Genomic DNA, 72,089 nt, shown 5'->3' with positions numbered 1-72,089 from the left:
ACCAAGCCTACATTAATTGGATCCGAAGTACAGCAAAAGTGTAAAATGTTGAAATATTTTTACTACTTAAAGTAACCTTTCTATTTGAATATATTTTAAAATGTAATGTATTGTGATTTTTAACACATACATTTAAACACAATCTGACCACTGACAGCAACTTTCAGACACCATCTATATTTTTTGGCTTAACTATCCAGAATGTAACGCACAGGATTGTGGGATATCAAAGGCAGCAAAGGAAACTGACCAGATGAAGGCATCTCAGGAGACAGGACATTGATTTCGGACGTGCTTTGATGCCTCACGACCTTGGAATGTGTCCTTAGAAGGCAGCTTTTCGGATGCAGCCCATGTTGATATTCTGATTTGCTGCTCAAAAAAATAAAATAAAATGAAAACTTTTATGACGTTTTTGAAAACATCTTGAGTATATATTTTTTTTCAGGTTTCTTTGATGAATAGAAAGTTCAGAAGAACAGCATTTATTTGAAATAGAAACATTATATATGTCCTTATCATCAGTGATAAAAGTATTAATTTATATTCAGAAAAATGAAAATTTTCCTGACTCTAAGCTTTTGAACTGTATAGTGTATAATTCTACAAAAGCTTTTTATTTAACTTAAATGATGATCTATGTATCCTTCTACTCGTCAGATAATTTTTTGAGCAGGAAATCATCATATTATCATGATTTCTGAAGATCATGTGACTCTGAAGAATGGAGGAATGATGTTGAAAATACAGCGGAGCATCACAGAAATAAATTACACTTTAAAATATATTCAAATACAAAGCAGTTATTTTAAATAGTAAAAATATTTCACAACATTGCTACCTTTGCTGTACTTTGGATCAATCAAATTTAGGCTCGGTTAGCAGAAGATACTTATTTATTAAAAATTAAATAAAAAAAAGCATAAAAAATACTGTTCAAAAACTGTTGACTGATATATGAAAATGACATGAAATTAGCATTATATCCAGAATATGGCAGCAGAGGATCACTCATTAGCCCAGTAGCCATTTAAACTCCCTAGTTTTCTTATTTTATTTTATTTATTTTTTCATGTCTTGCTTTTGGATTTATTATAAAGTGACTATTGTAATGCATTTTACAAATTTTACTGTACTGAAGTATAAAGTGCAGGAAGTCACAAAGTCTTGTGTCGCTTAAAAATAAACAATTAAGCCCAGACACCAACAGCCTAGATGAGTTAATTATTTAAATACTTAACTTGATAACTACAAATTAAACAATTACATTTATTAATGGCATAACAATTAAATAATAATGCATTATATATTTTTTAAGTTTTATGTTTAACTGCAGAAACTGCTAAATACATTCAGCCAACAGACTTGCTGCTGTAGTTTTGTTCCTCTGAATTTAGTCTGAATCATTTAATGCACAGGTTTATTTTTTGACATTGTTTTGTTCGTTCCATATATTGCTTCAGTTAACACTGTCAATTCATGAAACAATTTAGCGCATTCACTTGCATACTTTTTACACTCGCTTTTCTTTTCTTTTTTCTTTATATAGCACACTTAAACACAACTTAAAGTTGACCCAAAGTGCTTTACATAGCAGAGTAAGCAACAAGACAGCAAAGCTAAGTTATAAACTAACAATTAAAAAAAAAACTGATCCCAGTAGATAAATAAAAAAACACTTCATTGACTTGCTGCAAATCGATCAAGGAGATGAGATTTAAGCATAACTTGAAAAATAGATTGTTTGGATGGCAACTGGAAGATTGTTCCAGAGTGTAGGACGAACAATTGCAAAGGCTCGATCACCACTGTGATTTTATCTGGACCTAGCAATTGATAAAGTTCCTAAAAATCTGGATTTGAGTGCCCTCACATATTTGTGAATTTGCATACCTCAGTGAGGTAGGTTGGTGTGAGATTATGAAGTGCTTTAAAAACCAATGTTAACATTTTGAATTCCACTGTAAGTTTGACTGGTAGCCATTGTAATGTGGTCAGAATGGGAGTAGAAAAACCAAAACCAAAGAGTGTAGACCAAACCAGGGTTTGACCGTGAGTATGTGCTTTTGTCAGTCCTGAAACAGTATACATTAGTATATAGTTTAGAGTTTGGGCCTCTTAGATAAACAAAACTTTTCTTCAAATTATGGATGGACTATGTAGAGAAAGGACGCTCCCCTTATAGCACAGGTTTTTTGTTTTTATTTATTTTTTCTCGCAGATGACTGGAAATGTCTGAATTGGCTTATCTAAAACCAGGAAGTAACTGTGCATTTAGACTCACAAGAAGTCATTCAAACATGTTTTTTATGTTTCATGTGTTGGCTGTTTGCTGCTCACGTCACACTTTCAGGTGCATTCCCCTCATGAAATCTGGATCAGAGTTTGTGAACTTGAGTTGACAAAGAATGTTTATACTGAGCGTTGTGCAACATCTGATCCTGATCTAAACTGGGTTGGGTGTGTCTGGGTTTGGCAACTCTAAACCTACTTTGTTCTACATCATAATCTCTTTCAGATTTTATTTCATTATGCTTTCACTCAAAGTCTGGGATAACAGTTTGCAGGAGTGGAATTCAATTTATGTGATAAAGTGTACACAATATTATATGAATAAATAAACGAAGACATAGTATGTATGTGAGTTAACAACAAAAGAGTTTTAGCTCACAAAAGCATTTGTATGGACTGTATCAGATTGTACTTTTCATGCTGGAATGAGAAGGTTTAGTTCCTCTAATACCTCTGAAGATCATATAGCGCCCTCTTCTGTACAGAGACAGATCACACACACACACACACACGCACACACACACTCACACGCACGCACACACACACACACACACACACTCACACACACACACACACACACTCACACACACAAGGAGATAACCGTCTTTATATCAAAACAGTATTAAATACATAATTTCTGAGATTAAGTCATTTTTGACTCTGTTTAACACAAATTAATTATATTAACTAAAACTATAAGTCTGAGTGATTTATTTTTCCTATACTTTGACATTATTTTATGTTACTGTTGTTTTATGTTACTGCTGTTAGCTTTTATGTTCATTACTGAGATGCACTTTAGGACTTGATTCATCAGTGTATTATAAACACAACACAACACCAGAGGCATGATATATTCTGAGACGGATGCAGCAGGTTTAGGGTTCATCTGATCTCTGGATATTTATCATGAATATCTACTGAACCAGCATTATAGTGGATTTTGTGCTGGATTCATCTGCTGATTCTCCTAAATACAGGAAAGTGCCTGATCTCTAAACAACTGTAAAGTTAAACTGGGTAAATAATGAAGTTCATCAAACCTTCAGTCAATTTGCTGCTTTTACATATTCAGGATTCTTGTGGTTAATCAGTGCTTCCAGAAAAATTATTATATATTTTTCATTTGCATCAAAATGTTAAAGCTGCTGTCTGTTTGTTTACGTCCTGTTCCTTTTCTTGTCTTTAATTAAATGTAGCACCTTATATGCTGTTTTGAACATTAAAAAGTAATAAATACAAAAGCCTTCTAAACTAACTCATTGTATATTGTCTGAGATGATTGTCTGTTTGTCAGATTGATATGTGTAGAAGACTCCAGCAGTTTTCATCTCGAACATACAGGAAAATCCTAGAAATGATTAGCATGCAGCTCTCTTAATGCTTCAGATGTCAGAGATGCTTTAAAGTAATCCCAAGATGGCAATAAAACCATGCCATAAGAAGCATGATTTGTGGACTGTAGCGTCACTGAGATCCTCCTTTTCTCAGAACTGAGCTTGTGAGACAAAAGTGAATGAACCTGTTCTTACAGATGTTGGCTGCTGTTTTTGATTTGATGTTGACTGCTGAGTTTTTTGATTATCCTATGTGTACACAATACTACATGAATGAATGAAGACAATATGAATGTCAGTGTTAGACCATTACAAGTTTTAGCAAACAAAAGCATTTGTATGAACTGTATCAGATTGTACTTTTCATGCTGGAATGTAATAAGAAAAATATCTAGTTCCTCTTCGATCACTGAAGATCATATAGCGCCTTCTTCTGGACAAAGATCTATCAGAAAAATATATATGGTCTATTTCTGAAAAAAAAAATAAAATAAAATAAAATTATTGGTGTTGCATGAGACACGAAATGATTCTGAGACAGAGTTGAACCACAGACCATAAAGACAAGAATGGAAACTTGATCACAACATATGATGTTCAGCACGTCGACACATGATTTTATTGTTACCTGCTCACAGAAACTGGTTTGGCAACCTTCACAAAGCTGAAACAAATATTAACCGTCCGTCCCTTATTTTGTTATCTTATATTAAATATTATATTTCGACTGCAATAAGTTATGTGTGTTCAGTAAACAAATCTAGACTTATGAAGAAGAATGACACAAGGTTTTAAATTTTTTTGTCTGTGAAAAAATTCATCCGAGTAGCTGTAAGGTTGACTTGTGTGAGCGTTCTAGCAACACAACAGCCAATCAGAATCCGACAATCAGCAGCTAAAAAACCTAACAAAGGACTCTGGAAGGGAATCTAGACATGTGGGATAATAATAATAATAATAATAATAATAATAATAATAATAATAATAATAATAATACATTTTATTTATATTGCGCTTTTCTTATACCCAAAGCGCTACAAGTACAGTGCAAAAATAAATACATTAAAAATACATTAAAAAAGAAAAAGAAAACAAAAAGAAGTATAATAGAATATACATTGAGTGTCACCAATTAGGACACAGACATCTTAAAAAGATGGGTTTTTAACTGTTTCTTGAATCTTGTTAGTGTTGTTTCCTAACAGTTGAAGGAAGTGCATTCCACAACCTGGGGGCGGACACAGAGAAGGCTCTTTCACCCATTGTTTTCAGTCTACAAGAAGGCTGTTTAAGTAGAAGAGAGTTGGCAGAACGGAGAGATCGAGAGGGCATATATAATGTAATTAAATCACATATATATGATGGTGCAATTCCATGTACAGCTTTTTACGTTAAGATAAGAGTTTTAAAATCAATACGGTCATGGACCGGGAGCCAGTGCAGGTTCCTAAGCACCCCAGAGATGATGTTTGACAACAAAACCATTATTTAAGCTGTCAAACTTCTGTAACAAGAATGTATATTTCATAAAAGATTCTGATTTCCTGTTAAACTGAGTCTTCTCTTTCAGTGCGTGTTCAGTTCCTTCAGGTTTCACTGAATGTGTGAAATATGTTCATGTACAGTAGAATCAGCAGACAGTCACTCACCTGAGAATTTGATGAGGACATGCGCCACTAGAGGAAGATGTTCTCTCTCATTCTCACTTCAAACAAACACATTAGAGCTGTGCAATACACGCTTTATATTACATTTTATATGTTGACTTCTCTCGTTCTAACGAATCACAGATTCAATTTGAAATATAGCTATATTTGTTTTTTTTACCGTATTCAGGACAGTTTTCAAAGAGTAAAACACATTAACCCTTCATCTGGTCGTTTGAAAATGTAATTATTTTTATACTATAATTTTTTTTTTTTTTTTTTTTTTTTTTTTAACAGCTTATTATGTGTTGTTGATGATATTAAGGAGTCCTTCCTACAGGACTCTGTGTGTATGTGTGACTGATCCCTTCTCGAAAATTTAAGTGGAGCAGGAAGAACAAGTGGTTCGATAAGGAAGTTTCAGTAACAGCGGCCCACATAGCAAACGGACTTGTGAAATATGTTCATGTACAGTAGAAACACCTGAGAATGTGATGAGGACATGCGCCATTAGAGGGAGATGTTCAATCTAAACATGACATAATGAACAGTCATCCTTTCTCATGTCAAACAAACACATAAGAGCTGAGCGAGAAAAGCTGTTCATTCATTCTTACATTTGATTTATCTAATTGAAATGAATCACAGCTTAACTAACAGCTATCGAAAATACAACTAGGATATTATGGGGCAGGACTGCCTGGTACTGTTTTTATCATAAAATTATGTAAAATAAATGTTTCAGTGGTGCAAAACTACTGACGTTTCACCATAACAAGAATAGCAATGCACAGCAAAAGAACAGAAAGATTTACAAGTCATTAGTTTTACAAATATCGTCATTAAAAAAAAAATATGTAAAAAATGTACTTACTACAAGTAGAATGTCTAAAGTGGACTATTGAAATAAAGTGTTAACATAATTCTTTGTTTGAATGTATATTAACTGTAAAAGTGTTGCTGGTTTACTCATTTATGAATATGACCTTGAGGTGTATGTGTACAGTAAATAAATGTTTTTTTTTTTTTTCTATGAAACGTAGTGTGACTTCTTTTTTTTCTCCAAAGTGCTTAATGAAATCCCTCCTCAAATGTTTTAATCGACAAAGGAGACTGAAAACGCAAGAGGGTTTTCATGTAAGTACATTTATAAAGCTATACCATAAAAAAACAAAAGCGGAAAAGCCATTGCTTAGATTTATTTTATTTTCATAATTGCATTAAATGAGTTTTTCAAGTCATTTGTTTAGTCTATGCAGAATTCATGACTAAAATTAAAACAATTTGATAAGTACTTTCTTTTCTACCATCATTTCTTTTAAAATTGATCATTGTTTAATTTTTTTAAAGATTATTTATTTGAAATATTTGTCAATGATGAGCAGGAATAAAGTTTTGAAAATTTTAAAATTCAAGGTAACTTGATGCATTCAGATTTTTAAGTTCTCTCATCTGTTTTATAACTTCTAATAACACTTTATTTTATTTTGCCATTTTGAATTTATTTTTATTTTGAATGTAAAATACTTCATTCAACTATAGTTCTTAATGTTCTGGAAATACAATGCTTTGATAATGGAGCTGGACAATTTTTGATGTAGGAAATATCACTCAGTAAACCTGTTTTTCTGGTCATTCTATAAGAAAGCCTACACCATGGTCTGCAGTGATAGACAGTCATAATAAAAGTGATAGACGGTTTAAGAGGAGAACAATGTTGCTTGAAACTAAGTAGTTGTATTTAGTGCTGAATGTAAATGTGAATTTATCACACTTACAAGAAAAGAGCATGTGAATTTATCATTCATAATGTTTAACTGTTTGCAGGAGTAACACTTCTAGCCTGGTGAACTGGGATTAATATTAGCCTCTTCAATGGAGGGAAAGAAGAGCAACACTAAATCCAAAGTGGATATATATAAAGATCAAGGGGAGGAGAGAACTGAAAGAGCCAAATCTCCAGAACCCAGCTGTGTGTCTATGAATAGTGAACAATCCATGGATTATCCTCCTGGTGTCAGTGATGGAACAGTGACCTCTGAACCCAGGTAAAGCAAAACACTAATCCCGAATATCCATGTATAATATAATAGCGATTTGATGAATCATTTGATTAATGTTTTATTTGATATCATAACCTGATGTTGATAATATATTTAGCAAAATGCTGTTGCACTGTATGGATTTCTAACATGTAACTATATGAATATAAACATAAAATTTTATTAATTTGGAAAACCATCTCATGTGTGTAAACCCAATTGGTCGAAAATAAAATTTGCTGTCAATTATTTTCATTAGACTTTTCAATTGATTTAAGTTGGCAACAACTCATTAAACATTTCCACTCCCTCTGAATTTTATCTATAATTGTCTGCAAGAATCATGCCATCACTTTGTTTGTACCAAGTGTTTATTTAACATTTATAATAATTTATAATCAAATAAATAAATGGATTAAAGCAATTAAATTATACTGATTCTATCTTATTTGTCATTATTTGGTGGAGAGGTCACAGTGTCTCTCTCACTTCACTAATAGGACAGCTGGAAAGGAAATGGGATGAATTTAAAAGTTTAAAATAGTAAAGTAACAATAGTATTACTATGCCAATATTTATTTTGTATTATTCTTAAAAGTAATGGTTAAGACAGAAGTTTGTTAGTGCTTCCAAAATTTGTTGAGGTAATGTATTAATTTAACAGCAGATTTAGTAAATGTAAAATTAAGTGCATTTAAAATTTTAGAGAAATGTTAAAACATGAATGCATAAAATTACTATATCAATTCAGTAATAAAATCACAAATGTGAATTAATGATCAAACATATCATCTATACTGAGTAAGCAGACCTGTACTTTTCATTAACATGAAAGTATGAGACATGCAGTTTGTTTCCTTTTACGTCCCTTTAATTTTATTAACTATTGGCCTGTTTTAAATGTAAAAAGATAATAAATACAAATTTTATTTTAAAATTAACTTACTGTATGTTGTCTTATTACAAAACTCAAAGAGCCAAATCTCCAGAACCCAGCTGTGTGTCTATGAATAGTGAACAATCCATGGATTATCCTCCTGGTGTCAGTGATGGAACATTGACCTCTGAACCCAGGTAAAGCAAAACACTAATCCCGAATATCCATATATATAATGATTTGATTAATCATTTGATTAATGTTTTATTTGATATCATAACTTGATGTTATGATAAGCTATTTTGCTAAATATTGTTGCACTGTATGGATTTCTAACATGTAACTATATGTATATAACCATAAAATTCTATTCATTGGGAAAACCATGTGTGTAGACCCAAATGGTCGAAATTTATTTTCATTAGAAGTTTTAATTGATTACATTTAGCCCTAATTATCATTGCAATGTTGGGATGTGAAAACACATTTTTTGGCACAAATAATAACAATAATTATTTGTAACATAATAAAACTGACTGACTCAGCAGTGGTGAAAGGGATGATCTGATCTGGGTTCAGTCCAGATGTGGAGTTTGTGAGCAGGTTCTGAGAGATTCTGTCTCTGTCATCTGTTTCTGCAGCAATCAGTCCAGACCATCAGAACAGTTGGACTCTCCTCAGTGCAGAAAGAGATCCAGAACAAACAGAGCCATGAAATCCAGTTCCGCTGGGTGTGTTCACCTGCAGGAGGAGACTGGAGACCTGCATAAACCACTGGATGATGAACTACAGAGAGTCAAAGAGCAGCACAAAACCAGCATGAAGAACAAGTATGAGAGATTATTTGAGGGACTGAAACTCCAGAAGAATGAAAGCCTCCTGAACAGCATCTACACACAGCTCTACATCATAGAGGGAGAAAGAGAAGGAGTGAATGAAGAACATGAGGTTTTACAGATGGAGAAAACAGCCAGAACACAACACTCACAAGACACTCCAATCTACTGCAATGACATCTTTAAAGCCTCCGCTGAAGCAGGATGTGAGGAGAAAGAGCAGATCAAGACTGTTCTTACTAAAGGCATCGCTGGAATCGGAAAAACCGTCTCTGTGCAGAAGTTCATTCTGGACTGGGCCGAGGGAAAATCCAATCAGGATGTAGATTTCATGTTTGTGCTTCCATTTCGAGAGCTGAACTTGATCAGAGATCATCCGTACAGTCTTCACAGACTTCTGCTGGACTTTCATCCTGAACTTCAAGATCTGGACTCACAGATTTATGAGGAGTGTAAAGTTGTGTTCATCTTTGATGGTCTGGATGAAAGCAGAATCACACTGATGTTTTCAGACGCTCAGAAAGTTTGTGATGTGACTGAGACTTCATCAGTGGCTGTGTTGATGTCAAAGCTGATGAAAGGAGAGCTGCTTCCCTCTGCTCTCATCTGGATCACCTCCAGACCAGCAGCAGCCAATCAGATCCCCTCCAAATACATCCACCGTCTGACAGAAATTCAGGGATTCACTGAGCCTCAGAAGGAGGAATATTTCAGGAAGAGGATCAGTGATGAGCATCAAGCCAGCAGAATCATCTCACACATCAGAAGAGCAAGAAGCCTCCACATCATGTGCCACATCCCCGTCTTCTGCTGGATCTCATCCACTGTGCTTCAGAAGCTCCTGGAAGAAGATCTGAGTGCAGAAATCCCTCAAACTCTGACTGAAATGTACATCCACTTCCTGCTGATTCAGATCAACATGAGGAAGCAGAAGTATGAAGAGAGAGATCCAGAGAAACTCCTGCCATCCAACAGAGAAGTGATTGTGAAACTTGCTGAAGTGGCTTTCAAACAGCTGATGAAGGGCAATGTGATGTTCTATGAGGAGGACCTGATTGAGAGCAGCATAGACGTCACTGACGCCTCAGTGTATTCTGGGATTTGCACTGAGATCTTTAAGGAGGAATCTGTGATTCATCAGAGGAAAGTCTACAGTTTCATTCATCTGAGCGTTCAGGAGTTTCTCGCTGCTTTCCATGTCTTTTACTGCTATTTAAGCAGCACCATGGAGACCCTTAAGGTCTTTGATTCATTGCATAATTTGCTTAGAGGTGCGGTAGACAAAGCTCTCAAGAGTGAGAATGGACATCTGGATCTGTTCCTGCGGTTCCTGCTGGGCGTCTCACTGGTGTCCAATCAGAGACTCTTACAGGATCTACTGACACACACAGAGAACAGCTCAGAGACCATCAGAGACACCACACAGTACATCAAAGAGAAGATTAAATATGGACGTGAACTCTCCACTGAAAGATCCATCAATCTGTTCCTCTGTCTGCTGGAAGTGAAAGATCAGACCCTGTCCAAAGAGATTCAGGAGTTTGTGAAATCAGACAAACACTCAGAGAAGAAACTCTCTGCTGCTCAGTGCTCAACAATCTCCTACATGCTTCAAATGTCAGAGGAGACACTGGATAAGCTTGACCTCATGACATACAACACATCAGCCGAGGGGAGAAGAAGACTGTTACCAGCTGTGATCAACTGCAGAAAAGCCCTGTGAGTGATTATTTGTAACATTTTTTTTTTCTAAATCACAGTTCCATTGTTGTGCCAAGTGCAAATGTCATCCAATTATCCAATTGAACTTTGAGCTATCTTTAATTTAATTAAATTCTGCCCATTTTAATCAAAGTTTATACCATTTTGACATTGTAATTTAACAAAGCTGTTCAACTGGTAGCACAGAATGTGAGTGAATGGTTACATTTTCCTCTTTTCTACTAGTTACAGCACAAAATAAACATTAACAAACTTAAGAAGCTATGTTAAAAGATACAGTAAAATGATTTAAATGCATCATATTTTGTGTAATTGTAAATGAGAACGTGGAAAGACAGTTTCTAAATAACATGTCACATAGCACTACATTTACCCCTGGAAAACCATTATGTGTACATTGATCATTATCAATTGATTTGCGACATAAATTCAATGTATGAAGGCATATTTTGCTAAATATATGTATAGTATTAAATATACATTTTTATTTTACTTAATATTTTAGTGGTGTATGAATAAATGTACGTTGAATATAACATGGAAAGACTGTGTGATTATAATACAAATTGGAGTAGAACCATGTAGTTATATAATTAGAAAGTTTATGTAAAATTACAACTTCAAAAAGCAAATTCATTTAAAAGTTTGGGCTCTGTCAGTTTTGCAATTAATTCAATTTGTAAATGTATCAAGTAAGTGTAAACGCCTTCTCTGTATAATGCCGGGCATTGGTTGAGAGAAATTCCCTCTTTCTGAAAACATTTTTTTTTTCTTAAAAAAATTATATATATATAATATAGTACCATTATCTTAGTGCAAGTGCAGTACAGTTAAAGCACTGTTATAAACGCTGTCTCTTAATGGATATTTATTTTATAAATTTTTTCTTCATTTGATATAAAATTTTAGATTAAATTAGATTAGATTAAGTTTAGATTAGTTCAGTAAACCACCTTTTACCCTCTTCTACAAGAATGCAGTTGATATTATTTAAATACCAGTCGTAGAATGAGGTTAAGCATTTAATTCTCCTGTGTTTAATTATCTTTCAGTTTTGCTGGCTGTAACATCACTGCTTGGTCCTGTGAAACTGTGACATCAGCTCTACAATCCCCAGAATGTGTCCTGAGAGAGCTGGATCTGAGTAACAATGACCTCCAGGATTCAGGAGTGAAGCTGCTCTGTAATGGACTGAAGAGTCTAAACTGTCAACTGCAGATACTGAGGTATTAAGATTATATAGCAATAATGTGTGTTTGTAGATTATCTGTGTGTTTGTAGATTATTTGACTGTGTGTGTCTGCAGATTATTTGACTGTGTGTCTGTAGTTGATTTGTGTGTGTCTGTAGATGATCTGACTGTGTGTGACTGTAGATGATCTGACAGTGTGTCTGAAAATTATCTGATTGTGTGTGTCTGACTGTGTCTGTTGATTATCTGACAGTATGTGTCTTTAGATGATCTGACAGTGCTTTTCTGTAAATTATCTGACAGTGTTGTCTGTAGATGCTCTAATAGTGTGTGTCTGTAGATGATATAACAGTGTGTGCCTGTGGATGATCTGACTGTGTTTGTCTGCAGATGATCTGACTGTGTGCTTCTGTAAATTATCTCTCTCTGTGTGCCTGTAGGTTGTCTGGCTGTATGGTGACAGAGGAAGGCTGTGGTTATTTGTCTTCAGCTCTGAGTTCAAACCCCTCACACCTGAGAGAGCTGGATCTGAGCTACAATCACCCAGGAAAATCAGGAGTCCAGCTGCTCAAACACAAACTGGAGGATCCAAACTATAAACTACAGATACTCAAGTATGTTGAGTTCAATTAATAAACCTTAATATTTGCAGTGGATGATGACATTGTCTGTAGGCCCAAACCTAATGGGAAGAATTGTTCTTCTCTGTGTAGATCTTAGAGAGAAATTGTTAGCTGAAAATAGAACTAAAAAATTGGAGAGGGCATTGATTAGAAGATGAAAATTGGGTTAATGAGACTTTAAAGATTGCAGAGATATTTATAGTTTTAACATAACTCAATGCATGGAAATTAAATATTAAATAATGTCTTATCCACGAGTATATCCTTAAATCAAAACTCTTTTTCCTCCTTCGGCTGTTCACTAGGACCTAAAGCCATTGAGTCAAACAGCTCTGTACAGCTGATTTGAAATAATACATATAATCAAAACCACTGCATGTAAATTTTGCATGTTTAGTAATGGGCTGTATGTTAAAAAAACAATTCCAGCTATTCACAATTTTTTTTTCTGTATGTTTTGTCTCTTTTTAGTTTGGATCATAGAGGGCCCTTCAGGATCAAACCAGGACTTCGAAAATGTATGTTTCTCTCTCTAACACAGACTTTAAATGAAACAACTGAGATTATTAATCTGTTTTTATTTGTCTTCCTGGGTTCAGATGCCTGTGATCTCACACTGGATCCAAACACAGCAAATACTCAACTCATCCTGTCTGATGAGAACAGAAAGATCACATATGTGGAAGATCATCAGCAGTATCCTGATCATCCAGAGAGATTTGCTGATATTCCCCAGGTATTGTGCCAAGAGAGTCTGACTGGACGCTGTTACTGGGAGGTTGAATGGGGATCTTGGGCTCGTATAGCAGTGACATATAAAGGAATCAGCAGGAAAGATGGGACTGTCTGTAAGTTTGGATACAATGACAAATCCTGGTGTCTGAATTGCTCTTTAAATGGGACTGCTGTTTGGCACAACAATGTCTTCACTATTGTCACACATTCACCTCCCTCTACTAGAGTAGGAGTGTATCTGGATTGGCCGGCCGGCACTCTGTCCTTCTACAGGGTCTCTGACACACACACACTCACACACTTACACACATTCAACACCAAATTCACTGAACCCCTATATGCTGGATTTAAGGTGTTTCAGTCTGAACTGTCTCTGTGTCAGATTTAACAGCGGACACACACAGCCAACCTCTGACAATGCTTTTTATACCTCCATAGAAATCTTGGTTATATGTCTGATGACACCTGTAAGAATCACTGTGTACATTTTATATAAAATATAACCAGTATATAAAGTGTCTATATAAACTGTATAACAGTATATAATGTAACTAAATTAGTGTATGAAAATGAAATACATCTAAATGTCTATAAAATCATGCTGTAAAATGTAAGAGTAAATACTAAATATCATAATAAATCATAAAATAACATCTTATTTGTAGTTACTTTATGCATATACATTAAGTGATAGTCCAAGTCACATTAAGGTCATAATGTATTCAGCACTGATGTTTGTGGAATGCAGTTTCACTGAGATCCTCCTGTTCACAGTTAAGCGACTAAGGCAAAACAATTGAACCAGTTCCTAAAGACATGCTGTTCCTGCATTGTGTTTACTGTAAATTTGATCATAAGAAACACGTGATCCGTGTCCACAACAGAAATGTAATGATGTCAGTAGATAAGCAGATATGGACAAATCACTCAAGGACACAATCACTCAAGGTTACAATAAGCCAAACTCATAGTTAATGTACAGTAGGCTAAGTTTCAAACAAAGCTCACTAATGCACCATGGCAAAGGACCAAAATAAATGTATAAAGTATTTGTGTGAACTGTATCTAACAGTAGGACGTTTTATGGTGGATTGGGATAAGGAAACTGAATGTTATCCTATCTCTAATGAACTTGTTGAAATCTAAGAACTGTGATTAGTGGAATAAAGAGTCCCTGAGCTCCTCCTGTTTTCTCTGAACTGAATGTGTGAGACAAATGCAAATTAAACTAAACTTTACTGTTTACTGTAAATCTGATAATGAAAAACCAACCCTGTATCCATACAAACACCATGCAGTCTGTTTGTACTGTCAATTTGTTCATTAATTAATGGGCTGTAACTGTAACTATTCTTTGCATAAAAATAACCTTAAACCCCAGTGGGGAATGAAAATACGTTCTTACTGAATGATCCCTTCACTCTTAAGAAACAAACCCAAACTCTCATTTTACATAGCCTACAATAAAAATAATAGCAATAAAAGAAAAATAATAGTAAATAATTAAACTGGATAATCCGCATATCTAGCTGATTATAGCCTATACATGGCAGATGACCGTTGAGTCAACAACAAGACATATAGGCTAGGTCTACTGAATTGTCTTTATCATCTTAGTCTTCAGTTATTAACTTTAGATGTTGTATGGCTGTGGTAATTGAGTTATAACATACAGACAGACCACAGCAAAGGCAATCTTATGGATTTGATTGTGGTTTGGACTAATTGTCATGGAGTGAACTGAATGCCTGAGTTCAGGTTTCTTTACTGTGTACATAAATTAGGTGGATAAAAAAGTGAGCCAGCATTTTTGCCATAATATGACATGTTTTTAAAAGTTAGTTCTACTTAAAGAAATAATTATTTAGTTTAGACACACAGACATCAAGAATTAGCGTGAGCATCACAACAACAGTGACCATCAAAAAAGCATGTTGTTGCCAATAAAAACTAATCCATGGCTCCCATCATGAATAAATTATGAACTGAACTGTCATTTTAACTTTTTATTGTAACTATATTTTATTTTTGCTGCTTTTATGTGAATTTGTAGTATCTAGTTTTGTGATGTTCAGAGTAGATCTATTTATCTGAATATGCTTTTAGTCACCCTTGTCTCGATTCATACGCTGATTCTTGTTATGTGTGTGTGCCTAAAATTAAAACTCTTAAAAAAATGTTTTTAAATAAATCAGAATCACAAGGGATGCCTAAAAAATGTATAAAAATACAGACTCTTTCATTGTGGAATCAAAGCTATTACAATCAATAAGAAGAAAAAATACTTTAAATGAGTTCAGTGATTAAGGTGAAGCAACAATTACATTAAAACATAATTATCAGCACCAGGTGCTTTTTGCTCTTGGCTTGACACACAAATTTAAAAATTAAGAAGTTAAAAGCCAAGATCCCAACTAAAGCAAACACTGACCACTATAATGGTGACACACAAATTGTGATTTTCTCGGTTGGTGATTCTGCTTGTTAACATCAGATGTTGTCAATAATGGTCAATCATAATTCTTAATTATCTCATTAATTTCAACTCTGCTTCAGTGTTTATATGTGTCCACACTCAGAGTGTTAAATTAACACTGGGCATTTTGCTGTGTATCGACCATTTGATCCTGTTTCGTTTTCTTAATTTCCTTAAATCATCACAGATTTTTAAATGGTCATTTGACGTGTATTATTATTATTATTATTTATTTTTTGAACAGCTGATAATGTGTTGTTGATGATATTAAGGAGACCTTCCTTCAGGACTCTGCGTGTATGTGTACAGTAAATGTACCTGCATGTTTCTAAGAAACAGTGTGACTGATCCCTTCTCGAAAATTTAAGCAGGTGGAGCAGGAAGAACAGGTAAAACAAAAGTAAACAACACTGATGAGGAAGTTTTCTGTAACAGCAGGGCAGTTTTTAACGTAAGTACATTTAATTTGTAATACAACAGCTAGAAATCTGTCTCTTAGACTATTTTAAACAGTTACAATAAATGTGTGTTCAAATGAAGTCATGTTTTAGTATTAGAAGTTGTCAGAGTAATTTTACGTGTGACATGACGTTCCCTATAGAGGTTTATGGTTTCGAACCCAGGCAGATCCCGGCAAATAAACACAGCACACATTTTACAATCTGCACCACGGAAGTTGATAACTGTTGGTTGTCTTTTGTAATGTTGACTAGCCGACTCAAAAAAAAAAGTGTAAACAGCTTCAGCCAACAAGGTGGGCTATATAAACTTAGTGTAAATAGACACTCCGGTATAGAAACCACCTGGAGCTCACTAATTTTCAAAGCATGGCTACGGCCATCTATTTAAGATGTATAATTACATGTGTGACATGACAATTTCATAAACGTTCCCAATATAGTTTTAAAGTTTTGCATTTTTTTTTTGAGTGTGTTTCAGAAATGTTTGACAATGCATCATGTCTTTGCAAAAGCTAAGCAAAGGTCGTCTTATTTAAGATGTAGTAGATGTAATAAACATGTATATATGGTTTAAGAAGGGCATTAGACTGCCAAAATCCTACAACATAGGATGTTGACATTGTTTGATGTTTGTTATTAATGTGAATAGTAATGTGTAATAATGGGAACAGTGCTGTAAAGTAATTTTGAGTGATGTTAGGGGATATATGTGCTTGCAGGAGTGATGAGGCTTATTAATGGAGGAAAAGAAAAGCAGTGTTTCCTCTGACATGAATCTCTGTGAAGAGAAAGAGGGAGAGCGATTTCAAAATGTCCCATCTCCATATCCCAGCTGTGTGTCTATGAAGAGTAGCAGATCCATTATTGAGCCCCCTGCTCTCAGTGTTGAAGCTGTGACCTTTGACCTCAGGCTGCATGGTATCGAAGCAGCCCTGCTGGAGACCACTGAAGAACTGCAGAAACGAGTAGATGATGAACTACAGAGAGTCAAAGAGCAGCACAAAACCAGCATGAAGAACAAGTATGAGAGATTATTTGAGGGACTGAAACTCCAGGAGAATGAAAGCCTCCTGAACAGCATCTACACACAGCTCTACATCATAGAGGGAGAGAGAGAAGGAGTGAATGAAGAACATGAGGTTTTACAGATGGAGAAAACAGCCAGAACACAACACTCACAAGACACTCCAATCTACTGCAATGACATCTTTAAAGCCTCCGCTGAAGCAGGATCTGAGGAGAAAGAGCAGATCAAGACTGTTCTTACTAAAGGCATCGCTGGAATTGGAAAAACCGTCTCTGTGCAGAAGTTCATTCTGGACTGGGCCGAGGGAAAAGCCAATCAGGATGTAGATTTCATGTTTGTGCTTCCATTTCGAGAGCTGAACTTGATCCGAGATCATCCGTACAGTCTTCACAGACTTCTGCTGGACTTTCATCCTGAACTTCAAGATCTGGACTCACAGATTTATGAGGAGTGTAAAGTTGTGTTCATCTTTGATGGTCTGGATGAAAGCAGAATCACTCTGATGTTTTCAGACGCTCAGAAAGTTTGTGATGTGACTGAGACTTCATCAGTGGCTGTGTTGATGTCAAAGCTGATGAAAGGAGAACTGCTTCCCTCTGCTCTCATCTGGATCACCTCCAGACCAGCAGCAGCCAATCAGATCCCCTCCAAATACATCCACCGTCTGACAGAAATTCAGGGATTCACTGAGCCTCAGAAGGAGGAATATTTCAGGAAGAGAATCAGTGATGAGCATCAAGCCAGCAGAATCATCTCACACATCAGAAGAGCAAGAAGCCTCCACATCATGTGCCACATCCCCGTCTTCTGCTGGATCTCATCCACTGTGCTTCAGAAGCTCCTGGAAGAAGATCTGAGTGCAGAAATCCCTCAAACACTGACTGAAATGTACATCCACTTGCTGCTGATTCAGATCAACATGAGGAAGCAGAAGTATGAAGAGAGAGATCCAGAGAAACTCCTGCCGTCCAACAGAGAAGTGATTGTGAAACTTGCTGAAGTGGCTTTCAAACAGCTGATGAATGGCAATGTGATGTTCAATGAGGAGGACCTGATTGAGAGCAGCATAGACGTCACTGACGCCTCGGTGTATTCTGGGATTTGCACTGAGATCTTTAAGCAGGAATCTGTGATTCATCAGAGGAAAGTCTACAGCTTTATCCATCTGAGCGTTCAGGAGTTTCTCGCTGCTTTCTATGTTCTTTATTACCACATGTGCAGCACAACAGAAGCATGTTTTGATTCACTGCACTATTTATACATAAGAGTAGTAGATAAAGCTCTCAAGAGTGAAAATGGACATCTGGATCTGTTCCTGCGGTTCCTGCTGGGCGTCTCACTGGAGTCCAATCAGAGACTCTTACAGGATCTACTGACACACACAGAGAACAGCTCAGAGACCATCAGGGAAACCACACAGTATATTAAGCAGAAGATCAAAGATGGACATGGACTCTCCAGTGAACGATCCATCAATCTGTTCCTCTGTCTGCTGGAAGTGAAAGATCAGACTCTGTTCAGAGAGATTCAGGAGTTTGTGAAATCAGACAAACACTCAGAGAAGAAACTCTCTCCTGGTCACTGCTCAACAATCTCCTACATGCTTCAGATGTCAGAGGAACTGATGGATGAGCTGGACCTCATGAAATACAACACATCAGATGAGGGCAGAAGAAGACTGATACCAGCTGTGATCAACTGCAGAAAAGCTTTGTGAGTATTGCAATGAAGAAATTGTTTCTAAAGAGCAACAATATCCTCTCTGAAAGCAATTGCATTTACAATGTTCTCAAGAAATAAAGTCATTTTGAAAATTCAATAATTAGAATACCAGTCAGGATAAAAATGGTTTCCTCTCTTTCAGTCTTGTTGGCTGCAATCTCACCGTTCAACATTGTGAAATAATGTTATCAGCTCTTCAATCCTCAAACTGTGTCCTGAGAGAGCTGGATCTGAGGAACAATGACCTGCAGGACTCTGGAGTGAAGATTATTTCTGATGGACTGAAGTGTCCAAACTGTCAACTGCAGATACTGAGGTATTAAGAACATATAAGAGATCATTTACAGTCAACTGATCACAATGTTGTTGTGTTTCTGTTGATCTGACTGTAGATACTCTGTGTGTCTGTAGATGGTCTGTGTGTCTGTATATTATCTGACTGTGTGTCTGTAGATGATCTGATTGAGTGTCTGTAGAGGATCTGTGTGTCTGTAGATGATCTTTTAGTTTGTAAATTATTTGACTGTGTCTGTAGATGATCTGTGTGTCTGTAGATGGTCTGTGTGTCTCTCTGTGTGTATGTAGATTATCTGACTATGTGTGTGTATGTAGATTTTCTGACTGTGTCTGTAGATGATCTGACTGTGTTTGTGTAGATAGTCTGTGTGTCTGTAGATCGTCTGTGTGTCTGTAGATGTTCTTAGTTTCTGTAGTTGATCTGACCGTGTTTGTCTGTAGATGATCTGTGTGTGTGTGTGTGTGTGTGTGTGTGTGTGTGTGTGTGTGTCTATAGATTATCTGACTGTGTGTGTCTATAGATGATCTGACTGTGTGTGTCTGTAGATGATCTGACTGTGAGTGTCTGTAGAAGATCTGACTGTGTTTGTCTGTAGATGATCTGATGGTGTGTGTCTGTAGATGATCTGACTGTGTGTCTGTAGATGGACTGACTGTGTGTGTCTGTAGATGATCTGAATGTGTGTGTCTGTAGATGATCTGACGGTTTGTGTCTGTAGGTGATCTGACTGTGTGTGTCTGTAGATGATCTGATGGTGTGTGTCTGTAGATGATCTGATGGTGTGTGTCTGTAGATGATCTGACTGTGTGTTTCTGTAGATGATATGTGTGTCTGTAGATGGTCTGTGTGTCTCTCTGTGTGTATGTAGATTATCTGACAATGTGTCTGTAGAAGATCTGACTGTGTTTGTCTGTAGATGATCTGATGGTGTGTGTCTGTGGATGATCTGACTGTGTGTCTGTAGATGGACTGACTGTGGTGTCTGTAGATGATCTGACTGTGTGTGTCTGTAGATGATCTGACGGTTTGTGTCTGTAGATGATCTGACTGTGTGTGTCTGTAGATGATCTGATGGTGTGTGTCTGTAGATGATCTGACAGTGTGTCTGTAGATGATCTGACTGTGTGTCTGTAGATGGACTGACTGTGTGTGTCTGTAGATGATCTGACTGTGTGTGTCTGTAGATGATCTGATGGTGTGTGTCTGTAGATGGACTGACTGTGTGTGTCTGTAGATGATCTGACAGTGTGTGTCTGTAGATGATCTGACGGTGTGTGTCTGTAGATTATCTGACTATGTGTCTGCAGAAGATCTGACTGTGTTTGTCTGTAGGTTGTCTGGCAGTGTGTGTCTGTAGATGATCTTTCTGTGTGTCTGAAGATAGTCTGTGTGTATTTCAATGGTATGTGTCTCTGTAGATTATCTGATTGTTTGTGTCTGTAGATCATCTGACTGTGTTTGTGTAGATAGTCTGTGTGTCTGTAGATCGTCTGTGTGTCTGTAGATGTTCTGAGTTTCTGTAGTTGATCTGACCGTGTTTGTCTCTCTGTGTGTGTGTGTGTGTGTCTATAGATGATCTGACTGTGAGTGTCTGTAGATGATCTGATGGTGTGTGTCTGTAGATGATCTGACAGTGTGTGTCTGTAGATGATCTGACGGTGTGTGTCTGTAGATTATCTGACTATGTGTCTGTAGAAGATCTGACTGTGTTTGTCTGTAGGTTGTCTGACAGTGTGTGTTTGTAGATGATCTGACTGTGTTTGTGTAGATAGTCTGTGTGTCTGTAGATCGTCTGTGTGTCTGTAGATGTTCTGAGTTTCTGTAGTTGATCTGACCGTGTTTGTCTGTGTGTGTGTGTGTGTGTGTGTGTGTGTGTGTGTGTGTGTGTCTATAGATGATCTGACTGTGAGTGTCTGTAGATGATCTGATGGTGTGTGTCTGTAGATGATCTGACAGTGTGTGTCTGTAGATGATCTGACGGTGTGTGTCTGTAGATTATCTGACTATGTGTCTGTAGAAGATCTGACTGTGTTTGTCTGTAGGTTGTCTGACAGTGTGTGTTTGTAGATGATCTGACGGTGTGTGTCTGTAGATTATCTGACTGTGTTTGTCTGTAGGTTGTCTGGCAGTGTGTGTCTGTAGATGATCTTTCTGTGTGTCTGTAGATAGTCTGTGTGTATTTAAATGGTCTGTGTCACTGTAGATGATCTGATTGTGTGTTTCTGTAGTTGATCTGACTGTGTGTGTCTGTAGATGATCTGGCAGTGTGTCTGTAGTTGATCTGTCTCTGTCCGTGTCTGTAGGTTGTCTGGCTGTATGGTGACAGAGAAAGGCTGTGATTATTTGTCTTCAGCTCTGAGTTCAAACCCCTCACACCTGAGAGAGCTGGATCTGAGCTACAATCACCCAGGACAATCAGGAGTCCAGCTGCTCAAACACAAACTGCAGGATCCAAACTATAAACTGCAGATACTCAAGTATGTGACATTTAAGTTATGTTTTAGAGCTTTTCTTCTGCTACTTTTCTGCTTGTAGTGAATAAATCCTTATATTAGCTCACCAAATGTATTTGAATAATATTTTTACTGCTGTTTTTTGATGAAGAGATGAAAAGATGTTTTACTCTAAACAAATGCAAGTTGATTGGTTACATTTAAATCTAATATGGAGAGAAATTGCAATAGCAAACAGGACATTCAATGGATGTAAATTAGACTAAAGTGTGCCTATCATGCCTATTTCTATTTCTAATAAAGAAATAGCAAATAAAGAAATAGCAAATAGCAAATTAGTTGTTTTAAATTTCAATCCCATTCAGTAAATTTCACATCACAAATTCTTACATCTACTTTCTGTGCGGACATCCCCTGAAAACAAACTTCAAACGTTGTAGCTCATTTGTATGATGTAATATCAAAAAGAGACTCTGCGCTGTGAAAGTAAATTCAGATTATTTTTACTTCCAAAGGATGAGGTTGTGCAATATTCTTCTTTACTAAGATACCAGAGCAGTATAATAAAAAACTTTTTGCTGTGTTCTCGTCAATTCACTGTCGACTGCTTCTCCAATCTCTGTGAGTTAAGTGCGGGATTTGTAAACCAGTTGTCTTTGAAATCTTGGTCAGTGCCCAGTTTGTTTTTAACATTTTGCTCCTCCTAATCACACCCCTGTAAGTATGATTAATAATTGTTGCTTTGATGTTCTGTCGAGCGTGCAAAATATGTAGTTTTGTGTGTTGTGTTATATGTTGTGTAAAAAGTCAGTGCAGCTGTAAGTTTACTACCAGGCATCATGTAATGATCTTCTCAACTGGTTTTTATTTAGAGTCTGATCGATGCTGTTAATTTAATATTAGTGACTACAGTAGATGTGTTACAATGCATAAGATCCTGTAGATTTATATCATATGTATTTTAGACTGTTCTTTTTTAAATAAAATTTTTTATGATTCACTCTGAACTGCAGAATGCTAAGACACACAGAGACCTCAAGAATTACTGTATGAATTTTAACAATGGTGACATGCTTCATGTCACAATGCATTCTGGGTGCCATGTATGAGTTTTGTATGATGTAACCAGAATACAGTGCAGCATGAAGCATGTCACCATTGTTGAGAGTATCATCTAACTCCAGACTCTTTGCTGTTTTTGCCATAATAAACATTACGGCAGCTAAAGAACGACACTGACAAGTGTCAAATTGCACAACTAAAGCCAACACTTACCACCATTATGGTGACATCAAACCAAACTATTACTTTTAAACAGACATCAACATCCACATCTAAACATCTGCTTAAAACTTAATTAGAATGTTAGAGGAAAATGTTCTAATAATGTTCTAATAACATTTTTAGAATGTTTTTAGAGAATGTTATCCTATCTTTTGAGAGAACATTCTGGAAACAAAAATAAAACTTATTTTAATGAGTTAAAGTAATGTACAGTAACAACATAAGTTGCCATGACTTACTAATCATATTTTGTATAGTGTGGGTGAATGAGAATAACTACCTATGATTATTTGTGTCCGTGTGTTTCTTTCTTTTTAGTTTGGATCACGGAGGGCCCTTCAGAATCACACCCGGACTAAGAAAATGTAGGTTCTTTCCACATCTCTGCGTGTTTAATGATAACAAATTAGATTTTTTAACTGATTCTATCATTCTTCTTGTGTTCAGATGCCTGTGATCTCACACTGGATCCAAACACAGCACACACACAACTCATCCTGTCTGATGAGAACAGAAAGATCTCATATGTGGAAGATCATCAGCAGTATCCTGATCATCCAGAGAGATTTGCTGATATTCCCCAGGTATTGTGTCGAGAGAGTCTGACTGGACGCTGTTACTGGGAGGTTGAATGGGGATCTTGGGCTCGTATAGCAGTGACATATAAAGGAATCAGCAGGAAAGATGGGACTGTCTGTAAGTTTGGGTACAATGACAAATCCTGGAGTCTATTCTGCACTGAGACTGGATTTGCTTTATGGCATAACAATAAGGCCAATAAAATACCAACTCCTTTACCATCTAAAAGAGTAGGAGTGTATGTGGACTGGCCGGCTGGTACTCTGTCCTTCTACAGCGTCTCTGACACACACACACTCACACACTTACACACGTTCAACACCACATTCACTGAACCCCTCTATGCAGGGTTTAAGGTGTATGGTTCATCACTGTCTCTGTGTCAGATTTAACAACAAACACACATCTAACAACACTTTGCACCTCTGTCATTTTCTTGCTCATATAGTTGTAAGTGGGAAAGTTTGATGAAATCTGTTGATTCACATAAATGTCAGAAAGTTTAGGTTTTACTCTCTGGTCCATGATCAGCTGTACATTTAAACTGTAAATAATTAAGCTCATCAAACCTTTCTGGGTTCATTCCAGTTTCTGGTTTTACATACTGCACATGATCCAGACTCTTGTGTTTAGTCATCACCTCCAGGCAGTGTTTATATATTTTTCATTTTACATACGTAGCAGTTTCGGATGTGCAGTTTGCTTCTTTTTGTTCTTTTTATTTTTATTGAAATGTGGCTTTGTAGATAGAGTAAAACCTTAATAAATACAAAAGTTATTTGACACTAACTTGGCACATGTTGTTTATTTAAATTGAAAACACTCTGTAAGTAAAGTTCCAAGGGTGTAGAAATTGATCAGATGTTATAAACTGACTGGCACTTTTTTCATCTAACAATCTCAGCTCTTAATAGAAATACTTCAGAACTCTAGTAGCTTCTATGTCTTTACTGTCAGAGAGGAGACACAAAAAAAAAAAAAAAAAAATGCAATGTAGATTGTCTTGAAGTGTCTAGAACATCCACAACTGCTCAGACAAAAAGCTCAGGTAAACTCAGGTAAAGATAGGTATTTAGTGTCAACTGTTATGTAATTAGAAGGCAGTTTAATTTATTTGTTCATCCTTTGAATAAATAACTTTAAACAATATGCTAGAGATAGAGGTTTTACCACAAAAAGACATTTGTATGAACTCTATCAGACTGGATTGGGATGAGACCATCTGATGATCATTTAGCGCCCCCTTCTGGACAGAGACCGATCAGACAAACATGGGTTTTAATAAGAGATTTAACTGTCAGAACTTTCACATTGGTTATTGTAGTGTGTATTTCTTTCTAATAGTTGTGTAATGTATGTACTATTGGGTATCAGCATTCTGTGATAAGCCTGCCCTCTAGTGGTGACTCATAAAAGTGACGTATTGAAGTTAACAGTTCAGAGTAAAAACAATGTGAGTTAACACGACTCGATTGTCTGCTGTGTGTATCATTCATTCTGCCAACATACACAACAAAATTGGCGACGAGGTCTGGATCAACAACTACAGATGCGTCAACAAGACTTTAATGGACATGTAACAGGAAGAGATTGTGAAAAGACAGCGTGAGTCACATGAAAGAAAGAGAAGCCAATTAAAGTGTAAAGCTAAACTGCAAACGAGCAAAAATGTCAATGATTGGAACAATCACCGCTTTTGATAGTAATGCTGAAGATTGGGGAACTTATGTGGAAAGAGTGGAATTATACTGTGAGGCTAATGATGTTGCAGATGATAAGAAGGTGGCTGTTTTGCTGAGCGTGATGGGAGCAAAGACGTATGGACTGCTCCGTAGTTTGTTAACCCCTGAAAAGCCAGCGGATAAAACATTTCAGCAAATAGTGGACATTCTAAATGAACATTTAAACCCCAAACCCCTATTAATTGCGGAAAGATTCAGATTCCATAAGCGTAACCAAGCAAAAGGAGAAAGCATTCCTGAATATATAGCTGAGCTACGCCGATTGTCAGAACATTGTCAATTTGGAGCTGGACTGGCAGATGCATTAAGAGACAGGCTTGTGTGTGGAATGCACAATGAAAGCACACAAAAAAGACTGTTGACAGAAAAAGACTTGACACTCGATCGTGCACTGAACATAGCAATATCCATGGAGACTGCAGCAAAAGATGCATTGGAATTGCAACAAAAAACAATGGAATGTGCAACAAATAAGCTGTCACTGAAACTGGAAAGAAAACAGAAATGTTATCGCTGCGGAAAAATGTCTCATGATGCGAATGACTGCTGGTTCAAAGATAAAGAGTGCAGAAAATGCCATAAAAATGGGCACATCGAACGTGTATGCAAAATGGGCAGACAGAGGATACAAAAAGACAGAACACACAAAGTGAAACGTAAATCCGCCACTGTACATCAAGTTACTGAAAATGAAACAAACACAAGTTCAGGTACAGATGATCTTTCATGTTTGGAACTGTACAGTATTAAGGAGACTGATCGAAGAGTTATTTGGCTTACACCAGAAGTGTCAGGAGTCAAACTAAAAATGGAGTTAGACACTGGATCGGCCTTATCAGTCATCTCAGCAGCTGATTACCAGCGACTGTTCTCAAAAATACCACTGCAAAGCACATCAGTGATATTAAAGACCTATACTGGTGAAAAAGTGTCTCCGAAAGGGAAATTACCAGTAATTGTGAAGTACAAAGAAAATCAGCAGCAACTGAACTTGTATGTGTTGGAAAATGGAGGGCCTGCATTGTTTGGACGTGAGTGGCTGAGGAAAATACCTGTGGACTGGCACACAATAAAAAACCTGGATGTGTCCCAGCAAGTCAATAACAAAGAGACACAAAAGACCCTAGTGCAAATTTTAGAAAATGCAGAACCTGTGTTTCAGAAAGGAATAGGAACACTTAAGGGAATAAAAGCAAATCTGGAGTTGGAAGAAAACACTTCTCCAAAATTCTTTAAAGCTCGCCCAGTCCCGTACGCAATTCGTCCCAAGGTGGAGGCAGAGCTGGAAAATTTGGAAAAAATGGGAATTCTGACAAGGGTTGAATGGAGCGAATGGGCAACACCCATAGTCCCAGTGATCAAAAAAGGGAAAGCAGGAGATGTGCGTATTTGCGGGGATTTTAAAGTGACCATTAATCCAGCGCTTCATGCAGTACAGTATCCCCTGCCACGCATTGAAGACATTTTTGCATCCTTGTCTGGTGGAGAACACTTCTCAAAAATTGACCTAGCCCAAGCTTACCTCCAAATGGAGATGGATGAGAAATCCAAGAAATTCTTGACCATCAACACACATAAAGGGCTCTATCAGTACAACCGTCTTGTTTTTGGAATTGCCTCAGCCCCTGCTTTGTGGCAGAGAGCGATGGACCAGGTGTTGCAGGGTATCCCGGGAACGCAGTGTTACCTGGATGATATCATTGTAACGGGGAAGGATGATTCAGATCACCTCCAAAACTTGCAACGGGTGCTGATGAGATTGTGTGAGTATGGACTAAGAGCCAACAAAGAAAAATGTGAGTTCTTTAAGTCTCAGATTTCTTACTGTGGTCATGTGATAGACAAAGATGGTCTACACAAGTCACAAGACAAAATTGAAGCTGTGCTAAAGGCGCCACACCCACAAAATGTGTCTCAACTGCGATCATATCTCGGACTTGTGAACTATTACCACAAATTTCTTCCAAACCTCTCCACTGTACTACATCCTTTGAATGCATTGTTGCAAACAAAGACACAGTGGAAATGGTCGGACAGCTGTGAACAAGCTTTCCAAGAGACCAAAAGGCTCATAACTTCTGATGTAGTGCTGACACACTTCAACCCATCTATGCCTATCAGACTGGCGTGCGATGCATCACCATATGGAATTGGCGCAGTGCTGTCACACAAGTTTCCAGATGGCACTGAAAAACCGATAGCCTTCGCATCTAGATCACTAACGACAGCAGAACGTAACTATGCACAAATAGACCGTGAAGCACTTAGTCTCGTGTGGGGTGTAAAAAAATTCCACCATTATCTGTATGGTCAAAGGTTTACCCTGATCACAGATCATCAGCCCTTGGTCTCGATCTTCAATGTTCGGAAGGGTGTCTCAGCGATGGCCTCAGCACGGCTGCAGCGTTGGTCACTCTTTTTGGGTGCTCACCAATATGATATCGAGTACAAAGGCACCAAACTACACGGTAATGCTGATGGCTTGTCACGTCTTCCACTAAAGTTGACAGAAGAGTCAAAGGCGATGGATCCAGCTGACGTGTTTCAAACCTCAATTGTGAGTCAGTTTCCTGTGACAAATGCCACTATTCAGAGAGAAACCCGCAATGACCCAACATTGTCTAAGGTCTATGATATCACTGTACATGGGTGGCCGACAAAAGGGAACTCCCTATATCCAGCATTCGCAGCGAGGAGAGAACAGCTTTCTGTGTGTCAAGGAACTCTAATGTGTGGCTTACGAGTCGTCATTCCCTCCAAATTGCGCAGTAAGATGCTAGACACACTGCATGAAGGACATTTGGGCACTGTAAAAATGAAAAACCTTGCCCGCAGTTACATGTGGTGGCCGGGAATCGACAAACAGATTGAGGATCTGGCAAAGGCTTGTCCAGGATGTCAAAAGACACAGAACTCTCCGCCATTAGCTCCCTTGCATCCCTGGGAATGGCCGTCAACACCGTGGCAAAGAGTGCATGTCGACTTTGCTGGACCATTCAAGGACTCCATGTTCTTGATCGCCGTGGACGCGCATTCTAAGTGGCCTGAAGTTGTTCTAATGAAGACAACCACATCCGAAAAGACTGTTTCTGTGCTAAGAACAATATTCTCCAGAAATGGGCTGCCAGAACAGATATGCACGGATAATGGACGACAGTTTGTCTCAGACGAGTTTCAGAAATTCATGAAGCTGAACGGAGTCAAGCACATTACTTCCGCACCATACCATCCTGCCACTAATGGCTTGGCAGAAAGGTTTGTACAAACCTTCAAGAAAGCAATAAAAGCAATGGATAATGACACTATCTCGCTCCAACACAAAATAGACAACTTCCTTTTCATGTACAGAAATGCCACTCACTCCACGACTGGTCAAACACCAGCGATGATGTTCCTGAAGAGGAATTTAAGATCTCGTTTGGATCTCATCAAACCTGATGTTCGACGAGATGTAGAAAACAAACAATTTGTGCACATGAACAATAGACAAACAAGAAACTTTCAAGTAGGACAAGAAGTCTTAGCACGTGACTACAGACTGGAAAAGTGGCAGCCAGGTACCATCACCACCAGAACTGGACCCTTGTTGTACACAGTAAAGGTTGGAGACAACACATGGAGACGGCATGCAGATCAGCTGGTGGATCGTCAGACAAAATCCTCGCTGTTACCTGTTTCTGATTCACCTGACAATGTCCCTGATGTAAATGACAAGGTCAATGATGCTGTTGAGACTGCCCCTCTTACCTCAGTTAACACAAACGATTCTGAACCACAAAATGATGAACCAGATGGGACGATTCCAGTTACACCTGAACAGCACCCAGGTTCACAGAGACGTTATCCTGAGAGATGTAGGAAACCTCCCCAAAGGCTTGATTTGTAGTTGTGTTTTAGTTGGCAACATTGTTCAGGTTAATTGTAAATGTTATGCAGTAAGTTTATAGTTCTGTATTTCTTGTTTCTTAGGTTGATTAATCTAGGGGGGGAGGAAAGTGTAATGTATGTACTATTGGGTATCAGCATTCTGTGATAAGCCTGCCCTCTAGTGGTGACTCATAAAAGTGACGTATTGAAGTTAACAGTTCAGAGTAAAAACAATGTGAGTTAACACGACTCGATTGTCTGCTGTGTGTATCATTCATTCTGCCAACATACACAACAAGTTGAATCTAATCTCTCTGTAACACCTGCAGCTGGAGATGACATTGAACACCTTTGCAGGACACAATGATTTGAATGATGAGTTAACATTTCTACTAAAGACATTAAAGGCTGCATCAGGGACACTACAGCCTTATTTGTTTTACAGAAGTATGAAAATAATCCATGAGAGCAGATACTGGGACAGAAACTGAACAACAGACAAAGTGTCATGTGTGTTTATGAGATGAAACGACAGCAGAAGTGTTCGGTTTTATTCAGGGATTGGGATCGATTACACAGAGTAAGAGCAATGTATTTAAGAAGGTCTGCCAATACATCATTTACTGATTTTATCATTTAAATATGCAGTGTATGTTATATAATCCAAATGTTATTATTATTATTAGTTTTACTGTTTCAATAAATACCTAATAAAATTAGTCGTTGTATAAAGTCTGTTGTGATTAATCTCATAGTTGTTTGGTTAAATTCATAGCTCAGAATTATTAAAAAAAAAAAAAAAAAAAATTGAGAAATAATTGGCGAAATATTTCAGAAACCAAGTCACTGTCTGAATTTAGAATAACATATTGATATACTATATCTGGTCTGGTATATGGCAGAAATACCGTAGAAACCACAACGGTATATTCTATCTGGTAATATGCAACAGCTGCTGATTTATTTATTTTTTATTATATATTTTTTTTACAATAGTGTTCAAGACCCAGTAAACATACAGCTTCAAGCCAACGAGATATTTAAAGCTTCTTAAACTCATCTGTACAACACTGTTGTATTATAATACACTAAAATGTTCTGAATTATGTGATTACCAGCTTGTAATTGTAAAAAGCTTTTTGGGAGCTCGCATAGAAACTGACTTTAGTGGACTCATGTTTCTGTATGTGTGATGAAACACCTCAGACATGATTCAGTTATTTAAAAAAGGAGTTTAGATGTGATGTTTACATCAGGGAAAGGTAGTGAATCCGCATAATGACATATCAGGGGAAGCCTTTTTTATAAAAGCAGCTACAGTAAATGGATCGAGTGTCTTTTTTGTCCATGACCTGCATTTGGAAAGGTACATCAGGTTATCATTTCCTCCCCTAAACAGTAAGCACCTCTCTTAAAAGAGGTCAGTTAAACAGCTCAGCGAATTCACTTAATAGAGGCTGATTACTATCCTTGACAACTTTCTCCGGATGTGACTGAACTAAGAACAGTTATTTGTTAAAGATCAGAAAGGGGTTGAGAATGTCTCCATCTAGAGCTGGATGTGTGGCGTAACATCAGTGAGGAGCATAATGTGATGTGCTTTCCTAAAAATGAGTAACCAAGACTGCTGAAACTAATTGGGATGGCAAATCATTATAGAAGTCAATCAAACCTTCATTTCAGATGGGAGGGGATTTCTGTTAGCCAGTCGTAATTCTGCTTTAGTTCAGGCATTGGATATTTTCTCTGTTCACAATGAATTAATAACTGGGTGTTAATGGAGAAGACATCAGAGGTGAGTTTTTGTCTTCATTTGCCTGTTGGCTCTGTGGTTGATCTTTATTGATACACATACTCTATTTAAGTGGACGAGGCTGGATGCGAATGTTCATCAACATGCAAAAGCACAATCATCAGTCGACCACGGAGCCATGGAGGGATTTTAGAGGTTTGCATGAAAGCAATGCAGGCTTCCTTACACAAATGATGAACGATGGATGACTGAAGCAGTGAAGAGAGTCGTCCTTATCTTAACTTCCTCTGAAGACACTGATAGACTCGTACAGTGAGTTTGAGTTGGGTACTTTAATCGTTTGGTTTCCCCTTACCCTTTTACACACTTTTAATCTTGGTCAGTGAAATCCATTACAAAAATGGTTTCACCTGTTTTACATTTTGATGATCTAGACAATGGTGAAACAAAATCCATTTAAATTATATATATAAAAAAATATTAGGTAAATAGGTAAATATCAGAAGAAAATTTTTATTTTATTTTACACCACGTCAAGTTATATATGTTCAATATCCTGTATTTTGAATTCATATGTATGTATGTATCTATATCAAGAGTTTAAATGCAAAAGCATCTATGTAGCATCTGAAATTTTCTTTCTGAAGCTTTTTTTCCTCGGGCTCCTATGTGTATGTTCAGTAATTAACTGTAATGGCAATTAATAGTTCTTATTTAGAAGTAAAGTTTTTATTAATAGGCAATTAACAGAAAATGCAAACATAATTTAAGGTTATAAAAGCACTAATAAAGAGAATTGACAATACATTATAAATAACAATAAAGTCATGCAATATACAGAAAAAGATAATTGAATTGTGAATTTGCATAATCTGCTATTTACAGATGAAAGATTGGATAGGTTATTTGTGTGTGTGTGTGTGTGTGTGTGTGTATTTGCCATAGAGATATATAGGATATATATGACACAGAGAGAGAGAGAGAGGGAGAGGGAGAGAGGGGAGTGAAGCAGGGCGTTCGTGTTCTCTATTGAAGCCATCGCATTGAGTCTCTCGCGCTCGCTCGCTCGCGCCTGCCGCATCGCATGCAGCACAAACGGGGAATAGCGTTTCTCTCCCGTCAGGAAGCGACACGCGTCTATAACAGAGAAAATCGTTCTGATTCGGGGATGTGTTTGATCGAAACGGCGAGGCCTGAGGCAGCAGCAGAACCCGTGACAGACGCATCTCCCCTCCACTGATCTGAGCTCTGGGATCTCCTGCACTGAAGCAGCATCACCACACCTGTCCTCTGCATATTAAACCCAACAGACACATGTGGACGCGGGCTTTATATTCCTAAATATAGTGTGTTTAGTCGTCGTGTATCTGTGATTTCGGCCGTGGTTCATCAGTTGTTCTGGATGTAAGCCGGCTGTAAAGGGAGCGGCGTCAGGCGGGATTCTGCGTCTGCAGCAAACAACGCGTGTGTTTTTGCCTTAACTATTTTTTTCCTTTTTTTTAATATTACTATTTTTTTTTTATTTCAGTGAAAATTGTCTGCCAGACAAGGATCGCCCTTTGTATGCTCGTGCACGGGGAGCGGCGCCAGACGGGATTTTACAACATGCAATATATATTTTAACCTCAGCTCAGTTCCTCATTATTAATATTATAACCTTTTCAGTGTTTCTTGTCCAATGAAAATCCCGAGTCCGCCAGAAGAGGATCACCCTCAGCTCTCATTGCAATACCCTTGACGATCAACAGTTCGTCGCGTGAAGCCGATCCCACGCGATTATTAGTCGGAGCGCGCGACGTCGAGTCGAAGATTTCCCGCTGGCGCTCACCATGACTAATAAACCAAAGCGATGGTCGCCTTCACTCCTGGATGCTCGTGATGGTGTATGGTGATTCGACTCTTAGACAGGGTCAGGAGACTGTATTCACATTGGATTATATCATTACCTGTGTTCATCATTCCTCCTGTGTTTGAGACTGAAGACGAGCTGTAAACTGGATTATTAGGATTTTGAACATCATGTGTTTGGCCCTTTGATCGTCTGGGAAGATGGCAGCTTATTAAATTTTAATCTTGATGCATTGTGGCGACACGGGAGGAGAAGAGGAGAAACTAGTGACTTGGGGAGGAGAGGAGAGAGGAGAGAGGAGAGGATGTAGGGTGGATACACAAGGTAAGAATGAATGAATGTTCAGTCCTAAACACACACATCTTCATACACATGTTAATGAATACACAGATCACAATTCTATTGTTGTTTTTTTCCACAAGTATTTTAAAATATACATAAATAAAACATATATATAGGGTGTGAATCAAGGTAAACTGGGACACCTTGGCCATTGAGATGACCAACTTGCCTAATTATCCTTAATTTACACACACTCTCTCTCTCTCTCTCTCTCTCTCTCTCTATATATATATATATATATATATATGTGTGTGTGTGTGTGTGTGTGTGTGTGTGTGTGTATAAATACACACACAACTGATAACTGAATTCCCCACCAAACACATATTTTACTTGCAAACTCTAAATTTATCGTACATCTGAGGACACACATACACATATAGAAATACAGATCATTGTGCATACACACTTCACTCACACATAAGCACACATTCTTGCATGCTTAGAGCTATATTTCATGCACACACACACACACACACACACACACACATTGTGGTCATTTTTCATTGGGTGTAATTGAGTTACAGGCCAAAGGCGAGTCGTACACTGCGGCGCGTGAGTGGTGTGTAAATGTGCTGGCGCCACTGACTGCTGGTGCATTCTGACAGACCTCCATCTCTCTATCTCTCTCTCCACCCATCATCTCCTCCATCTCCCGCACACACTGTATCTTTCCCCTGAGCAATGCATGAGCCCTAACTAGTGCATTTGGATAAGCCTTAAGTGAGCTAAATCTGGAGAAACACCCCTTCATTTGTCCGATTTGGGAAAATTATTCATAAATAAAACAAATAATGTTTTCATTGTCTACAGAAGTGAGCTGAATCTGACAAAACCAGGACATCTGTTAGTACTTATTCAATCCTGGAGTCTAGGTTCGTTTTAGACCATATAACAACAAAACGAGTCTTCTTTCTTCCCCAGATGCAGTTAAGTGCATTTGTTACTGTGATTAAGAGACAGACACATGGAGAAAGGAGTGTTTGTTTAAAAAGAGCATGTAATGATCTCGTGAAGACTCACGGATGGTTGAGCGAGCAAAGATTCACATGCAAACACACAAAAACACTGTACTAGTCAAAGTGGATGAAGAGCAGAAGAGAATCCCATATGTCACTTCTGCTGTTGGCTTATTGGTATCACAGTATATGTATCTATATATTCAGCCTGGGATGAAGAGGTTTGTGCAGCAGTAGAATAAAAACTCAGACGTTCAGTCATGAATACATAGACACAGACCAACTGACCCGGAGCTGGTGGCCAGAATCTTATATATTTGAGTTTGTATTTGTAGCGTTACATAAATAACTATTATTTCTGTATCCTTCTTCTTTTGCCGTCTCATGAGTTTAGATGTCCCTGTTGTAAAACTTCTTTCTCTTACCCCAGTGTAGTGTCAGAAGCCGTTAATAAGCTGATCTCCAGGAGAACTGTAATCTGCTGTGCTTTCAGAGCATCAGTGTTTGGGAAACCTGTTTGAGAACAGCCATTATTCTCGCAGTTTGTTGGTGTTTCTTGATGTGCACAGAGTCCCCATCGGTTTAAATGTGTTAAGCCTTCATAATCAATCTGTTTCCTCAGTGACAATCACATTAGATTGTTAGAATATCTCAAATGTCACTTGGCCAGTCTGCACTGTGATTTAGTCCTGAGATATACAATTGAGTTAAAGCGGAGAGTTGAAACAGGAGAATCATTATGTACTCTCTTATCAATAGTGATTGCTAAAATGTTTTTTTTTTTTGTTTGTTAGAATAAGTAATTGAATTGAATTGAATAAGTAATTGGCAGTGTTATTGCAATGTTAATATTTTTGCAAGGCCTGCTGGTTTCTGCATTTTAAGGCTTCTCTAGGTCTATGTTGTCTTTAACTGAAGCCTTATGTTGTTGCATTTATTTCTTTTCTAAGTAGCTGTTATGTAATTGAGTCAGCCAGTCATTACTGAAAATAAACTCTTTAGCTTTGACTGGATGCAAGACCTGATCCATCTGTCGGGGTTTATTTAGCTATAATAATCAGTGTTCCTCAAGACTGTGGACACTTGCTCATTTTATTAGTATTATTTTTTTATTTTTTTATTATTATGACTGTTGAACACCGTAAGCTTTTGCTTCACTATCTTCATTATGTTAAAAATACTCATATTTATGTGTGTCTGCAGAACTGCTGTTCATGCATTTAAGCAAAAGCCTGTAGTACAAAGGATTTTACAATCATGAGACACATAAATTCAGTTTGAACTTGTAATTGGAAGTATATAATATGCATACAGTTTCATTATTGCAGGCATAAAATGCACATACAATCTTAAAACTTAATTATAATGTATTTCATCACATTATTTTGTTCTTCAGTCTCAGAGAAAGTTATCAGCCAATGCTAATAATCCAAAAGTCTTTTTTCTTTTCTACCATACTACTGTATCACAGCAATCTTCATGAGCAAAAGCAATGTGAACAGACTCGTCCGTGTGTTTTTGGTAAAGCGCGCATGTGAAGAAATGTTTGTGTTTGTGATGTTTCATTAACATGTTTTGTCTTTGTTTTTATTTGGGTTCATCAGTTCCTCGTTTTATGCCAATCTCTGAATCAATTAAAGAAAAATGCTCTTGGAAACATGTCACATTGCGAAAGTAAAACTGTTTGTGACTGTAGTTTGATGTTGACTTTGAGACAAACTGCAGCTGTGTATTCCTCTGTGTGTGTGTGTGTGTGTGTGTGTGTTGTGTACAGTGCTGATGAGAGTGGTGTGTTTGTTTATGTCTCTGACACAGAGGGTGAATTGAGAACAGAGGAGTTTTCTCAGCATGAGGGTGAATTAGAGCAATTACTCTAGGCTGATTACTGCACACAATCAAGTGTGGGGAAACTCTCCAGATGAAGCGCTGCTCTGTTGGGTTTGATTCTAGCCGCTCCAGCAGCGAGTGCTCCACAAACACAGGTTTGATCACAACTGTTCGCACTGACACACAAACACAGGGATATTTGCCTGGAACTCATCCACGTGAACCGCTTCTGTTATCTGGGAGAACTCGACACAGACCGATTTTAATTAGACTTTGACATTTAATTACACTTGAAGGCAAATTCATCTTTAATAGTCAAGGAATAACATTTGGGTCTCATGAATGTTTTCAGATATACTGTTCATACACAGTCATCTTCCATTTTTACTGATATCGATTAAACCTATTCAGATGTTTTCTGCTGGAGGATAAACCTTGGGCAGAGAAGATATGATTAGTTTTTCTCTGCGTGACTTGCACTAATTAGTTTAACTTTTATTCGGAGAGTGATAATGACAATTATTTAAGGCGTGAGTGTATGCAATTTTAATTCCAAATGTAAGATTCTGGTTGATGGATGATAAATGTAATGTGAATATATTAAACTGAACCAAATAGTAAAAGGTTAATATAGAAATAAAACCGATTAAAAATATTTATAAAAACTACATTAGTACCTCATTGATTCTAAAATAAATCTGCACTGATAATGTCGACCACAAATGTTATTTTTCATAATTGTTTTTAATAATTAATCCTGTGTTTTTCTCTTTTGTGTGTGTGTGTGTGTGTGTGTGTGTGTGAGGGTGAGTCAGTCTCTAGTGTTTGGCTGGTACTAAAGTAGAAGGTGTTATTTGCGCAAGTCACTGAGTCATTAGGGATCCAGTGTGTGTGTGTGTGTGTGTGTGTGTGTGTGTGTGCGTGCGTGCGTGCGTGCGCCCGTGTGTGTGTGTGTGTGTGTGCGTGCGTGCGTGTGTGCGCCCGTGTGTGTGTGTGTGTGTGCGTGCGTGCGTGTGTGCGCCCGTGTGTGTGTGTGTGCGTGCATGTGTGTGTGCCAGTGTGTGTGTGTGTGTGTGTGTGTGTGTGTGTGTGTGTGCACCCGTGTGTGTGTGCACCCACGTGTGTGTGCGCCCGTGTGTGTGTGCATGCGTGCGTGTGTGCGCCCGTGTGTGTGTGCGTGCGTGTGTGTGCGCCCGTGTGTGTGTGTGTGTGTGCGTGCGTGTGTGTGTGCCAGTGTGTGTGTGTGTGTGTGCACCCGTGTGTGTGTGTGTGTGTGCGTGCGTGCGTGTGTGCCAGTGTGTGTGTGTGTGTGTGTGTGTGTGTGTGTGTGTGTGTGTGTGTGTGTGTGTGTGTGTGTGTGTGCGCACCCGTGTGTGTGTGTGCACCCGTGTGTGTGTGTGTGTGTGTGTGTGCACCCGTGTGTGTGTGTGTGTGTGTGTGTGTGCGTGCGTGTGTGCCAGTGTGTGTGTGTGTGTGTGTGTGTGTGTGTGATCATGAGGGTCACAGTGAGTTATATGTGTAGTTATAATGTGCAGTAGTGTGCTGTGGAGGTGTTTCAGCACACAGGCTGGTGATTGGCTGATCTTCAGCCGTCTGTGCTCTGTGTCAGAGGGAGAGGATGGCGTCTGTGTGACGCTTGTGTCTAGACTGATCAGTCGTACAGGGCTCTGTGTGTGTGTGTGTGTGCGGTTTGTATGTAGCCAACTTTATTTAGTCTGTATCATGTTTCTGATTTCCATAAGCCAGTGAGGATCTAAATATGTCTCCTCTTAATTTGTTTAGAATCAGTCAGTATGAATGTGTGTGTGTTTGTACCAGATCTGAGCTAAATCTGACTAAGTCTGCTTTTGAGAATACCCAAAACAGTATATGTGTGTGTGTGTGTGTGTGTGTGCACATAAATATATAGAGTAAAAATGGAGAAAGGTTTCTGTTAGTGTTTTGTTGAGCTTGTAGTATTTACATAGAACTATGTATATAACATATATTGAAAGTCTATGCAATTTCACAATTTTGATAGATGAGGAAGTGTGTGTTATTGCTATTATATTTATTATATTTATCTAGTGATTATATATGAGTTATAAGATTGAATTCAATTCAAGTTTATTTGTTTATTGCTTTTTACGATACAAATCATTATAAACCTCAGTTTGTGCACGTATGACAGGATTTTTTCAGAAAAAGCTTTGACTAGCATCATCTGAGGTCCTCTGAGGGTCAGCATCATCTCTTCTCAGGTGTTCTGGATCCAGACTGGAGCTTGTGTAAATCCTAGTTACCACGGGATGAAGATCCAGCAGAAACAGAGAAACAAAATACAGACATCATTAGCATAGCTGCTGATCCAACAAAGTAAAATTAGTTTAACCCAAGCTAAAGAATAAAAATGCACATTTGATCAGATGCAACTACACTCACAATTTAAGAGATACATTATTCGAATGCTTGGCGAAAGAGATGCGTTTTTAATCTAGATTTAAACAGAGAGAGTGTGTCTGAACCCCGAACATTATCAGGAAGGCTATTCCAGAGTTTGGGAGCCAAATGTGAGAAAGCTCTACCTCCTTTAGTGGACTTTTCTTTCTTAGGAACTATCAAAAGTCCAGTGTTTTGTGACCTTAGGGTGCGTGATGGGTTGTAGCGTGGTAGAAGGCTAGTTAGGTACGCAGGAGCTAAACCATTTAGGGCCTTATAGGTAAGTAATGATAATTTGTAACTGATACGGAACTTAATAGGTAGCCAGGGCAGAGACTGTAAAATTGGGGTAATATGATCATATTTTCTTGACCTCGTAAGGACTCTAGCTGCTGTATTTTGGAAGAAGTAGGACAACCACCTAGCAGTGCATTACAATAGTCCAGTCTAGAGGTCATGAATGCATGAACTAGCTTTTCTGCATCAGAAACAGATAACATGTTTCGTAGCTTGGCAATGTTTCTAAGATGGAAGAATGTTGTTTTTGTAACATTGGAAATATGATTTTCAAAAGACAAGTTGCTGTCTAATATAACACCCAGATTTTTGATGTCAAATGTTACTTAGCGTTATAGCAATATGTGTCTTTTTTACGATCAGACTAGCACTGACTGTATTCGCTTCAGTTTTTGCAAGTATAATTTGTAATATCACATTTATCTTGTAGATATGATATGATATGTGGATACTGATCTAAAGAATGCATTTGACATACTATGGTTGAATTATTAGCACAAACATTTTCTCCATTTCTCTTCTGAAATCATTGCTAATATATCGTCTTGCATTGCTAGACATTGATCAGGAGTCTGATGTGAAGCGGAGCCGCTTATTATACGGCTGCTTAGTGAATGAATGAATAAGATATGGACATAAACTATTGATTTGAGTCTAAATGATTTTATGATGTGAGAAGAAGGAGTGGATTGATGAAGTGATACACTGGTATGCATTCAGGATTATATTTTCCAGATATATCCACCCATAAACCTGGATATACGAGGATTGAGTGTATATTATAGTGAGTGTATTTCCACAGTATCTGTCACAGTATTCCAGCCTGATGATCAATAAACACAGCGCTCATATTAGTGTGAGCACTGACCTACTTCACTGCAGTTAAGATGCATTGTCCTCTCGTGTGAATATAAATGAGGAACTAAATATGAATGTGAAGTAGTAACCTGAAGCCATCAGTCGAGGAGTTACTTCATTATATCAAGTTATATTCTGTCTCTGCAGGTTCATCTGTTGTTTCAGGAGACTGTCCCGCCCCTTTCATCTGGTCCGTTCCTCTGTGGTTACCATGGCGCTGTCACCCTGGTTACTGTGGGTGTGTCCTGTGCTGCTGAGCAACATCGCCCCGTCTGAACAAGGTGAGTCCTGCACCCTGAAACACCGGGTCCAGACCCCAGAGAGGAGCCGGCGGTGACGCTGTGTGTCTGTGATCGTCAGCTCTGAGTCGAGCGGCCATGCCCTTCGGTCTGATGAGGAGAGAGCTGGCGTGTGAGGGCTACCCCATCGAGCTGCGCTGCCCAGGAAGTGATGTCATCATGATCGAGACGGCCAACTACGGCCGCACCGACGACAAGATCTGCGACGCCGACCCCTTCCAGATGGAGAACGTGCAGTGCTACCAGCCAGACGCGTTCAAGATCATGTCACACAGGTGCAGATCACGTTCAGATTCAGATTCTGTCAGCTGTCAATCACTGTAGGAAGAGCATTCATATACATATATGGGTGTGTGTGTGTGTGTGTGTGTGTGTGTGTGTTTGGAGGGGTTCTGTTGCTCTAAAATGGGGTTTCATGTAGTTCCTCAGTATTTGAGACTCAAAAGGTCCCATAAAATGGAAAATATAAATATGATTTGGGACAAAACTGTGTCCAGAAGTGAGCTAAATCTGAGACAGTCTGTCTTTGGGGTAATGTGAGGATGCTCTCATTTCATAAAATGATTTTTACTATAAGTGAAAATAATGTGTTAGTCAAAACGATTAGCTTTATATGAAGACACTGTAAGTATGTGATATGTGCGGGTGTGTGTGTGTGTGAATGAGATTATGTGTGTGTTTGAGTGTTCTGGCGTCGGCGTGTCTCCCCAGTGTTTGAGCTGCTGCTGTTTCCTAGAAGAACAAATCAATGTGGCTTCACTCTGTCCATTCCACAGAGAGAGAGAGAGAGAGAGAGGGAGAGAGAGAGAGATGAGCAGATCTAAGTCTGAAGTGTCTCTCAGAGCTTCTCATCATCATCAGTCTGCTGTCTCTGGGGACTCTTCTCCTCTGTGTGGCTGTGGAGCAGTGCCAGACAACACTACTGATGATCATGTGTGTGTGTGTGTGTGTGTGTGTGTGTGTGTGTGAGTGTGTGTGTGTGTGTGTGTGTGTGTGTGTCATATCAGGACACAGCTCTGTATAATGACATGGGTATGACACAGGTATTACAAGGAGAGGGTGACTTATGAGGACATAACCCATGTCCCCATTTTTCAAAACACTTATAAATCATACAGAATGAGTTTTTTTGAGAAAGTAAAAATGCACAAAGTTTCCTGTGAGGGTTAGGGTTAGGTGTAGGGTTGGTGAAGGGACATAGAATATACAGTTTCTACAGAATAAAAACCATTACACCTATGGGATGAACACACTTTACACAAAAACAAACATGTGTGTGTGTGTGTTTCAGGTGTAATAACAGAACCCAGTGTGTGGTCGTCGCTGGGGCAGATGTGTTTCCTGACCCCTGTCCTGGCACTTACAAATACCTGGAGATCCAGTATGAGTGTGTCCCTTACAGTGAGTAACACACACTCACACACACACACACACACACACACACACACACACACACACTACAAACTCTCTCTCACACACACATACACACACTACACACTCTCTCTCACACACATATATTTTTTAAGTAACAAAAACTTTTTTTTTTACTATTTAATTTAGTTACTTTTAGTTTTGGTAATTTTGTCATGATTTTTGTCATTGTATCATTATTTTTTTAACATTTACGTATGGTTTTTATTATTTTTTATTAATTAATTTAAATTAGTTTAATTGCAGTTATTTTGATACTTCTACCACCATTTTTTATGGATTTGGTTTATTTTTGGTTTATTATAGTTATCTATAATAACCCTAATAACATACAAACATACACACACACACACACACACACACAAATTGTTTTTGACATTTTACATTTTTTTCCATTCTTCATTCTCTCCTCTTCTCTCCTCTTCTCTTCTCTTCTCTCAAGCCTTGTTTATACTGTCGTTTCATGCCACTGTGAAACGATAACCCAGTGGCATTATTTTTGCCAATCTGAAGTTAAAATCATCTAAATGACCGTTTGGAGACCACTTCATCTCCTTTAGCTTAAAATAACTGTATTTCCTGCAATTACATTTAAACACACCTTACATTTCACAAAAATGCTTTGATTTTACATAAAGAATGTCTTGACAGATTTTTTACGTAAAAAATCTTCTTTGTTTAAAAGGTATTTTCTCTGTGCAACGGTCACAGTGAACATATGCTGTGTTATTGCAGTAGTTCTCAGTGGCACATGTGCACCTGCTCTACTGAAGAGTATGAAAGTATAAAGCAGGCTCTTCTGTTCTTCCTCCCTCCGTCGCTCCTCTCTCCACTCCTCCGGTGGGCTTGTGCTGTTGGGCTGGGTGTGTTTTCTGTGTCCTCCTGCAGGGCGGCGCTGGAGTCTCTCTCCTCTGGGTTTGCTCATCCATTGATTCTCTTCTTGTGTTCGCAGTGCATCATGAGACGCTGCTCGTTCCTCACTGCAGCTGAACTGCAGATCACAATAAACCGTGATGAAAGTCTGATTGCTGTTGTGAAATTACAGATGTAATTTTTTAGGTTCCTCATGCACAGTGGGTTTGCTGAGCGCTGCACACTGACGCTTTCATTTCTGCCTTTATACAGGATGTGTGTGTGTGTGTGTTTGGATGAGTTTCCTCTGTCTGAAGGGACCAGACTGTTTGTGGCGCTGCTGAGCCTCTGGAGGAAACCGTGTGTGTTTGTGTTGGATATTCTCTCTCATGTAAAGTCCTGTTCACTCCGACAGCTAACGCTAACGCTAACGCTAACACAAGCTCAGCTGAAAAACAGTTTCAGCACATGACTTTCTCCACACTGGAAATTTAGCACACATGAATGAAACTTATTTGGTCATGCACATGCTTTAGTTAAGCTGTAAAATACTAGAGGTTATATATATGTTATAATATGTTGTGAATATATTCAGAGCTAGAGGCTGTTGTTGTGCTATTATTGTTAACTCAAGCTGAAACTAAAAGCAGTAAAACATTTACATTAAGTGAGATAAATTTACAAAATCACTAAACTAAACTTGAGTTAAAGTGAAATTACTAGAACTAAAACTTAATATTACTGCACTAAAACTAAGAAATATTGAAAACTAAATAAATTAATTAGATAACAAAAACTAATTAAACAAACAAAACACTAAGCTAATGAACCTGTCAAAAGCACAACTAAATTAGCAGGCTTAAACTAAATAATGATAAATAACTGTGCACAATAATATGCAGCGAAATGAATTCAGAAAATAGCTCAACCATCAGTGCCTTTCATGGCCCATTAGTGGTTTTTAAAATGGAGACAACATAATAAAAGTATGCAGTGTTCAATTACAGCACATTCATTAGCTGGCCTGCCTGATGGAGGACACACAGTTCCTGACACGCAGCGGTAATGAACGCTGTTTATTCAGGAGCGATGCACAACAGCAGCTCTCATGACACCACTGCGTCGACACATTTAATGCATGTTTGATCACGTTCCTGAAGGAATGAGGGAAGCAAATTCATTTCATTTAGTTGATGAGTGTGTCATTTCCGGCTGTGGTGTGAATGCGTCTGTCTCTAATAATCTCCTGTTTCCCGCAGCGGCCGTGCTGAACGTGTGGGGTTGTTTGGGTGGGGGGGCGGGTGGAGGGATGGAGAGTGGACAGAGTGATTGAGGGCAGATAGACGAACACCTAACCTACATTCAGATCATTAAATCCATCACACCAGCGATTGGTGGTGTTTAATCGAGGCCTAGCTAGTCCCTGTCCCTTACCCTACCATACATCACTCTCTCTCTCTCTCTCTCTCTCTCTCTCTCTCTTTCTCTCTAGCTCTACCTCTCTCTCTCTCTCTCTCTCTCTCTCTCTCTCTCTCTGTCTCTCTCTGTCTCTCTCTCTCTCTCTGTCTCTCTCTCTCTCTCTCTCTCCCTCTCTCGCTCTACCTCTCGCTCTCTCTCTCTCTCTCTCTGTCTCTCTCTCTCTCTCTCTCGCTCTACCTCTTGCTCTCTGTTGCAATATTTTCAACTCTCCTCTCTTTTGTCTTTCTCCCTCATGTGTTTCTTGTTCTGTCTCATGTCTAATAAATTTCACTTGACCTTTAAGCTTGAAAAGAAACGGAAGACTCTGCTGTTGAACTGAAATGTATCTTTTTTTCTCTTCTGTGCACCTTCTGTCTGTCTTTCACTCTCTCTCTTTCTCTCTTTCTCTCACTCTCTCTCTTTATTTATACCTCTCTCCCCTTCTCTATTTCAACGCTTGAATAGAAGTGGACCAAAAAGGTAAAGACCATGTTAAAGCCACAGTTTCTATCTCCTGTCTTGTCTCTCTCTCTCTCTCTCTCTCTCTCTCTCTCTCTCTCTCTTCTCCCTGGCCCTTGTGATGTGCTCTAGTTTGATGCAGCTCCTTTATTTTCCAACTTCTCTTGTACACACACCTTACAAACAACAGGACGAAGCTCCTCTCTCTCTTTTCTCTCTCTTCTCTCTCTCTCTCTCTCTCTCTCTTTCACACAAGCACACACGTTTTACACTCTCCCTCTTGATTTGCTTGCTGTTCAAAGCTAATTTATCCTCAGATCTAAATGACACATGTCTCTGTTCATCCCTTTGCTTCCCTCAGGACCGACCTGTTGTCATTTATTTAGCGTTTTTAAAGAAAACTCCTCCTTCTCTTTTAGTAACTGTGTGCACATGCCGTGTTCCTGAAGAGTTTGACCTCCTGAGTGTGTGGTGTGAATTGATTGACAGTTCTACCAGCCAATCCCTGTCCTCTGTGTGAATTAACCCGCATCTCATTGGCTCCAAAGGTTCCTGTAGCCCCGCCCCCTCTTTCATGACTCTACCTCAAAAACTCTAACACAATCTGAAATGTAGCAGTAAATCAGTTTATGACAGCAAACAAACTATCCATCTATCTATCTATCTATCTATCTATCTATCTATCTATCTATCTATCTATCTATCTATCTATCTATCTATCTATCTATATATCTATCTATCTGTCTGTCTGTCTGTCTGTCTGTCTGTCTGTCTATCTATCTATCTATCTATCTGTCTATCTGTCTATCTGTCTTTGTCTTTCTACCTATCTTCGCTTGCACACACTCTTATAATGGCATTGTATTTTCATCTTTTTAGAATGAAATCACTCTTTCTCACACACACAGGCACTGTGTATTCAGCAATAGGTAGTGTGAAACATGTATGTGTGTGTGTGTGTGTGTGTGTGTGAGAGAGAGTGTGTGTGTGTGTATGTGTTTGTACAATAGATCTGTTCACTAGATCTATCCTACTCCTGCTCATGTCTACCACTTTCTCTTTCTCCGTCTCTAGTTTTCGTTTGTCCTGGAACATTAATGCGAGTGTTGGAGCCCAGTTCTGTGCGGGAGGCGGAGCATCAGTCGGGGGCGTGGTGTAAAGACCCACTGCAAGCAGGCGATAGGCTCTACGTGATGCCGTGGACGCCCTATCGCACAGATATGCTGTACGAATACGCTTCCTGGGACGACTACATCCAAAACAGAGTCACCACCACCTATAAGTGAGTCTGTGTTTATACGTTTATTAGTGCGTTACAAGTTGAGCATTGTATGAGTGTTATAATGTTTCTGTGTGACCTACAGGTTGCCGAGTCGAGTGGACGGCACTGGTTTCGTCGTGTATGATGGGGCTGTGTTCTATAACAAGGAACGCACACGCAACATTGTGAAATACGACCTGCGGACTCGCATCAAGAGCGGCGAAGCTATTATTGCAACCGCCAACTATCATGACACATCGCCGTACCGCTGGGGCGGGAAATCCGACATCGACCTAGCTGTGGATGAACATGGGCTTTGGGTCATATATGCCACTGAAGCTAACAGCGGACGCCTCGTTGTTAGCCAGGTGAGAACTCATTTTAAAATAAACTTCCTGTTTATGTCTTGTCTTTCCGTAATAATAACATTGGCTTGTATCTTAGGTGAACCCATACACACTAAGGTTTGAAGGGACGTGGCAGACAAGCTTTGAGAAGCGCATGGCATCGGACGCGTTCGTGGCATGTGGCATCTTGTATGCCGTCCGTTCCGTGTACCAGGATGATGACAGTGAGGTGGGCGGAGACCTGATCCTGTACGCCTACGACACGCAACGTAACCGCGAGGAACCGGTGAGAATCCCGTTCCCTAACCCATACCAGCACATCTCCTCCATCAGCTACAACCCCAGAGACAACCAGCTTTACGTCTGGAACAACTACATCGTCCTGCGGTACCCGCTGGAGTTCAGCCCACCACAGCCCACCACAGGTGAACATTGTAATGACTCAGATGTTGCTCTTTCATTTCTCAGGAGAGTTAGGGTTGGGAATTGAAAAACAATTCCGATTCCAGAATCCGATACTTGACTCTTTCCCCACCATTGATGAGTTATCTCATCTTTTAAAAGAAAACACTTCCCCGCCATTGACAAGTTTTTATGGCTTTTTGTTTGTTATACACTTGGGGGCGCTATTACACATCTTCTGCACAAGTATAAAACCTCCCGAACAAAAACACGTGTACAAGATGGAGAAACTAGCGATCTATTATGAAACCAGATGCATATGAAAAATAATGCAATTATCAGCAATAGACAATATATAAATGAACTCGGCATAATGTAACAGAGTAAAATATTTACCCAGTCAGTGGTATATGTCGAAGCAAGCTTTTGAGGTGTTAATGGAAGCGATTTAATGGATTTATGCTTTGATAATCATACTGAATATTATCCAGATGTAGTTTTTGATAAAAAGGTAGATTTTCTCACATTTTTGCTCAAAATTATGCAATTTGTATTAAACCTATCTATATTCATATAAAGAATGAATATATATATATATATATATATATATATATATATATATATATATATATATATATATATATATATATATATATATATATTGTTTGTTTAAATGTAGAGGCTATGATCTTTAATTTGGTGTATTGCATATTCAAATATTCATACAGCAAAATATACTGGAGGCCATCAAATTTGAGGGAAAATCATCGAAATCACTGGTAGTGGCTGGCAGATTTTAAAAAAATGCTGATGGGAAAAGAGTTAAGGTCAGGAATTGAATACTTGTTGTCAAATGAAAATTTTGATTCCACCTATCAGTTCCTATTCCTATTCAGTCTAAGTACCCCAACGTTTGGCTACATTTGCGATACAAATCCAACAAAGCTAAGTATAATATCTGTGATAGCTAAACATGTTGCACGAGAGGCATCACCACCAACATGACAAAGCAATTTAATTTAATAGATCACTTAAGATCGCAAGCATGATTCAAACACCAATATGATTCTACTCCTAAATTACAATGATTTGTCTATTTCATTCATTTCATTTCATTCATTGTTGTGATCACTTGGTTAGTGCAGCATAAGATCACACCATTTAGCGACTGACACTGAAAATACTACTTGCAGTATAAGACTTTTTGTAAATTTGACATGAATTGTGCAAATGAATCTTAACTAATGAAGAGAATGTAGATGATCAACCAATTATAAACCATTTCTCTGAAATAGCTCAAAGGTTCATCTCATGAATCTTCAGTTGGAAAGCTTTATACTTGTATAAACAGAGGACAACACAGTTTTTTTTTTTTTTTTTGGTCAGACCAATAGTAAAAGTGTAACTGGGAATTCTATCCAGTCTCTTTCAGTCAATATCCCACATACAGTAATGTGTAAATGTATACTTTTGAAATGTATATATGGCATACATAAGCATATGGCATACTGTTCAATAAAATAACTGTCATCCAAAATGTTGCCATACTTTACATCAGGTAAAACTAACAAAGGACACTGTTATATAACAACACGACTAAGCATTTTGACATTTTGTTTGTGAACAATGACACGAGGACTTTTCATTCTGATGCCACCGTTATCTTCATTGACATGAATACTTACTTTTGAAAAATGAACTAAAGATTTTGAGTAAGTTACAGGCCTTTGCTGGTTATCTGTTTTATGGTGCTGTTTGTAGAAATTGTTTTGAGAAATCCACATACTTCTTGACAAATAGTAAGGATGATTCGAGCAATGCACCAAAGCGACTGAGAAAAACTGTAAGCAGGGTTAGTGCGGTCTTTGATGATGCTGCGAGCCTTTCTCAAGCAGCGAGTCTGATAGATGTCTGGGAGATAGGAGTTTATGTCCAATGATGAGCTCTGCTGTTCTCACCACTCGCTGAAGAGCAGTTTCTGTACCATACAGTGATGCAGCTGGTCAGAATGCTCTCTATAGTGCAGCGGTAGAAGTTTGACATGATGTTAGAGGAGATGCCAAACCTCTTCAGCCTCCACAGGAAGTAGAGACCCTGACGGGCTGTTCTCACTATGGTCTCTGAGTGGAGGCTCCAGGAAAGAGATGTGAATGCCAAGGAACTTGTAGCTCTTAACTGTCTCTACTATCTCTGTAGATAGTACGTGACCCTCTCTCTGTGATTTCTTGTAGTCTACGATCATCTCCTTGGTCTTGCTGACATTTAGAGAGAGATTGTTGTCAGCACACCATGTGAGTACATTAACCTCCTCTCTGAAGAATGTCTCATATCCATTAGTGATGAGTCCTAGGATAGTTGTATCGTCAGCAAATTTGAGAATGATGTTGGAGATATGATTGTGAGTGAGGATTGCCAATTCTGACCACGTGGGGTCTGCCGGTCAGGAAGTCCAGGACCCAGTTAAATAAGTGACTGTTAAGACCCAGATTTTTCAGTTTGGCTATAAGTTTGGTAGGGAAGATGCTGTTAAATGCAGAGCTGTAATCAAGGAACAGCATCCGCATATAGGTGTCTCTTCCCTCCAAGTGTCCTAGTGCAGAGTGTATGGCCATTGCAATGGCGTCATCCTTGGATCTGTTAGAATGGTAAGCAAATTGCAATGTGTCCAAGGTGTAAGGAAGAGAGGAGCAGATGTGTTCGAAGCACTTCACGATGACTGATGTCAGTGCTACAGGGCGGTATTTATTCAGTCAGGATACTTTTTTTAGGAGAACAGGCATGATGGTGGTTTGCTGAAGCATGTGGTCTTGATTGTGGATCTGGGGCTCTAGTTGTCCTGGTGCTGATCCACCATCTGGTCTGGATACGTACTGGATCCGGGTGACTGCAGTGATCCTCTGATCTGGATACAGACTGGATCTGGTGGCTACGGTGACCTCGGAACAAGAGAGAAACAGACAAATATTAGCGTAGATGCCATTCTTCTAATGATGTAGAAAGTACTTCAGGTGTTATGTGAAGTGTTCCTGGTTCCGGTTTACCTAATTAATGCAGCCTAAAAATCCTTTAACGGATTTAGATATTAGAAGCATATTAGCACGTTATGTGTAAGCCAGGTTGAAAAGATGGGTCTTTAATCTAGATTTAAACTGCAAGAGTGTGTCTGCCTCCCAAACAATGTTAGGTAGGTTATTCCAGAGTTTAGGTGCCAAATAAGAAAAGGATCTGCCGCCCGCAGTTGATTTTGATATTCTAGGTATTATCAAATTGCCTGAGTTTTGAGAACGTAGCGGACGTAGAGGATTATAATGTAACAAAAGCTTGTTAAAATAGTGAGATGCTAAAGCATTCAGGGCTTTATAAGTAATAATCAAGGTTTTAAAATCTCTACGATGTTTGATAGGGAGCCAGTGCAGTGTTGACAGAACCGGGCTAATATGGTCATACTTCCTGGTTCTATCATCAGCATAAAAGTGAAAGGTAACACTGTGCTTCCTGATTATATCTCCCAAGGATAACATGTAAAGCTCAAAAAGTAATGGTCCTAGTACTGAGCCTTGAGGTACTCCATTCTTCACTTGTGATCTATATGATACATCTTCATTCTCTGCAATTAATTGATGGCGGTCAGACAAGTACAATTTGAACCATGCTAATGCACTTCCATTAATGCCAGCAAAGTTTTCTAGTCTATTCAAGAGAATGTTGTGGTCAATAGTTTTGAATGCAGCACTAAGATCCAATAGCACTAATAGAGAGATACAACCACGATCAGATGCTAATTATATTATTATATATTATGATATGATTTTGAAATCTCTGACTTTACATTTCAAATATTGGCATATGTGAGCCTAGTTTAAGATGTGGCTGAGATCTCTTCCAAGTCTCATCCTTTTCTCATTAAAAAAAAATCAGTGAAGCAGTTGAGATCATTTGATCTTCAGTCAATTTTGTGACTTTAGATTGCAAATTTGAGCACGGTTTAAGAATTTTAAAAAGCAGGAAACTTTTGAATTCCGAAACACTATGTTTATTCAAAAATACAGGAACAAATTTTTATGACTCCAATCACATTTATGCTAAAGTCTCTGTTTGTGTTTAATCTCTTTGTACATTTATGCGTGTATCTCCTCTCAGACCCTCTCTCCACGCCTCTTCTCTCCACCACTCCTCTGAGGGCGCTCTCCACCACTTTGTCAATGGGCTTCAGTCCCACCTCCATTCCGTCCGTGACCTTCCATCCAGTTGGGGCTATAAATAGGGCTCCTGGGGGGCGACCCATCACAGCCACGGTCCCGGTGACCATTAGGCCTCCCCGCCGACCACAGGGGCCACGCACATCCATGTGTGAGGGCCGTGTGACCCGCGGGGTCCAGTGGCCCCCGACTCATCGAGGAGAAACGGTGGAGAGGCCATGTCCCAAAGGATCCCTCGGTCAGTACTTGTCTGTTTGTGTTAGATGGTGTTTCTGGGGGTTTCATGTGTGAGGTCACACTACATATGAGTCAGTACCAAAACAAACTATTCAGAGTGTGTGTTTCAGCTGCCTCGTGTTTGTAGCTTTCCCATTATTTTCCTCTGTGTAATGCACTTAAGTAGTTTTATTTTAAATTTGATGACATCTTTTTATTCTAGTATCGTGTCTCTAGTGTATGGGTTTGTAGAATATATTCTTGCACACTGCTGCACTCTTGGTGAACTTGCCTCTGGACAGTCATGAGGCGTTTGATGCCTTCTGATTTTCATAATCATTTGTACAAAAGCCCCAAGTTACAAAATCAGTTTTTATACCTATTTAGATTTATTATTAGAGGCAAGTAGTGATTCTAACAGTCATTACCATCAGTGTTTAGAGTTGATCATACAGATTACACAGAGGCACTGGAAGGTCACATGCTAATGCTAGCTTTAATGCCACACTCTCATGCAGAGGAAAGCTTCATCTACAACTAATCTAAATGCCATTTTCTAATTCCATTATTATTATTACACATGCAGTTTTCATAAACTCAAATTCATTGAGAGATCACATGAAAATGTTGACTTATAAAAATCCATTTGTTACACTGCAGGACCACTGACATTTTTTAATTACAGAAAATGATTAACAAACCTAAATGAAATAATGACCATTCTGTGTCTTACCTAACATTTTGATGTTGAGAAAATTGAGTTTGAGAAATTAAGAAATTTTTAATTTGTGCATATTATGAATCAGGATGTTTTCTGAATGTGATGTTCCTGTTTGTGGTGCTTTCCACTGACGTGTGTTGTTATGAGGTCAGATGTTTCTTCACAGCTTCACACTAGTCTTTCTAACGTTTTTTTCTTCATGTTTTGTTTTGGGATGTTTTGATTATTTCTACAGGAATCCGTCTTATCTGTTCCTTTTCCTACGGCATCGCCTGATTCTGATTGTTTGGCAGGATTTGTTTCTGTCTTACTCATTTCTCCTGCTCTCTGTCCATCATTCAGGTATCGCGTCATATCAGTGTATGGCTGATGAGATGGTGTGGAACCCCAGAGGTCCCGACCTCAGCAACTGCACCTCCCCCTGGGTCAACCAGGTCGCTCAAAAGGTCAGTCGAAGGTTATCAGAAGGATAAACGGATGCAGATAGATATATAGATAGATGATGGATGAATAGATATTTGATGTGTCCCTCTTGTTTCTGTAGATAAAGAGTGAGGAGAATGCAGCACATATCGCTGCTGTACTTGTCAATCACACACGGGGGCGGGTCTATGCCGGTGATGTCACTTCCTCTGTGCGTCTGATGGAGCAGCTGCTGGACATTCTGGACTCACAGCTGCAGGCACTGCGACCCGGAAACAAGGAGTCAGCCACACGCAACTACAACAAGGTGTTGTATACACACACTCACACACACACACACACACACGCACGCACGCACACACACACACACACACACACACACACACACAGACAGACACACAAACACACACGGACACACACAGAGACACACAGACACACACACACACACGCACACACACACACGCACACACACACGGACACACACAGAGACACACAGACACACATACACACACATACACACACAGACACACACACACAGACACACATAAACCGGCATGAGATAAACAGTTTGTTCCTGTCTTTCAGCTTCAGAAGAGAGAACGGACTTGTCGAGCGTTTATTCAGGTAATCACACAGCAACCGTTTGTGCAAACCTTCGTGTCTCTGTGTACGCTGCTCACCTGTGTGTGTGTGTGTGTGTCAGGCGGTGGTGCAGACAGTGGATAATCTGCTGCGGTTGGAGGCGCTGGAGTCGTGGCAGGACATGAACTCCACAGAACAGTCTCACACTGCCACCATGCTGCTGGACGTCATGGAGAAAGCAGCATTTCTACTGGCCAACAACCTGTACGGGGGTCACTTCAGCGACCGCGCGCCAAACATCGGTACGACTCATGCTTCTTCATGTACACAAACGTCCAGAGGCTGGGGAAACATTTCTTCTGCTCACCGGGGCTGCATTTATTTGACCAAAAGTACAGTTAAATCTGTGAAATATTATTGCTGTTTTCTATGTATGTAGAGTTCATATGTATGAAGTAGCAATGTATCATGATCACAAATATTTTTTGGTACACTTTGAAGCCCCTATTTATAATACATTATAAGGGTATTCTTAAGGCATTATAATGAATGCATAATGAAAAAGACCTTATAATATGTTATATAATCTCATGAATAATCATAACAACAATTATGATACATCATAATACTTACGTATATGTGGTTAAAGTTTAAGAGTATGATTATTTATAACACACAATGAACACCATATTAAAGCTACTTCCTGTACAGTATAATGGACATTGTTTAAGATCTGTGCAGTATCTACAGCTTGTGAGTGGTTAGATGTTGAGTGTTATTTGAGTGTTTTCTGTGCAGCTAATGTTAATTAATTGATGTGAGATTAATACTCTAACTGAAAAAAAAAATCAATGTTTTATATGATTATTTTATTTTATTTTGATGGTCCCCTTAATCAATCAACTATAAGCAACTTTGTAACTACATGCCAACTAACTCTCATTAGAGTATTAGTGTGCTCAAGAATGGATGAATCTAGTCTGGTAGAGTAAGCTGACATATACTGTATTAAAATACATATATTTACAGTAGCAGAAATGACCGCTAGTTGATGTAGTTGCAGTTATTTAACAGCTGTCTAAAGTGTACCATCAAAATAATGAACCTGATATTACAACCTCTGCAGATCTGGAGGTGTATGTGCTCAACACAGAGATGGAGCTGAAGGATCTGTCCTTCCCAAACTCGTATGACAGCGACAGCACCATCCAGGTGTCAGCATCCACCATCAAACAGTACAGCCGCAACGGTCAGTCTCTCTCTCTCTCTCTCTTTCTCTTTCTCTCTCTCTATCGCTCTCTCTACCTCACTCTCTCTCTCTCTCTCTCTCTCTCTCTCTCTCTCTCTACATCTGTCTGTCTCAGTCGTTCTCAGACGCTCACACTCTTTATTAGGTTTCTCAGCGCCACACGTCTGCAGACTCAGCTTTGCCCTGGCAACAGTCACCATGGTCACCGTCTCCTGTGGCTGTTGCCGTGGTGACACGTGTGTGTGTGTGTGTGATGAGCTGTGTGGGATCGGGCGTATCGATCGCAGCTGAAGGTGTGTGTGTGTGTGTGTGTCCATCAGGTCAGGTGAAGGTGGTGTTCACGCTCTATAAGAACCTGGGCTCGTTCCTCTCCACTCAGAACGCCACGGTGAGGACACACGGTGAGACGGGGGGACACGGTCTGGCCGTCAACTCACACATCATCTCTGCCTCCATGAACAAAGAGTCCAGCCGCGTGTTCCTGACCAAACCTGTGGAGTTCACTCTGAGACACCTGCAGGTGCAGACTGACACACACTGCAGCGCTCACACACACACACACACACACACACACACACACACACACAGACACACTGCAGCACTCACACACACACACTGCAGCAGACACAAACACACACACACACACAGACACACTGCAGCGCTCACACACACACTGCAGCACACACACACACTGCAGCACTCACACAAACACACACACACACACACTGCAGCACACACACACGCACACACACCTACACTCACACACACACGCACACACACCTACACTCACACACACACGCACACACACCTACACACACACACACACAGAGACACACACACTGCAGCACACACACACACACTGCAGCACTCACACAAACACACACACACACACACACACACACAGAGAGACACACACACACTGCAGCACACACACACACACACCTACACACACACACACACACACACAGAGACACACACACACTGCTTCAGTTGTTTCATACTCGAGCTGCGGTTTGGAGATAAACTGTATATTAAATGTAGAATCAAAAAAACATTTATCTAACAAAATACATCACTGTTCAAAAGTAACGCTTTTGAGAAATGAATACCTCTATTCATCACGCACCTGATCAAAAGTGACGGTAGAGACTCCAGTAATGTTAGAAAAGATTTCTATTACAACTAAATGCTTTTGAACTTTCTATTCATCTTTGATTCCTGAAAAAAGAAAATGCATCACAGTTTCCACAGAAATATAGTTCAGCACAACTGTGTTCAACATTGATGATAATCACAAATGTTTATAGAGCAGCAATTCAGTAAATCAGACTGATGTTGAGTGAGTAATGATGAAAATACAGCTGCACATCACAGAAATCAATGACAGTTTCACAGATATTCACATAGAAAACAGTTATTGTAAATATTACTAATGTGATAAAATATTTTTTTGATTGAATTTTTAGGAAAATATAGTATACTGTAAACATATATATATATATATATATATATATATATATATATATATATATATATATATATATATATATATATATTTTTTTTTTTTTTTTTTTTTTTTTTTTTTTACTACCAAACCCAAATTGTAGTGTACATTAGAAAAAGCACAAAAAATAAAATTTAAAAATTTCACAAAAGTAATTTTAAAAAGTGTTTAATTATTTTTTATGTTTTAAGAAGAAAATAAACTACAGTCAGTTTAAAGAAAGCACATCCAACAAAAGAAATGAAACCTGGAAGTAATGAGAGAGATTTAGGCCTTTAAAAAAACGATGAACAATTATGACACAAAAATAATTATATTGTAATATTTAATATACGCAATTTATCATTTCACAGTAATAATGTGGCATCAAATTAAATGAGTGTCATTGATCATGTGACTCAAACATTGTGTCTGGAGAACGTGATCGTCAGTTTCTGAAGCTCCAGTGCTGCAGACACACCAAACACATCCTCATGCTCCCGCGTCTCTGTGTGTTGTTGTGTTGGCAGCTGCAGAATCACTTCGATCCCAACTGTTCGTTCTGGAATTACTCGGAGCGCTCGATGACGGGTCAGTGGTCATCACAGGGCTGCAGACGTCTGCACAGCAACAACACACACACCACCTGCGCCTGCTCGCACCTCACCAACTTCGCCGTGCTCATGACGCACCAGCAGCCAGCTGTAAGTCTCACACACAGCTTTAACCCTTCACACGCCGCACGTGTCCGTCGTTCACGCTCTGTGGCTCTCTCTGGTTCCAGTATCCCGGCGGCGTTCAGGGTCTGATCCTGTTCGTCATCACGTGGGTGGGGATGGTGGTCTCTCTGGTGTGTCTGGCTCTGTGCATCTCCACCTTCTGCTGCCTGCGAGGCCTTCAGAGCGACCGCACCACCATCCACAAGAACCTGTGCCTCACGCTCTTCATCTCACAGCTCCTCTTCCTCATCGGCATGGACAAGACGCACTATACCGTGAGTCCACCAGGACCAGACCTCACCAGAGTAAACCAGAACACATCACGAGTGTGTGTGTGTGTGTGTGTGTGTGCAGGTGGTGTGTCCGGTCCTGGCCGCTCTGCTGCACTTCTTCCTGCTGTCCGTGTTCTGCTGGCTCTGCATGGAGACGGTGCAGCTGTATGTGCTGATGGTGGAGGTGTTTGAGAGCGAGACGTCTCGTCGTAAGTACTACTACCTCTCTGCGTACGGCTTCCCGTCGCTGGTGGTGGCCATATCCACGGCCATCGACTACAGGAGCTACGGAGGACCCAGAGTGTGAGTGTGTCTCTCGCGTCTGGACAGACATCAGTGTGTGTGTGTGTGTGTGTGTGTGTGTGATCTCTCTCTCGTGTGTTGTGTAGGTGCTGGCTGAGGGTGGATAACTACTTCATCTGGACGTTTATTGGCCCCGCCTCCTTCATTATCCTGGTCAGAGTCACTTTAATGCACTGGTTCAGAAATCAATGCATCCACTGCAAATACATCACCTTTCTCTTAGTCTCTCTCTCTCTCTTTCTGTGTGTAATTAAGCTGTTTAAAATTCATATTTACACATGTATGCACATTACATTTTTAATAATATTTCGATTTAAAAACGAATAATAACATTTTATTTTAAGAAAATAGTGTATTCAGCTATTATTTAAAGTCTAAACAAGCAGAACACACTTTGAGTGCTGTAGCGTATCCCAGAATGCAATGTGCTCAACTATTTCCAGTATGAATGACTCATTATTTGACCAGACTTTCAAATCACATGACAAGTTTTCACACAATTGGATTCAAATGCAGAATCACTTTATTTGTAAGAGGATACACGGAGGTCTTCTGGGTGTTTTCTGCTCTCTTCTGACCTTTGACCTCTGGTGTGCAGCTGAACCTGGCAGTGTTGGTCGTCACCATGCACCGGATGCTGCGACACTCCACGGTCCTGAAGCCAGACTCCAGCCGGTTTGACAACATCAAGTAAGAATGCAGGGCTCACACTCAGCTCCTAATATTCACTGGAGATCTGTTTGTGTCTAGACCAGCCGTTTACTTCACTTCAGATCACTGCGGCGTCTTCACACACACCAGACTCAGGCTGATACCCAGCTACACATGTTTCATGTTCTGGGAATGTTTTCAGCAGCACGTTTTATTTTAGTTCCCAGAATGTTCTTTTAAAAGGTAGGATAACATTCTCCAAAAACATTCTAGAAATGTTTATTGATAACATTGTTACAACATTATCCTCTAACATTCTTATAAAGCTTCCCATCACACTCGATGGGGCTCAGAAGTAAAAGTTGGGTGAAAGTGAAAACCCAACCTTTGTTTGATGTCAAACTCCAGCGTAAATAACTCCAAAAACAGTATTACCAATTTCACTTATTATAAACAAGATTGACTATTTCTGTCATAAATATAAAAGAGTTCTTATACAGATTAACAGAGGTGTTTATGGTTTATTGAAAATAATAGTTTAGTTTGACGTCACCATTATGGTGATCAGTATTTAGGCAGCATGACTCTTTTCAATGTTACTTTTTGTTTAACTGCTGTAACTGTATTTGTTACGGTGATATTATTGTTCATCGTGTAATGATCTGATCAACTGGTTTTATCTGGAGACTAATCCTGCAGATTATATCAAATATATTTTTGTCTCTTCTTTTTAAATTACTTTTTTCATGAACCTCTTTGTAACACAGAATGCTTAGCTACACAGAGAGCTCAAGAATTAGTGTATGAATCTCAACAATGGTGACATGCTTCATGCCGCAATGCATTCTGGGTGCCATGGATGAGTTTTGTATGATGTACCCAGAATACATTGCAGCATGAAGCATCTCAACATTGTTGAGATTTTTACACTGAATCTTGATGTTTGTGTGACAAAGAAAAGTTTTTTTTTTTTTTTTTTTTTTCGAATTCTTGAAATTATCTGCTTTAAATTTAGCTGGGCCTCAGGATGTAAACCAGGCTCTAAACATCTGTTTAAATCTTAATTAGAATGTTAGGGGATGCTGTTCTAGTAACGTTATTATTTTAGAGAATGTTATCCTATCTTTTGAGAGAACATTCTGGGATCAAAAATAAAACTACCTGCTAAAAACATTGTTAGAACAAAAAAAATTCCAGCTGGGTAGAAAGGGTGACATAATATACCTCTGTAATTAATTTAAATTCTCAACTTGTACACTTTAATCCCATTGAATGGAATGCACGCTCTCTTCAAACTGGAATCCTGGTGAATGTCCCGGTGATATCCACTTCACAGGATATGTCTGAAGTGATAAGAGAAACATGCCGAGCGGGGGGGGGGCTCGGGACTGCAGCTGATAACCGCTGCTCTAGACTAAAATATACAGCCTCGAGGACCAGACATGAAGGAGGTGTCTTGATTTCCTGCTGTCTGAGACTCAGTCAAGGCACCCACATTTACACTTAACAGACAAAAAAAACCTGTAAAATAAAATGAAATAAACATTTTTGAAGATATCTATTAAGAGAAATGTTTATCTCATGCACTCAATCTGACCAAAAAAAAATAGCAAAGTTATTTTATTTATTTATTTATCATTTATTTTATTTTACAAAATCTGTTTTTTCTATAACTGCAGTGGACACTTTTCCATTCAAGTCTAATTTCTATACCATCTTTGTGTTTAATAATATTTAGAATTAGTTTTTTGTTTTCATATTTTATATCTGTTTTTATGTTCTTCACTTTCATCTTAGTTAAAGTTTTGGTCATTTTGTTGTATATTTTTTTTGCATTTATTTTTAGTTTAAAAAATGCTTGTAAAGTTTTTCTCATTATTATTTTTTTTGTACTAATTTACATTTTATAAGAAGTTTTAGTTTTTTAATAAATTTAAATTTAGTTTTTATATATTAATATATTAATATATTTGTATTTTGTATTGTTAATAGGGTTCATTAATTTATTATTGGTTTAATAGGCTTTTTTTAAATATGTCTGTTTTGTTTTTATAAATTTTTTTAATTAAACTTTTTGAGCTTTAGTTGTAGTAATTTCATGAAAATGTAGAAAACATTTTTTACTTTTGCAACTAACTAACTAACTATAAAAACAAAAACATTTATTCTGTTTTGTTCTGTTAGCATTAAATGTATTCAGTTTACAAAAGTTTTTTTTAGTTTTATTTAACAGGGCATCACAAGAGCATTGGTAACGCTGTGTGTGTGTATGGTGTGTGTGTGTGTGTGTGTCTGTGTGTCTGTGTGTGTGTGTGTGTGTGTGTGTGTCTGTCTGTTTGTGTGTGTGTGTGTGTCTGTGTGTGTGTGCGTGTGTGTGTGTGTGTCTGTGTGTGTGTGTGTGTGTGTGTGTGTGTGTGTGTGTGTGTGTGTGTGTGTGTTGAGGTGCTGGACGCTCAGCTCTGTCACGCTGCTGTTGCTGGTGTCTCTGACGTGGATCTTCGGCCTCCTGTTCATGAACGACAGCAGCGTGGTGATGGCGTACCTCTTCACCTCCTTCAACGCCCTGCACGGCATGTTCATCTTCCTCCTGCACTGCGCGCTGCAGAAGAAGGTGTGTGGCTGTGTGTGTGTTTCCTCACACGTGTTTGTCCTCCTGACCTGCTTTCACACGCAGCACTGTGTGTTCAACAGGTGCAGAAAGAATACAGCAAATGCTTGCGTCAGTCGTCCTGCTGTGGCCACACCTCCTCCACCGGTTCCCACGGTTCCCTCAAAAGCTCCGCCCACAGAGGCAACAATCGCTACTATGGCGGCAGCCAATCACGACATGCGCCTCCACAAAGACAGGTAATGCACACGCGTGTGTCTGTCCCAGATTTCATCTTTACAGGAATGTGCGCACCTGTGTGTTTAAATCTCAGCCGTGTATGTGTGTATGTGTGTATGTGTGTGTGTGTGTGTGTGTGTGTGCGTGTGTGTGTTCAGAGCCGTATCAGGAGGATGTGGAACGACACTGTTCGCCGGCAGACAGAATCATCCTTCATGGCAGCTGAGATCAACAACACACCCACACTCACCCGAGGTGAAACACACACACACACACACACACACACACACTCACACATCCAAAGTGAAACATTCCTGTTGATCATCATTACATCTTTATTTCTTCTTAATTAGTTATGCAGAAATATCTACATTGTCCTTTTGTCAAAAATGTAAATATTACTAAATAAAGAAATTGAAATAAATCTAAACTTTTTTGGTTTTATTTTACATAAAATGTTTATATTTAGAATTTTTTATATTTTATTAATAAATACATATTTTACCACTTATTTTAAAAACTTTTTAAAAAGATAATTTTATAGTAGCTTTTTTAATTAGTAATAAAAAAGTAAATATAAATATGGATACATTTTATTTTATTTTATTTGAAAATGTATTTTAAAATTCGAAATATATTTTATAAATAATAACATCAAAACAGATTAGTAATCAAAAAGTATATAAAATATGAATAAAAACGTAATCCTCTATCAAGATACATTGTTGCTCTCATTTAATTTTAAAATGTAACCTTTTTTTTGCAACAAAATACACAGTTAGAATTTGTTTCCCGAAAATTCATAGCCAAAGGGCATTATTTTGGGAGAGTGACCCATATCAGCTCACACAGCTGTAATGTATCCCTGCGCCTCTGTAAGGATCGTGCTGTTTCTCCTCAGGCACTATGGGTAATCACCTCCTAGCCAATCCAATGCTACAGACCCGCTCTGGCTCCTCCCCTTACAACACCCTATTGGCTGAAACATTCAACCCCCCCTCACCAGCAGTTTTCAACGCCACTGGTCAGTGCGTGTGTGATGAAGAGCACTGTTTTGTGTGTTTTCTCTAAATGTTTGTATCTGTACTCACTGCGTTTCTGTCTTGCTCTCTCTGTTCTGTCTCTTGATAAACTGATCTACAGGCACGTTCAGAAACTCAAGTATGGACATGTTCACACTTCCTGTCTGTCTGTGTTTCTTTCATCTCCATGCTGCTCCTTCATCTTCACCTCCCTGATTCAGTGATTCAAATCAAGCATGACGAAAAACATTGACAAATGCTAGGGACTCATTTGCCCGTTATCACATTTACATGTCAACGACTGGATCAGGCATCAGATTTTCCAGTGTTTTAGATTTCCGTTTCTACAGAGCTGGATTATTAACTTGAATAAAAGAGAGAACTGGTTGCTATAAAATAACATTAGCAGAACTGGGTGACTATGTCCAATGTTGGGTTTGGAATGACACACAGGTTCATAAATTTAGTATTATTCCAGTTTACTGTGTGCAAACTGATGAAAGGCATGACAGTTGGCGCTAAAGAGTGAATGTCCATGTTCACCACATGCATGGGAGAACTCTATGTACACATTCATGCATATGCATCAGAATCAATTATATGTCAATGCAATATAAACATTTCCAAATGGATCTGAATTAAACTTTTTGCCGTTCAAACTACAGGCAATAATTCAGAAAATCAGACTTTTTTTTAATCGAGCATTTCTCTCTCTGTCCTTTAGAGGGCACTCTGTCACGCAGCCGTGAGTCGTGTGGGCTGGAGGGAGTTCGGCTCAATGGAAACTACAACAACAGCTACTCTTTACACGGAGGGAGTTCGGATCTACTGGGGGGCATTCCTGTGGGATCCGGGGGCGTGTCTGGAGAAGTCAGCCCCGCCCTTTTGACACCTAGAGGGGTGGAGCCTGCTGGCGGTTTGAGGAGGAACCTTTCTGACGCAGCAGCACTGGAGAAGATGATCATATCCGAGCTCGTCCAGAGCAACCTGCGGCCTTCCACAGATCGATATGGTAATGGACCGAACTCCACGATGCACCGACAGGATTACACACCGTCGACGAGTCACCGAGAACCTCCACAACGGCCCTTGCCCCGCCCACCTCCGCCACCCCCGCAGGATGAGGAGGAGCTGCTGTACAAAGCGCTGGAAAAGCCACACCTCCCGGACAAACCCCGCCTACCTGATAAACCCCTCCTGCTGGATAAGCCTCGCTTCCTGGAGCACGCGCAGTCTGTGTTCTACCAGAGCGAGGAGGACTCGGAGAGCTTCTCGGCGGAAATCACGGATGCCGTGGGCGGGGCCAGACTGGACTCCGCCTCCCTGTACGCGCGGGACCGGGATTCGTCCTATCCCGACAGTAGTCCTGAGGCGCTGGGGGCGGAGCCACACTCCACCCTCCCACCAGACGAGCTGTACTTCAGCGCAGGACGCCAAGCGCACATCTCAGCCTTTTACCAGCCTCCGCCTCGCAGGACCAACGACGAGGCTCAGCCGGGACTCCAGCCCTCACAGGGGGAAGGCGACGGACAGATGCAACTGGTGACGAGTCTGTGACTAGGGCGCTGGTGACCAGGACACGTAGATCTGGAGGAGGACAATGAGGGTGGACGTCTTCAACATCGCCATCATCATCGCTATTAGCAATCTAGTCGAATCTCTAGAAATCGTGGTTCTGGTTGTGTAGGTCACCCAGAAAAGTTCTGAGTTCACTTGATCTTGTAGTGAAGTGTTTCCAGGAGATTCACTCATTAGTATGAAGCCGAACTTTCAGATAATGAAAACCATTATCATGTTTCTTGAGATCTCCCAGAAAGAGCAGTGTGTTGTAAGGCTTGGGAGAACCCCGGTCTGATAATGATGATGATGATGACAATGTTGGCTTCCTCCTCCATGTCTCTGTTTCCTGGTCACCCGCACACTCACCCTGCTCATCTCACTGCCATCCAAGCACATCTGTCCGTCCTTTCTAAGATAAGATCTTCTCATCCGGTAGTTTTTCCTCCATTTGTCCATTCTCCATATCTTCCCTGCCAAGAAAATCTGTTTAAACCATCCTTGGGTAGATATCTGGTCTCCTGAGCTGGCCAAACTGTTTTTTTTTTGGTGGGAGACCATCTGAAAACCACCTTAGGCTGGCTTAAGCTGGTTTATCAGTGTGATTTCTTTCATTCAGGGTGGTGTGGTTTATGAGTGTCAGACCTTTATCAGAATGTGATAACACTTAAACCAGAGACCACAGCTCTTACACATGCCAAAAAAAGAAGAAAAGAAAAATCACACACTCTTGCGGAGCAGTTACTGTCAGGATCACCGTCATGGGTTCAACATGTCAAGCAAATCAACCAGACTGTTATTTTTGAGCAGTGAGGTGGATAACAAACTCTTGTGCCACCTGTCTGGATGCCAACCAATCATCAACTTTGGTGTTCAAGACACTGACCAATCATGTTGTGGAGCTTTGAGAACGTTGACTCAATGCTCCGCCCCCTTCCTGTGTTTAAGTAGGTTGATCAAGGATGTGACATTTAGCGACGGCATCTCGCAAATTCTTGTAAATACATACTAAGAGACGCAACGTCTCAGGACATGCTTCTCTTTCACTTATGAGTTTATGGTTGAAAAAAGTCTTTAAAAATATGTAGATGAACTGATGACACTGTCTCCTCTTCTGGCCTTTTTCTCACTCTGTCTCTTTCGGACTTTTCTCTCTCTCTCGGCGTGTTTCATGTAAAAAGATAAGAAATGTTTTTTAATCAAAATAAAACAGACAAAAGCAAACTGTTCAGACTTTTTCTCAGCTAATTTGTGATTCTGGATCTCCGATGAGCGCTGTGTTGACCAGGAGGTAGAGAGCATCTCAAGCATCAAGATGAAACACAGCTTCCTGTGAGCATTAGAACTTATTTTGCTGCCCTTCTAATATTTGACTGCAAAGGTAGTGTTAATAATTTTCTTAAGAAAAGTATATAAAAAAAAAAAGTGATTCAGCCTTATTGGCCCTGGAACAACATCACTAGTAACCAGATTTAAGGTTTATAGAGTGTAAGGGAAACAGGTCAATTTAGCTCAAAGGGAATCATTTAAGATTTTAAAGGGAATTTGAACAGAATCACTGTTTCACGGCTGTTCACGGAGACGCGCCTGCGGTTCAGTGAACGAGCCGTTTAACATCAAATCTGCGCTGGATACTATTATCCAAACTATAGTGAAAACACTATCAATTAGCACAGTAACAAGATCGGCAGTTTAAGACATTAACTTGTAAGCACAAAACACAAGATACTTCTCTTTTCAATATGAATAAGGCTTTATTAGATAAATCTAAGACATATAAACTAATCTAACACATAAACGCACGCACACACACATTCACACAAGTTGCAGGAAGGTCGAAAGTTAGGGAAAGATGAGTTTAAGAGAATGGAAATATGGAATTCCAAGTTTACAGCAATACGTTAAATTGCATAGACATGAACAACCATCAATCACGTAATTAGCGCTCGCATTGAGTTCCTCAATGGGGTTAAAATTATATTAGATACACCAGCACAACAAATATCTGGGAATACGTTGCCTTCGTTTGCTGTGAAAGGGACTCCAGTTGAAAGGGGTATCCCGGTGTCGCTGATTGGCTTGAAGTTCAGTAGTGAAGTGACGTCTTGGGAAGCCCGTGGTTGCTGGGCGTTGGCTGAAAGTGCAGAGTCGTGTTCGCTGGTTGAAGTTGAATGGACGTTACAAAACTTAACTTAGAACACGAAACTCTCAAACGGAAAAGAAAAGAAATAAAGTTTGACGAGACTAGGTTGTTTTCTTTCTCATCGTGGCATAGTAGCAGCAAGCAGGCACGCTGGAACCGCGCTCAAAGAACCATGATGACTAACCACATGGCTAGATGCTACAAGCTAAAGCTAGGTAGCAAAGCTACAAGCTAAGAGCAGGCATGACTGATAGCACAAGCAAGGCTAGAACTAAAAGCAGACTAAAAGCCCGCATGACTGATAGCACAAGCAAGACTAGAACTAAAAGCCAGATTTAATCGTGTCCAAAGTTTTTAAACTTTCCTGTTGGCCACCCCTCAAATGTTGCCTTGACCAATCAGATATGTTCTTGGGGTGGGTATCATAAATCATTTGTTTATCTTACCAAGCATGTGGTTCCTGCCTCGCAGGGTCTAATTTTGGACATGATTCCTATAACATGATTATGATATATTTTACAAATAAATGATTGTCAGGACAATATCAAGCAAGAAAATGCGATTATTTCAATACTAGACATGACTATGTATCCTATAGTTATCAAAAGACACACAATAAGTGATTATACATGATAGTCAAATGTGTGGGTTACACATAAATGAATATGGAGTTAAGCAATGGAATGATTCATTCATAAGTCTTTTTTGAGTTCATTCTGGTCCATATATAATGTATAAAAAGCAGTTTCTTTGCCATTCTCTGGCAAAGGGACTTTTCTGTGAAGACAAAGGTTTAAAGCCCTTCCCCCTTAGGAATTTCAGTCTGGTTTCACTGGCTGGGGGGGGAAGTCAATGCAAGTATTTAACTTGATCTCCTGGGTTTACATGTGATGTCCAGCCTTGCATTCCAATCACGAACAATAAATTTGACAATCTCTTCTTCGAATTAAAATTGTTAATAATTGTTCTATTGGTGTTAATGTTGAAAGCTGTTGTGTGAACAAGTTGGTTGGTTGGTTATCTTGCTTGGTTCTTGTGGCACTAGAACTGATTTATGACTTCCTGAGGAATTCAGCTCATGTTTCAATGCACACAGCTCTGATAGACTCCTTGATTTGTCTGATTTGACTCATTTCTGCTACAAGAGTTACACTGAGCAGTGTGTGTGTGTGTGGATTTGCAAATTTTCTGCCCTAAGATGTGAATTGTTTAAATACAACTGGAAATCAAATCAAATTTGTTGTGACTTCTGTTTATAAAGTCTTAAGGTCTCTCTGTGATTTTTCTGCCAAAATAAATGTTTTAAAATTGAAAGATAGAAAGTTAAGACCATAAACATTACTACAGAGATTTCTGTTGTTCTATAAAATTATTATAATTATTAAATCATATTTTTATTTACTCTATATTATTATATACTATGTACATTTATCTATACAGTGCACTGTAAACAGTTTTATCATTTAAATTTGGGGAAGCTGTGGCCTAGTGGTAAGAGAGTTTGACTCCTAACCCTAGGGTTGTCATTTTGAGTCTTCGGCTAGCAGTACCACGACTGAGGTGCTTTGAGCAAAGCCCCGAACCCCTGGCTGCTGCAGCATAAATGGGTGTGTGTTTACTGCTCTGTGTGTGTGCACTTTGGATGGGTTAAAGGCCATGTTGCAGGTTAAACACCACTTTCGATTAATGGGTACATAAATCACTCAAGATATGTATATCATTTTTAAAATGTCTCAAAAATGGTCTTAAAGACCTATTTTTAAGTTTTTAGTATTAACGTTTTTTTTACGCAACTCTGTGATGACGTCACGTTGGGGAGAAGTCGAGGAAAGGTAGCCTCAGTCTAGTATGATGCAGCGTTCCAGGCAACCCGTAACCCGTGTTTTTCCAACCTTAAACCCATGAAAGTGCACTTGAACTGCAATCAAATCCGTGACTTCCCACCCGTGAACTCGTGTCTCATACTAGATCGATGCACTCCGAGTTCCGAGGACACACGGCACGCGAAACAACGATGACAGCCCCTACGAATAATACTGCCTGCGGATGCAGTGTTTATGCAAGTAGTACACGTTGAAAAAATCTAGTTACAATTACTTGCGCTCAGAAAGTTTGGCGTAACTTGCCTGGAACGGTACAAAGTCGTTAGTAGTTATATGAAATAGTGATTACGAGCTCAAAAACCTGCCTGGAACGCAGCATCAGAACTAACGTTATAGCGACTGACTGGGATGAGGAAGAGGTGGCGAGAGAAAACATGTATGATGACCCGCAGCTGTGTAATTTTATTTATTTATTACTGTCATTGAATAGCACCGAGTGAAAAATCATTATTTTCTTTATATCTAGTGGCAGTGATCATGACGTTAGTTCAGAGAAGTACCGGTAACCTTTGTCATAGTGTCGTAGAACTGGTAAACTTTGTCTTTGTCATCTAGAAATAGAAGGCATCATGCTAGCTATATGAGCGTTTCTAAGCGTTTATCTCGTCCTCCGGTGAAAATGTTGTTGCAAACGTAGCCGCGTGTCTGTCGCTGTGTTTGACAGGAGCTTGTGTGGGTGCCGTCCCATGTTAACTGCGGTAGAAAGCTTGTGCTGTAGGGAAGTGACTGCGTTTGGGTCGCTGTTGGTCGCTATCTCACTATCTATATGTCTGTCTGTCTATCTATCTATATACTGTATCTAGTCTATCTATCTATCTATATATATGTATTTATCTATTTATCTATAATCTGCGTTCTGCGCTACCTGAATACTCTCGTCTCTCTAGTCACTCTCAATGCTCTCAAGGCGGCTTTGGTAAATTCTCTCCCCAACGTGACGTGATGCAATGCATTGTGGGGGAAAGGAGACCGCTGTAAGATAGTACCTATTTTTTCGTATTATATTCCGTTTTGTGATACCCAACAACATAAAATCGATGGATAACAGTTTAAATGTTTATTACCAACAAACAAATTACACATATTAATTAAAAAATTAACCTTGCAACATGGCCTTTAAATGCAGAGTACGAATTCTGAGTATGGGTCACCATACTTTGGCTGTATGTCACATCACTTTCACTTTTTAAAAATTAAATTCTTATAATAATAAAAGCATTTTAAACAATAAAAGTAATTATTATTATTTTATTTTTTTTTAGTCATGGTTGATCACATGTTAATTACATATTTATTTACATATTCATAGTTCTGCGTTATCATTATCAGCAATATTGTTTTCAGTTGGGTTTGTGTTTTAACAATGAGATGATGTGTGGGTGTTTTTCTCTTTCAGTTTCCTGCAAACCCTACGTGTATTTCATCTCACTGCATCAAGTGTCACTGGTGCAATGAAACGAAATATGCTAAATATTTAATGAAAACAGAACGTTCAAGGCCTTGACTTTTTGGCAGAATTTTGAAAATTGATTCAGAGTTAAGAATCATGAGAAAGCACGAGTTGCATGGTGATGCAATAGAGAAGTGTCATAGATGCCTCTATTGAGAAATGTATCTCTAGTACAGGGAACCAGGAAGCATTTGTTTGTTGAAAAGATGACCTGACCCATGATTTTTGGTTAAAATGGTTAAATGTGCACTATTGTCCAATTTATTATTACTGTTTGCACGGGAGTGTATACTATTAATAACTATATTGCTTAGGCGTAAAATTATTTCACATGTGAGTGAGTGGTATATATTTTTCTACCAATGGCAAGCAAACCCACAATGGACCAAATGCGAATTGATTAATGTTAATATTGACAAACATGAGTCAGGTAGCTTCGTCTGGTAGATGTCGTAATCACACCGCCTTTTTGATTAATACATTATAATACAGGGTTCTCAAGTCTCACGCATTGGGCGTGAGACTCACGCATTTCAACCCGTTCACACGCTCACACGCCACACCTTGTATTTCTCACGCAGAGACTAGAGGTGGGCAGATCGATACTAATATCGATAATATCGATACCAACGTTGGTATCGGTATTGATCGATACCAACGGGAAAATATCGATACTTAAGTTTCAGTTTCTCTCGTTTTGCCACCTGGCCGTGTTTGTCAAAATGCTGCTGCTGTCACAGAGCAGAGCAAGCTCTAAGAGTGCTGCTCGTGCTCGACACTGCTCTCCGCCCCCTCTCCTGTGTTGTACCGTCACGTGACTCACCACTAGCGCTACCACCAGCAGTCAGGCGCGCGCACCGCTCAGCCGCGCATTTCTAACAGCAGTCAGTCAGAGGCGGAGAGAAAGAAGAGCGTTGTATGGCTGTATTTTCAGGCCGATCTACCCTTTTTGTGTTAGCTGTGAAAGGGATACTAGTTTCTATATTTAAACTTCACCTAGATGTGCACCAGAATTAATTATTTTTTATTATTTTATCAATAACTGATTCTCCAAGAGCAGTGGATATTACAAGGCGCCTATCAGAAATGATTGTGAAGGACCTGCAGCCTCTTTCCATAGTGGAAGATGTCGGCTTCAGGAATTTTGTATAAGGAGAATTTGTTTTACAATTGTGAAGTAAAACGTTGTGACTTTAAGAAAACAATCCTGAAAAGAAGTGCACAAGAGGAGAAACATTTTTTATTAACATGCTACTTGAAAAGAGAATTTGTTTTTACATTTTTTATATTTGTGAAGTAATCATTTTGTAACTTTGTTTATTTAAATAAATCAGAAGTAACCAAAAGTTGTTTCTGAACAAAAGCTTTCGTAGTACTGATTAATAACCCAAAATGCAAATCACAAAAACAAATTAAAAGTCATGAAAATTCATTTAGATTTAGGTTGAAGACGCATCCACCTTAATTATTAAAAAGTATCGATATTGGTATCGGTATCGGCGATACTGGCCCTGTATTTACTTGGTATCGGATCGATACCAAATCTAGCGGTATCGCACACCTCTAGCAGAGACATTACGAGGACAACGCCCACCAAGTTGCGGCGCTATTTTTTTAAACAGTGAAACAGGTAACGTAGAGGAATCAAGTGAGTTCCCCGAAGGCCCTGACACGCACCTGCTAATCGAATAAAAAAAATATAGCTACCGATCAGCCAATCAGAAAATAGCATTGCTGTATCCGGGTAAGATTTTTACAGGCTCGTGTGCAACACAGATCCAGACGCTCGCTGAAGTAGGTAACGTTACGGTTACAGACTTGTCAAGACAATGACACAGATTTTCACTATATGTTTTTTTTTTATCAATATATTAATTTAACATTTTTTAAAAACAGTCTAAGATATGTTTTGGTCTGATGGTTATTATGACCCCGACACGCACGCAATTTTGGCCATTATACGTGGTCGGCCGTAGCTTTTGTGCCTATTATTAGCCCACTATTATTTTTTTATTGCCAAAGTTACACGTTGAAGAGGATGCGGGGCTACTCTGACAGTTTTATATAAGAGACTTCTATAATAGGCCTATCCATAATACTTGTATGGCAGTATCCATAATAGTTTAAAAAAAAAAAAAAATTATTTCCTTTTATTTTTACTGCACCTCATCCTGGTCCCCATTTTCAAAACGTTTTGCCTAGGCTATTTCATTATATTTTATCCAATGTATAATATTGATTATTGCATTCGTCTATTTCAAAGATGTCAGGGAAGAGGCAAAGGAGCAATCTTTCATGCTTTGTTCTAAAAGATCTGGGCCCGTATTCATAAAGAATCTTAATGCAAAAAGTAGTTCCTAGTGACAAAATTCTAAGAAAATTCTTAGAAATGTGGGCGTTTACTTTTAAAATTAAAGAAAAAAATCCTAGTAAAGAAAAAAGTAATTCAGAAAGCATCTTTGGTTATATTTGGTTAAGTTATGGTTGGCGCCGATACAGGATGGCTGCCTCCGTGACGAGCTCCGCATATGTTTTTGTGTTTTTGTTAGTTTGTCCTGTCTTTAGTTATATTCCTGCCATCAGTTTCACCAGGGAAGAACTGCTGAACATTCGGCAGAACACACCACAGGATATTTTACCGGATTTCAATTATTCAGACGTTTTAAAACTGAACGTTGTTATCGGAGGAGCGGCGGCGCTGATCAAGCGCTTCAGGACGCGCAGACGAGGGAAGCGAGCGGGAGCGCTCGTCAGACTCAGGAAGCACGGATTTCGAACGCCGTTGCCTAGCATCCATCTGGCAAATCTCCGCTCTCTACCCAACAAAACGGACGAACTCCTTCTGCTTTCTCGGACAAATAAGGATTTCACACACTCTGCTGCTCTGTGTTTCACGGAAACCTGGCTGAATGACACCATACCGGACAGCGCGCTCGATCTGCCGGGCTTTCAGCTGTTTAGAGCGGATCGCGACACAGAATCAACGGGGAAATCGCGTGGTGGCGGGACATGCTTTTACATCAATGAACGGTGGTGTACAGATGTAACTGTGTTAAAGAAGACGTGCTGCTCAAATCTCGAAACACTCTTCATTAACTGCAAGCCGTTCTATTCGCCGCGGGAGTTTCACTCGTTCATTCTGGTCAGTGTTTACATCCCTCCGCAAGCGCATGTGAGCTCAGCTTTAGAGAAACTCGCTGATCAGATCACAGAGACAGAACAACAACACCCGGACTCTGTTTTAATAATTCTCGGGGACTTTAATAAAGCCAATCTGTCCCGTGAACTGCCAAAATACAGACAGCATGTTACTTGTCTCACAAGAGACAGTAATATATTGGATCACTGTTACACCACAATAAAGGATGCATTTCATTCTGTTCCACGAGCAGCTTTGGGACGTTCTGATCACCTTCTGGTTCATCTAATACCGTCCTACAGGCAGAAACTAAAATCAGCTAAACCTGTATCAAGGACTGTAAAAAGATGGACTAATGAAGCAGAGCAGGATTTACAATCTTGTTTTGACCTCACTGATTGGAGTGTTTTTGAAGCTGCTGCCACCGATCTGGATGAACTCACAGAGACCGTAACATCATATATCAGTTTCTGTGAGGATATGTGTATTCCTACAAAGACTCAACTAATTTACAATAATGACAAACCGTGGTTCACTGCAAAACTCAGACAGCTCCGTCAGGCCAAAGAAGATGCTTACGTGAAGGGGGACAATGTCTTGTATAAACAGGCTAAATACACATTGGAAAAGGAGATCAAAGTGGCAAAGAGGAATTATTCTGAAAAAATAAGGACTCAGTTCACTTCCAACGACTCCGCATCAGTGTGGAAAAGTCTAAAGAACATCACCAATTACAAGACACCACCCCCCAGCACCGTAGAGAATCAACGACTGGCAGACGATCTGAACGAGTTTTACTGCAGGTTTGAAAGAACACCCATCACCTGCCCTGAACGCCTCCCCACAAAACCATTCACACCCTTCACAACTCCTGCAACCAGCCCTGAATGCCTCTCCAAACAACTGTTCACACCATTAACAGCTCCTGCAACCCATCCTGAACACCTCTCCAATCAAGCACTCTCACCATTCACACCTCCTGCATCCCCCCTCTCCCCCACACCTGCAATTCAGATCAGCGAGGATGCGGTGCGCCAGGTCTTCCGGAAGCAGAAAAGGAAAAAAGCACCAGGCCCAGATTGTGTTACACCAGCCTGTCTGAAATCCTGTGCTGACCAGCTGGCCCCCATCTTCACACAGATCTTCAACAGATCGCTGGAGCTGTGCGAAGTCCCTTCATGCCTCAAACGTTCCACCATCATCCCCATCCCTAAGAAACCCAAAATT

At 39.2% G+C, this 72,089-nt stretch overlaps 3 protein-coding genes across 8 annotated transcripts; all 3 read left to right on the top strand.

Moving 5' to 3' along the window:
- The first annotated feature begins 6,342 nt into the window (after nucleotides 1-6,342).
- Nucleotides 6,343-14,488, top strand: LOC113120032 (NACHT, LRR and PYD domains-containing protein 12-like). Its single transcript, XM_026289890.1, has 7 exons — nucleotides 6,343-6,412; nucleotides 7,103-7,323; nucleotides 8,917-10,749; nucleotides 11,805-11,978; nucleotides 12,385-12,558; nucleotides 13,039-13,085; nucleotides 13,167-14,488. The coding sequence occupies exons 2-7, from the start codon at nucleotides 7,151-7,153 to the stop codon at nucleotides 13,688-13,690; spliced, it is 2,925 nt and encodes a 974-aa protein (XP_026145675.1). The 5' UTR covers nucleotides 6,343-6,412; nucleotides 7,103-7,150; the 3' UTR covers nucleotides 13,691-14,488.
- Nucleotides 14,489-16,187: 1,699 nt separating this feature from the next.
- On the top strand, nucleotides 16,188-24,391 carry LOC113120097 (NACHT, LRR and PYD domains-containing protein 3-like). Its single transcript, XM_026290019.1, has 6 exons — nucleotides 16,188-16,229; nucleotides 16,959-18,979; nucleotides 19,131-19,304; nucleotides 21,590-21,763; nucleotides 23,342-23,388; nucleotides 23,471-24,391. The coding sequence occupies exons 2-6, from the start codon at nucleotides 16,977-16,979 to the stop codon at nucleotides 23,992-23,994; spliced, it is 2,922 nt and encodes a 973-aa protein (XP_026145804.1). The 5' UTR covers nucleotides 16,188-16,229; nucleotides 16,959-16,976; the 3' UTR covers nucleotides 23,995-24,391.
- Nucleotides 24,392-31,946: 7,555 nt separating this feature from the next.
- LOC113119629 (adhesion G protein-coupled receptor L1-like) lies at nucleotides 31,947-63,595 on the top strand. 6 transcript variants are annotated; one of them, XM_026289269.1, is made up of 26 exons: nucleotides 31,947-33,137; nucleotides 39,662-39,795; nucleotides 39,875-40,088; nucleotides 41,105-41,214; nucleotides 44,020-44,034; nucleotides 45,088-45,295; nucleotides 45,378-45,642; nucleotides 45,719-46,046; nucleotides 50,164-50,460; nucleotides 51,502-51,605; nucleotides 51,704-51,889; nucleotides 52,168-52,206; nucleotides 52,286-52,466; nucleotides 53,291-53,413; nucleotides 53,734-53,933; nucleotides 55,427-55,600; nucleotides 55,681-55,890; nucleotides 55,970-56,190; nucleotides 56,277-56,343; nucleotides 56,789-56,880; nucleotides 59,284-59,452; nucleotides 59,533-59,688; nucleotides 59,827-59,923; nucleotides 60,570-60,692; nucleotides 60,812-60,829; nucleotides 61,415-63,595. In XM_026289269.1, exons 2-26 carry the CDS (start codon nucleotides 39,726-39,728, stop codon nucleotides 62,245-62,247), a joined length of 4,500 nt encoding a protein of 1,499 aa, XP_026145054.1. In that variant the 5' UTR covers nucleotides 31,947-33,137; nucleotides 39,662-39,725; the 3' UTR covers nucleotides 62,248-63,595. The 6 variants fall into 6 exon arrangements, with proteins under 6 accessions (XP_026145054.1, XP_026145268.1, XP_026145350.1 ...); XM_026289410.1 differs by lacking the exon at nucleotides 31,947-33,137 and adding an exon at nucleotides 35,952-36,096; XM_026289326.1 differs by lacking the exon at nucleotides 31,947-33,137 and adding an exon at nucleotides 38,604-38,639.
- The last annotated feature ends 8,494 nt before the right edge of the window (nucleotides 63,596-72,089 follow it).

Source organism: Carassius auratus, chromosome 1, assembly GCF_003368295.1.
Source record: "Carassius auratus strain Wakin chromosome 1, ASM336829v1, whole genome shotgun sequence".
Lineage (NCBI taxonomy): Eukaryota > Metazoa > Chordata > Actinopteri > Cypriniformes > Cyprinidae > Carassius > Carassius auratus.
Note: the sequence above shows the minus strand (reverse complement) of the source record. Positions and strands in the feature narration are given on the sequence as shown.

What these genes read in the sequence shown, in the direction of transcription:
- LOC113120032 (XM_026289890.1), top strand. Translation starts at nt 7,151, where the DNA reads ATGGAGGGAAAGAAGAGCAACACTAAATCCAAAGTGGATATATATAAA. An exon ending in ACAGTGACCTCTGAACCCAG is followed by an intron (nt 7,324 to 8,916) that starts GTAAAGCAAAAC and finishes CATGAAATCCAG; the next exon opens with TTCCGCTGGGTGTGTTCACC. An exon ending in TATAAACTACAGATACTCAA is followed by an intron (nt 12,559 to 13,038) that starts GTATGTTGAGTT and finishes GTCTCTTTTTAG; the next exon opens with TTTGGATCATAGAGGGCCCT.
- LOC113119629 (XM_026289269.1), top strand. Translation starts at nt 39,726, where the DNA reads ATGGCGCTGTCACCCTGGTTACTGTGGGTGTGTCCTGTGCTGCTGAGC. An exon ending in AGAGTCACCACCACCTATAA is followed by an intron (nt 45,296 to 45,377) that starts GTGAGTCTGTGT and finishes TGTGACCTACAG; the next exon opens with GTTGCCGAGTCGAGTGGACG. An exon ending in CCCACCACAGCCCACCACAG is followed by an intron (nt 46,047 to 50,163) that starts GTGAACATTGTA and finishes ATCTCCTCTCAG; the next exon opens with ACCCTCTCTCCACGCCTCTT.
- LOC113120097 (XM_026290019.1), top strand. Translation starts at nt 16,977, where the DNA reads ATGGAGGAAAAGAAAAGCAGTGTTTCCTCTGACATGAATCTCTGTGAA. An exon ending in ATCAACTGCAGAAAAGCTTT is followed by an intron (nt 18,980 to 19,130) that starts GTGAGTATTGCA and finishes CCTCTCTTTCAG; the next exon opens with TCTTGTTGGCTGCAATCTCA. An exon ending in TGTCAACTGCAGATACTGAG is followed by an intron (nt 19,305 to 21,589) that starts GTATTAAGAACA and finishes CCGTGTCTGTAG; the next exon opens with GTTGTCTGGCTGTATGGTGA.